The sequence below is a fragment of the Poecilia mexicana genome, unplaced genomic scaffold (assembly GCF_051168715.1).
Source record: "Poecilia mexicana isolate PSO_F unplaced genomic scaffold, ASM5116871v1 scaffold_22, whole genome shotgun sequence".
Lineage (NCBI taxonomy): Eukaryota > Metazoa > Chordata > Actinopteri > Cyprinodontiformes > Poeciliidae > Poecilia > Poecilia mexicana.
The window spans coordinates 18495096-18567184 of NW_028263391.1; the positions used below are offsets into that span (position 1 = coordinate 18495096).

General features: G+C 39.4%; 3 protein-coding genes across 5 annotated transcripts in view; 2 read left to right on the forward strand and 1 right to left on the reverse strand.

Moving 5' to 3' along the window:
- The window catches only part of slc35f4 (solute carrier family 35 member F4), a 17879-nt gene extending 17313 nt beyond the window's left edge, over positions 1–566 (forward strand). For both annotated transcript variants that reach the window (XM_088002509.1, XM_014987066.2), the window contains one exon: positions 1–566. This exon is cut by the window's left edge and continues 173 nt beyond it. In XM_088002509.1, coding sequence (XP_087858635.1) covers positions 1–69 — 69 coding nt within the window. In that variant the 3' untranslated portion in view covers positions 70–566.
- A 7341-nt stretch (positions 567–7907) lies between these two features.
- On the reverse strand, positions 7908–12279 carry ap5m1 (adaptor related protein complex 5 subunit mu 1). The gene is made up of 8 exons (XM_014987068.2): positions 12061–12279; positions 11264–11921; positions 10291–10518; positions 10076–10215; positions 9087–9172; positions 8886–8998; positions 8315–8411; positions 7908–8230 (listed from the first exon to the last, which is right to left on the reverse strand). The coding sequence occupies exons 1-8, from the start codon at positions 12126–12128 to the stop codon at positions 8148–8150; spliced, it is 1473 nt and encodes a 490-aa protein (XP_014842554.2). The 5' UTR covers positions 12129–12279; the 3' UTR covers positions 7908–8147.
- Positions 12280–13130: 851 nt separating this feature from the next.
- On the forward strand, positions 13131–25022 carry exoc5 (exocyst complex component 5). 2 transcript variants are annotated; one of them, XM_088002533.1, is made up of 19 exons: positions 13140–13193; positions 13297–13336; positions 13684–13778; positions 15683–15830; positions 15995–16189; positions 17847–17911; positions 18815–18843; positions 18940–19049; positions 19198–19242; positions 19357–19497; positions 19570–19652; positions 19731–19940; positions 20047–20194; positions 20283–20391; positions 21469–21589; positions 21668–21754; positions 21853–21958; positions 22077–22292; positions 23219–25022. In XM_088002533.1, exons 2-19 carry the CDS (start codon positions 13310–13312, stop codon positions 23405–23407), a joined length of 2124 nt encoding a protein of 707 aa, XP_087858659.1. In that variant the 5' UTR covers positions 13140–13193; positions 13297–13309; the 3' UTR covers positions 23408–25022. The 2 variants fall into 2 exon arrangements, with proteins under 2 accessions (XP_014842550.1, XP_087858659.1); XM_014987064.2 differs by having other exon boundaries at positions 13131–13336.
- The last annotated feature ends 47067 nt before the right edge of the window (positions 25023–72089 follow it).

The following is a 72089-nucleotide window of genomic DNA, read 5'->3' on the forward strand; positions in this document are numbered from 1 at the left end:
ACAGAGTCCAGTGGCCAGACTCGAAGTCGGAGTCGAGCAAACGGCACCGTCTCCATTCCCTTGGCATGACACGGCTGGATTCTCATGATAACAAGAGTTAGCAAATCCCTTGTGTTTCCTCTCTGATGTTCTGGCAGAAAGCTCAGTCTGTGTGGACTTCTCATTCAGGAGGACAGCACTGACCAAGTTAAAATGTAGTCTTTACTTTGCATAAGTACCCCTGTCACTTCACAAAGGGGGAGGAGAACACTTATGGATCATGCAAACCAGAAAACGGCTGAAACTGGTATTTACTGTGGAAGTAGTTGCAATGCTCCATCTTATGTCCTGCACGCACCCAAAGCAAGAGCTGACTGGCTTCTCCTGATATGCTCTGCAAACTGTATTCTGTGAATATAAATTTTGGCAGGGCCAGTTTGGCTCAAAATATTTCTATTTATTTAAATCTGTTCGAGCCAGAGTATCAATTTTAAGTCTAAGCAGTCTTACTGACGAGAATGGCTATTATACTGTGAGTAATGCAGAAGCTCTTTGCGTTTTATAATAAAAGATTTGAAACCTCTAGAGATTGTGTTTCCAGTTGAAGAAAGAGTTCAGGTTAAAGTTGCATGGTGGTGTTATATTTTGTTGTTTGATGACAGGTTTTTAATTGGATTCAGACCAAAAAAGTAAACAAATTAATTAATATTTTGAAGGTTCTGCTTATGCTGCTCCTAATTTATGCTTCACAGTATATATATTTTTTTCCCAATAGCCAAGTTTAAAAAAAAACTGCTGTCAAAATAGCTTCAGCTGAATTAAACACAAACTAATGTAACTAAAAGCATCAGATTCAAATATCTTAGATCACTGGGGTTACAACGTTATTTAAGCAAGCTGTACATGTATGTAAAATATAAAAGCCACCAACAGAGTAGATCAGCACAACATCTTTTATTCAAATAGTTAAGCATGGTGGTGGAAGGACGATGATTTGTGCTCATTTTGTACACAAAATTTTGTCTCCTTGCTGTCTTTATATGAACCACAAACTCCTTTGTTTATCAATGTTTTCTAGAGTAACAGGCAGTGCCAACTTTCTGTTAACAGAAGTATTAATTTTGTCTCATTTTTAGTCAGTTGGAAAATGGAAAAATCTGCTGTTTGGAATAGTAGAAATATTTAACAATCAGCTTCTAGATTTTATTCCCTAGTAAGAAGCAAAATGTTTTTTTAACATAATTATTGTCATATTTTATTAAAATAAAGGTCCCTGTAGGTGGTCAAATCCTGTAGGAAATGTTTACATGAAGAACAAAACAGTAAAAAAAAAAGACAGGTATTTCCAAGTTTGAATGTTTGTCCAAACACCTTTTGAGATGATTATAGTTTCTGTCACTTTACAATCCGTTCTGTCACACACTCACCCTCCCAGGAGGAACAGCACAGCAAAGCATCATAGACCACAGTCAGTGAGTCGAGACCTCTAATGAGCCATTTGCTGAGATGACGCTTCCAACTGTGCAGTTTAGGTGACATTTTAACATATTAAAATAAATGAGGTAGAAAAGGGTAAATAATCTATAATGTTCATATATTAACTCCATAAATGCCACTTTTTTATAAGATGTGTTTTATTTAGTGACAATAAAGTGAAGCTCCAGCTCCATTAACTAAAATTGAATTGATAAAGTAGGCAGAAAGTAGGGAACTAGTGAAATAGAGGCCGTGCGACACTTCCTAATATATTTAGATGACAAGCACCTTTTCTATTGGTGTGGCTGTCTTTGTAGGTTTTGCAAACTACATCCACATGTAGCTAAGTTAGAAGTGTCACACTACCCAGAATGCAGATGCAATGCATATTCCAAAATTAATAATATGTGAAGCTGTTTATGAAGGGCTTAGCCACCAGCTCACACCAATATACACAGATACAGTAAAGATATGATGAAGTTATTTTTTTCAGCATGAAAAGGGAAATTTGTCAGAGTTTATGGGAAGATGGGTGAAGAGAAATACAACTGTGGAAAACACTGGAAAAGAGCTGAAACTGAGGTGAAGGTTCAACTTCCTGCTGAACTACAACACAAAGCCAGAGCTACAACAGAATGGTTTAATAAAAGGATTTTTATGTGTTACTTTGTCCAGGTCAAAGCTTAGACGTTAATCTAACTGAGAGTCCATAGAAAGACTTTCTTCATCCAGTCTGAGGTTGAACTGTTTTACAAAGACAAACAAGAAGTTATAATTTCAAAAGACTGCTGACTGTGAACGGCACACTTCTTAGATTTGTTATTCCACTTCACAGTTTATCACTACTTTGTATTGGTCTGGCACATAAAGTTTCTAAAATACATTGAAGTTTGTGAGTCCAACGTGACAAAATGAGAAAAGGTTTAAGAGGTGGAAATACTTTAGCAAAGCACCATTTATATGGAGAATTTTCTGACTACATTTGACACACATTGAAAAAACACTTCAGTAAAAGTGATTGAACCAGCAAGATGATAGATTACCATCCCTAAAGCTAAGGCATTGGCATGGAAAATAATAAAGTATTGTGTTACATAAGAAGAAACAATATTGAAAGCAATAATCCTAAAATGGACCAAACACAGAGACAGCAGAACAGCTCCGCATGAAGATTTTGACACACGACCACAAATGAGTCTGTGTACTTTTATGAACACAACAGGAGCCTCAGTTCACAAAGACTTTACAAATTCCTAATGAACCTGCTCCCCTGCGGGCTTTCATATTGCGAAAGGAGGTACAGGGATATAACAAGTTCTCCGAAGCATTAACTTATGAGTTTCAGAGTAACCAACAGGGAGAGTTCCCATAGAAACCCAGCACTTTTTAATGACAGAGGCAACTCTCCAAACAGGAGAAGAGTACAGACCTACTTATTAACCAGACCAAAACTGTTTAGTGTATTATTTTGACAGCAGACAGCGACTCTTAAGGGCAAACACTGGAAGGGAAGATGTAAGAACTATAAGTTGTGTAGCTTGTGATTCATAACCTCTCTATTCACAACACTAATGGGCTTGCTGTGCAGTGCAAATCCACATGCGACTGACAGGGAGGAGAAAATACAATGCCATCTCGATAAGATACTCTAATCATGGGTATGACTGTCATAATTTATTTAATTTAAAAAAGTTATTTTCCCAGGGTAAGTCAATAATAAAACATCTTCAATAAATTTTGAATCAAGCATTTGGTGCACAAGTCTGAATTTATTTTAAATATATGGGCTCAAATATATACATACACCCATGTAATTCAGTTATATTTCTGAAATTATTCTGGCTAGACATTTAATCACATTAAATGTTTGTCCCACAGTTTGTGGGACAAACTGGGCTTTTAACTGTCCATAAGCTTTCAAGAGAGCTTATGACCACTGATGTGTCCTGTGTGATAAACCAGTTGTGTCCAATTTTCAACTATCTAACCATTATTTTAAAGTGTTTCAGGTTTAAAAAAAAAAGAAAGATAGTCATCCCTAATTATTATTTATTAGAAATCATAGAAAGCCCAAAGTATGGTATTTATGACTACAATAATGAGGTTCAATAATCCTGTTGGCTTTAAAACTGCTGAAAGGTGGAATGGATTAATCAAAAATGGTTGTGGATTGTGCTTGGGGTAACAAACGTCCCTTTAAAACAAGTTTAAAAAAGACTGAGCACAAGTTAAACATCTGTTTGTTCTGATAAATTTCTGTTTTTGTTGTTTTGACTTCATAATGTCAAACTAATTAAACAAGAAGTTCAATAAAGTCCAATGACGGCAGCCATTGGTTGGTTTTTACAGCCAAGACAGCAAAGTAATTCAGGTGAAGCATCTTGACAAAGTACAGGATAGATGAAGTGCATCATTAATAATTCAAATCATACATTTTTAAATAAAAACAAAAGTTTGCTGTAGTGCTTAAAACAAGATATGGAAACAGCTGAGCAAAGAGATAGCTGTTAGCAGAGACTATGACTTCTCCCTCTTTCCCAGAGTATCTGATTAAAGTGCTGGTCGAATTATTCTCCCTCGTGTTGTGATGTGGCGTTTAGGAAGCCAGACATTATAAAAGCACTGGTTCAGGAATACTTTGCGTTGAAGAAAAAGTATAAGAAAAGGCTTAGAGCGGACCCCCCATCGTTCAATATTTGTTGACTTTTCTGTGGCGCCCAACTCAAAATTACTAGGAGAAAACCCACCTACTTGGGAATTAATATAACATTATATTACATAATATTCTAAAGAAAAAGCAGCTTGGGAATATGAAATAGCTTGACACAAAGCTATAGCTTGTAGTATAGTATATATAGTCAACTATAGTTGACATACTACTGGCTGGTGTTTGTAAAACATCCAGTGAAGGAGCACCACTTATTTTCTTGCAGGTGATTTGTTGTGTCCTCAAGAGCGGAGATAAGGAAGGCTGTATTTATTAGCTTGTGTGTTATGATAGATGGACGGCAAAAAGATGAATGGATGATATAGGAAGTTGAATGGAATAACAAAGCCTTGAAATACAAATAACTTTCCATACTCTATTGTTTCCAGTTTTATCCAGACCTCGAGAAGTAAAGCTCCTACAGACGCCATCAAGGCCTGGAAAAAGGACCAACATCTCGGAGAGGATTTGTGTTTTCTGAGGCCTTCTAAACAAAAACTGTTACAAGTTTTGGCATTCATCACATGAGTTCAACAATTTATGGTGCTGCCTTCACAAGGGATGGTGTGATCAGTCTTCAACAAGGCTGTGCCATTACCAAGTGTCTATAAATAGCATTTATGCAAATGACATGATGGAAGTTATAAAGGCAGATTGTGTAGGTCTTTAGGAATTAGTAGGATCACTTTTGGCTTTAATTACTTTAATAACCTAGATGGAAACTTTTTAATATGATCACAACTCTTAGACTTCAGGAAACAGTCCTGAGCGCTGATTTGTAAAATAAGATTATAGTGCCCTCTATAGGGCAAAATGATGTATTAAAGTTGCAGCTGAAGCTTATTATGCTTTACAATTAGCAACAATATCCCACTTCTACAAAGAAAAATACATAATTAGTTCAGACAGCCCAATTTAAGTCCTTTTCCATTATTGGAAATCTGTTAGAGGATCCTATGGAGTCCCTGCAAATAGTTTGTATATCTTGAAACCAACCAGAAGCCTCTTAAATAGTCAAACTTTAAAATAGAAAATGTCATTCTTGAAGCGCTGTCCCCGAGGCTGGTTCTCGTTAGGCTCAGACGAAATGGACTCCCACCAAACACCTGATGCCGCTGTAGCATCAAAACTCTGATCTTCAGGCACAACAAGCTCACATCACAGCAGGACTCCCTAAGTCAGCAGATAATCTGGCTTCGGTTGAAAAGAAATCTCTCAAAGATAAACGTGTATTAAAATGTATCAAAGACATCAAAGCAATCTAACATGAGCTTTTATTGTTCTCTGCCACAAGGCGCCATTATTGGGTTGAAAAGGCCCAAACAGTGGCAAGTGCTCATCCCTCTTTCCATATTTTGTCATGTTGCATATATTTAAATGGGACTTTATGTGACAGACCAATATAAGATATTGCATAATTACTTTGAACTGCCTTGTTGCTGAAAGTGTGCTATATAATTAAAATTACTTTACATAGGTTGAAAGTGGGAAGAAAATGCCACAAAGATTAATAGTGCAACTCTGCTTAGGGCTAACGTTCATAACCTTAATATTCAGATAGATTAAGACTATTTACTAGTTTTTATGTGCAAAAATAAGAAATTGAAAGATATCAAAAAGTGTTTTTCTTCCACTTAAATGTGCAATACTTATAACATAAAAAACCATTAAAACACACCAAAGCTTGCAGTTGCAATGTGACAACGTGAAAAAGTAAGGAAAGCTTGTTGATTGATTGAAATAAAACAAAGTTTTGTCACAAAACTTTCATTTGGTCTGGCAGAGATACAGAAAAAACAACACAATTACAGTGTAGCAAATATTTTGACATAGAAAACATTTGAGCAAAATATGATGCATATTGTATGAAGTCTTAATCATTTTAACCAGCAAAGTGCAACTTTGCTTTCACAGTTTTATGTTGACCTAATGGATTTTCACTCTGCAAATGTTTCGACACCTTCTAAGAAACTCAAACAAAATAAATGGATGATTACAAGAGATGGCGCAATTAACGACTCACAGGTCCTGGTGGACCATAGGCACAGAGGACGGAGCAACACATTAAAGAGAACTACTCAGCAAGCTCTTGAATCAATAAAGCAAAGTCTGCCAGCAAGAAGCCGCCACATGTAGACTCAAGGAGCCAGACGGGCCACATATTGCGGCGCTGCGGAGATTTAAAGTGGCCCAACCCTTCACACACACACACAAAAAAAAAAAAAGACCTTCTCCTTTTCCGGTTCGCTAACCACACACACTGGACCTTAAAGCCAAATTGTCATGGAGGGGGAAGAGACACGAGGTCTCGGTGTCTGCCACTCCGTATCGCTACATAAAAAGAAGGTGAAGGATGCCGTGTGAGCAATTGGTTCCAATTGACAGAAGATTGGTCATGGTCAGCCTTCTGAGTGGAAATCCACGTGAGAATGAAGCGTTTGGACCAGTGAGGGGCATAAGAGGCCAACAGCAGACAATGAGGCCACTCAGAGGAGTCTGGCTGCCGTGGAAATGTGGAGAATTTAACCCCTTCTTCGCCTGCTTTTTCATTCCACTTAATGCACCAACATAAAACATTTTCAGAAGAAATAGAGTAAGCGGCATAGCCCTCAAAACATGACAGGGAGTAAAGTGGCTAAAAAAATTTTTAACCTGCGAAAATCAATCACAAGGTTTCTCAAATGACTGTGTTAAAACAAACAAAAGATCAAATCACATGCTTGAAATTGTGTCTTAAACAGCACCACCTCCAACCTCAAGGGCCAGCTCAACCATTACCATCCTTGTGACTTTTTCACCAATTAGGCAGGTCCTGCTCACTGAAAGAGACCGGCTGCTTTTAAGTCTCAGAGGGCCAAAGGGTCAGCGCTCAATCAGTCCGCTTGGAGAGGTTGTGTGTTTGAACGAGCCTCTAGTTGACAGGCCAAGGATGAGGGGTCAAAAGGAGGTGGGGGGTAAGGGGGTGTAGTGATTGGTATGGGTAAGGATTCCTGCCAGCTCCTAAGAGAAGCCTTTTGAAGCCCAGACACTGGCCAGGGCAGCTTGGGCTTCCACAGCGCAGCCGCCCTCTTCTCCAGACCTGCAGCAGCTGATGACAAGGCCCCAGCTGCTAATTATACGGCTGATGGAGAGTCACTCAAGTGGGACTGTCGGAGCAAGGGGTGGCCCTTGTGTGCAAATCTGATGGAAAGTCAAGGGTGGAAGAACAAGGAGGGCTCCACCTCCATCAGGGTAGCTGTACTTTTTCTATTTTTTTCTTTTTTTTTTAAGGAAACAAGCTTTCAAAATTACTATGCTGGCAGAAATTACAGTTATTGTTCCAAATATCATGTTAATTTTAATTATGCATTCTGTTTTAGGTTTGGGGATTAAAAAAAACAACAACAAATAACTTACATTTAAAAAATAGGAATTAGATGCACAAGTTTGAATTGATTGTGGATTTTCTCCAATCCACACAGGCTCAAAAGAATAGATACACCCACACATCTACTAGTAAAATAAATGTTCCTTAGCAAGTTGAATGCAAAGTAAATTCTTACTTTAGTCATCCTACAAAAGTACTGCTACTTTAATGGCCTTACTGTGGTTATAAAAGCATGGCTACCTTAGTGGCCAAACTTCTGATGGCTACAAAACGTATGTGGTTGCAGGGACTTTGACCCAACTATTAGAGGAGTTGTGTGCATATATTCAAGTGTGTGTATATATTTTTAAACTTGTGAAAATGATAAAAAAAAATCCATTTTAAATTCAAACTCAGTATTTCACTTTATTTTAGTTGTTTGTTGTATCAAAAATCTTTCCTAAAAAAAGAGCTTCATATGAAATTCATGCCTATAATGAGTATTTGTAAACTTGTTATTGGCGCTATACAGAATAAATCCAATAAATCATTATGTTTCTGATCATATGAGTCCATTTCAGCTGGACTTGGTTTTCAGTCTCAACAGTGCACTGTGCATCCGCCCATGATGGATCTACGCTAGATCACCATCTGCCCAGTGGACATGGGGGCCGAACCAGTTGAATTCCAGATGTAGTACTCTTTGGACTGAAGTTCTCGGGCTGAGGAGCACACCATGACACCACTTTCAGTTTCACATAAGGATAAAAGCAGGACATGTTTTGAGATCAGACCTCTCAGCTTACATGTGAAAATCCTTGGTTTGGCAGATGAATAAACTTGCACTAAATGCTGGTCAACACAACATCCGGACAGAGTCGTGTCCGGCACCTTTAAGTACAACTGTCAGAAGAAACAGAAGAACGACAAACAGCACCGAGTTGATGAAAGCAGATTTAAAGTTGTCCACCTACATGCAACTTTTCCCTAGGGAAGAAAACCCAAAGGGTCTGAATACTTTTGCATGGCACTGAGTATACTTCTTAGATTTTCATTGCAATTGTTGCATTTGCAATCTATAAAAGTTGAAATAAGAATGGAAATTAATGAACAGACAAGAACAATTGCATTAACATTTTTTAAGAGGAATGGAAAAATCCAAGACATTCATGGTTTTCATAAATATGTATTAGTGTTCATCAATACCTGCAAGTCAAGCTTAAATCAAACAAAAAATACAGAATGTAAAGCTACTAAAGGTAACTAAATACCTGAAATGATTAAAGAAAATGACTTTTTAGATAGACTGAAATAGTTTTGCGTCTTTCTTTTTTCAATAAATACACAAGTTCTTATTAGAAAGCCGAAACACTTTACCTTAATGTAGGCAGTAAGTCCAGTGCAGAGAGGGTCAGAAGGTCCATGTGAGGATCCAGAAAAAGCTATTTTGCCATCCAATGTAACCTCACGAGACCTTGGAAACTTTTGACCTTTAGTTTAGCAAAAAGCAGAAGAAGTTTTATTTTTATTTTTTAAAATTCTACAAAATAACACTTTTAATAAAAAAAAAACATGTACCTAGAGTCCAGACCAACAGATTCTTCTCCTTAGACACATCTAACTGGCCGGAGCTCACTTTCACATCCGCCACACCCATCTTAATTCTGGACAACATGCAAATATTTGAGAATGTTAGAACCACACCATTATTTCACACCTATTGAGCACTGATATATGATCTTTTTTTAGATGGTCAATGGCAGTCTTTTACATTTTTATTTATAAATTCTACAATTTAGTCTCACAGCTTTGAAAAAAGAAATTAAAATCAAAACATTAACAGAAAACAGCTCTAAATCTTTCTTACTAGAGTATAAAAAGCTGCACCCGGAAGTCTTTTTAATATGAGTTTTTAACATTGTATGGGATTCAGACACCCAAACAAAGAAAAGGTGTATAAATGCTTATGTTATTTTTCATGGAAAACACAACATAAAAATAATTAGGACTTTTTTTTTTCCAGAATCTTTAAGTGAAACAAAATCAGCTCTACTCTGTCTGCTCTTTGCATTTCCTCTGATCGCCTTGGGAATGTTTCTCTTCTTTTCCTCACCAGATCTAAAGAGCAGGCTCATCTTCCCACCGTCTTTAAATAAAAGATTTAAAAAAAAACATCCCTCATCCCCAAATCTTTGAATTAAATATTATAGTATTTCTTAAATCTAGCTTGACAAAATTAATGGTCTCCGTTTTTGCTGCAACTTATTTAATTTCCCAGAGAAATTTTATGCAGTATATATTACCAAACAGCCCAGGTAAAGTTGGTTTTAGAGCTCTAGACAAACTTTACTGAGGAGTGAAAGCACAACTGTATAAGTTCCTGTTCCTCACCTTAACAGATCAATTGCAAGTCTCTTTAATAAATAGAAAAACACTAACTTACCGTAATAAAAATGAAATAAATAAAACACCTTTTCACTACAATCTCTTACCAGAGGTGCTTTTTCGAATGGATCAGAAGCTATTTTCAAAGATACTGCAAGATAATTTTTCATTCTGCCGTCTACCTGTTGAAGAACGGCAGGTGTGCTTCGCAGTACTCAAAGCTGTTCTTCACAGACTCGTGGAGCTTGAGGGACACACTCACGCGAAGGTTATTCTCCTCTTCCTTCAGCTGATATGAGCCAAGGATGGGGGGAACAGGGACCTGGAAGGAAAGATCATCAGTTATCCATTTTCTCCTTGCTTCATAAAGTTATTGATCTTCATCTGAAATGTATACCTGTGAAGTGTAGCTGCAAAGTCGAAATGGCTCCAGAGGAGGAGAGAAGGGAAACTTGTACGGCCCAGAGAAAGCCGAGCCGTCTGCATCATCAACACTGCTGGCGGTCAGTATATTAGAGTCCAGAGAGGTGACGCAGGGATGGACCAGGATGTCCTGCAGTGGAGAACCGTTGGGTGGCAGTGTGAGGGTCACAGTGACGTTCGGCAGCACCCCTTCTACTTCACACTGTCGAAAGAAGTGCAGAATGACACTGAACGTTCTTTAAACCTGAACGTTTTCACATTTTGTCATGTCGAAACCACAAACTTCAGTGTATTTTAATAGGATTTAATAAGACAAACTAACACAGAGTGGTGCGCAATTGTGAAGGAGGAGGAATTGAATGGACACAGTTTTAATTTTCTGAAAAGTATGTCAAGAATGTGTTTTCCCTTTTAACCTGAAACTTGAAATTAAAACGTAACACAACCTTTTCAGAGTATATATCAGAAAAGCAGCCACAATGTCCACATTGTCTGGAGGAGGAACTGCACAGATCCCCAGCTCAGGTGGGCAAATCTCTCATCACAACAATCACTGACTGCCCACACCACATATATAGACTTTATGACAGAGGTACAAGACTGAAACTAATGATAAAAGAAAGCTAAAACTAGGCTTACAGTTAGCCACAATCCTTGTAGGGAACCTGCAAACATGTAGAGGAAAGTGATGTGGTCAGATAAAAGCACATTTCAAACCTTTAGGGTGATATGCAAAAGGTTGTGTGACAGGAAGCTAACTGCTTAAATGCTTAAACACACAGAAAGGACAGGAAAAAAATATGAAATACTCTGCAGATGCACTTAAAATTAAATCCCTGTAAAATATGTTAAAATTTGTGGATGCAATATAAGAACGTGTGTGAATGTTCACTGGGTATGGATACTTTTTCAGGACACCAACTACTTTCTTTACATAGCGCCCTTACCTTGCAGGTCACTGTCCCATAAACATCCCACGTATCCTGTCTGCTCTGGTTCCCATACTGCATGGAGCGCACTGTTTCAACCACAGCCACATTCACAGAGGCTCGACCCCGATATAGACCCGTCTTCCAGGCTGGCTGCTTCTGGGTGACCGAAGAAGTGGGTGCCATGGGTGCAGTAGGTGTTCCCGCCAGTGGTATTGTATCAAGAGGTGTGCCAAGAGGACACACCTGCAAGAGGAGAGGTGGCAGCATTGCCACACGAGAGTCCAGGCCCTCCCTGTCAAGCTTCCCCCCTGACCCTAGGACAAAGGTCTGGAGGCCAGCTAGAAATGTGAGACCCTGAGACACTGACAGCAGGTTGGCCAGAGGTGGTCGCGGCTCGGAGGGGATATCCACTAATGGGAGGCAAGCCAGGAGGAGTGGACCCTGAGAGATGGCCAGCACAGGCCACAGTGTTGCCTTTCCACTCAAACGCAGCTCCACAGCTGGTGAACGTGGACGGTAAAGGCAATCATCTCTGTCAGCTACGTAGGGCTTGTTAGGGCTGGAAAGGCCCAGCTCAGTGAGCAGGAGCTGCAGGAAGATTCTGTCCTCTGGGACGGCTACGTAGGAGGAACCTGCCATAATTTTAGCGCGGTGTTCCACAGTGGAAAACCTCCTGTTAGAGAGACACATGACATTTAGCTACATTAAATAACTAACAGGAAGGTTAGAATAAACAAACTCATATAAAACCAATGATCTTATCTTTGTAATGAGTCTATACAGAGGGAGAAAAACAGAAGGAAATTACAAACCTTGAAAACCGTACTGTTGCATTTTCTCCTTTTTCATAAAAAATAATCCATAAAGCTCGCAAACTCATCTGTTCGACTATAAGAACTTCCCTAATCTCCACAGATTAATATTTGCATCCCTTCGACCACGTTTAATTACTTCTTAACCTCAGCATACACATTTCTCTTGATGCAGCAATTGACTTCCTGTTGTTATTTCATGTGACGACCACGACCAATCAGCTGACACATGCGCATGCGCAATAGAAAGTGACTGTGCTAGGGATGGGAATGCCGACTGTTTTTTAAGATCTGAGGTTTTTGGCTCAGTTCACCACCAAACCTTTTACTGTCTGAAAGATTTAGCGTACACCTTGCTTAGTTTCAATACAATCAATTTGCCTAAATCTAATATGAAGAACATCTTCTCCTCTGTTCACCAAATACTAATATAAAAAGAAAGCAAAGAGAAAGCCTGGCTAAAGTTTTTCATAAACCATGTAGAAAGTACAGCAAACATAGTAGAAGGTCCTCTGGTCAGGTGAGATCAAAATGTTACTTTTTGGCCTCATCATCATGATATACAGGTGTTTGTCCTCAGCAGGAATAGCAGCTTCCCTATTCAGGTCAGGGTTAACTGGAAAAAGGATGAAGATAAATTTAGTGCAATCTCTGAACTGTTAGAATGTGCTAAAGATTGAGTTCAGACTTGCTGAACTCTTGTTTTGCAAATAATATTTGACAAAATGTATTTCCATGCAAAGATGGTAGACTAATGGTGGTACTACAAAGAATATATTTAGGGTTCTAAATATTATATGTCACATTTTCCCAATATTATTTGAATAAATGTTCAAAAACATACATTAATTTCCTTCCACTTCACAATTTTGCACTTCTTTGCATTGGTTATCACATAAAATCCCCCTGGTTCATAAAATGACAAAATATAAAAAAGTCAAATGAGTGTGAATATTTTTGCAAAGAACTGTCATTTATTTCCTCTCGTCAGATGGGAATCTATTGCCAATTTGGCGTCACCTCAAAGAGCCGGCATATTGAGTCGGCTCAGCCTCGGACAGCACCTACTTGTCCCCACCCTTCCCTCCCATACAGGAAGCTGCATTTCTAACAGGCTAGCTGTCAACAAAGAGGTAAAACTGAGAGAGAGAAAAAACAAACCCGAGTATACGTCGGCGTGATAGCTGACTGTTGGTTGATTTGTTGTCTTAAAACTTAATTTTCCGGGTCTGTCAGGAGAATCGTGAATATGGCGACCACCGCTCAGCTGTTCGAGGTAAAAACAACTGCAGTAAGCTATTCTAGCTAGCAGGCTAACTAATGGTCAACTGTTATAACGGCTGCTTAACGGTGCTAACTTTATTTATTTGTACAGTGTGTAAAGAAAGGTTTGCAACAACTTCGATAGCCAATACACTCTTGTTTTATTCAGCAAAATACTATGAAAAAGAGCAGCACTTTACATCTTCCTGGAGATGTCATTGTTTTTGACTTCGTGCAGGAGAATCACTGCTGGGTTTTAATGTTTTATGAGATCTTTTTGCCTCTGCCCTGTGCGAATCTTATGGTTTACTCATACTATTATCTGGTCTTCATTCATCTATGCTTTTTGCCCCCATGTAGGAGCCTTTTGACGCAGATGAGTACATTGAGAGGTTGGCATGGAGGACTCCAGGAGGAGGCTCTAAAGGAGGAGCTGAGGCATTTGACCCCAAAAGGTAGCAAATAGATGCTTGCCAGTCACGTGTTCTGAGTAATGCCCCTATATATCGTCTTATTTTAGTTGAATTTATCTTTTTATTATTATTTTATATGAAAGCATATTGTTGTTGACCAGTAGACGTTTGTAAATGTGCATTTAGTGATTCACCAACTAGATGTTTTCTGTCTAAAACAGATGTCCAGTTTTTCTTTGTGTATTAATTGAAAATTTCAAATTTGACAAATCCGTGCTTTCTATAGTCATTGTTGAGACGAAAACAAATTCTGCAAGGTTGTTTTTTTATTAACTTATTTGATTGGATTGTACATGTTTAATGCCTGAGTCAATATTCCATCACATATTAGAAGAAAAAATATTAATTTCAGCTTTTAACTACAATGCTTACTTTGAAATCAGTCCCAGCTGAATTTCTTTCTGTTCAAATGGAGAATGTTTTACATTACTGTTTGTTTTGAGATAACTTTTTCTGTGAAATATAATGAACATTTTGACCTTTACAAGGTAATTAAGGGCTTCAATGTAAGTGGAAATTGAGTTTTTAAAATCAAATTTTTATCTGATTCTTTTTCTTAAACTTGAGAAAATGCTTAGAAATATACACCGTCAATTAATGTTTGTGTAAATTGAAAAACATGGATGATGTCCATTAGATTTGCTCAGGTTTTTTCCTTATTTTTCTCACATTAAAAGAAAAAATTATGTTTTATAACAAGTCACTTTAAATAATTTAATGTGAAATTGTTTCAAAAGTTTCCTCCTGTCCTCTTTCAAATTATTTAATTTCATGATCATGGTAATAAAAATTGTTGAATCATGTTGTCCTAATTAAAATGCTCCCATTTGCAAAGTGTTGCAGTTGTTCATGTGATGCATGTGGATCAGTCAGTGAAGTTTCTAAACTGGGACATTGCTCAAGGCGCTTTGCACGACCAAAATAATTAATTTATTTTTAAGTAAATGCGAGTAAATACTTAGAAATAAATTAACAGATCCAAATAAAAACAGGTAGAATAAGATTGAAATGTTTTAATATACTGTGGTATTTCATTTTGTTAAATATTTTAGCCAATTTTGAATTTAATTTAATTTACTTTTTTTTTTAAATTAATTAATTAAAAAAAACATTTTAGGTACTTTTTTTTATCTGTTCCAACTATTAATTGTGTCTTTGTCTAAGAGTGTTAATCCTTACTACAGCACATCTCTGGTTCCTGTGCACTGATTTAGACGTTTTGATAGCTTGAAAAAAAAAATTAAGAAATAAATACGTTTACAAATCCTTTGCATGCTTTTCTCCCCACTTCTGTGATGTTTACACTTTGGGACAGAGTTGCATCTTGTAAGCAAAAATGCCACACCAGTTTAACTTTGCTCCAGATCCATTCCCACTTTATCTACTTCAACCACAAATTGTTGCCAGCACCTCCTCGGAAGCTCTTAGCGAGGAGTCAGCGGCGACGTATCTGAGGAGGCCAACATACTGTGAGTCACCAGCCGGGGAAGCGAGTGTCTGTTGGGAGAGGATGGAAGATGACTTTAAGCTGCAGCCGGTGCTGAAGGAATTAGTCAGAAGATTATACACTCATCATTTTGGGATATTTCCTACTCCTTGAAATGTGGTGCTGACTTAGAACATTTGCTCTGTAGTCCTAATGGCACTTAAAATGCAGCTGACGAAGCTACTAGTTTTCTGAGCTTTTTAAGCCAAGGGAGCCAGGAATTAGACGATCAACATTATTCTGTAACTATTTACTGTATCTGGGAGGTCAGTGGGACAGATATAACCTTGTGTCAATCAGTGATTCCTTCATCTGAGGCGTATTGTTTCATGTTTTGTCTGTGTTGCGTTTCACGAGTGGAAACTTCTGTCTGGACATATCTGCTTGTCCTCTGCGACAGGCTCTTGGATGAATTTAAGTGTCACATCGAGGAGCTGAAGCAACTGGATGAGAAGATCCAGCGGAAGGTGGAGAAGCTCGAGCATCAGTGTCATCGGGAAGCGAAGGAATTTGCCCACAAAGTGCAAGACCTGCAAAGAAGCAACCAAGTAGGTTGCTTACTTGAAAACAAACACCCTAGTTTTCAACACAAAACTTAGATAAGCTTTTGGAAATTATAAGATTTATGCTGGGTTGTTTAAAACCACCTAAATTGTGTGACACATTATATTTCCTGTTTATATCACCTTCTTTTGCTTTTATTTTCATTCAGGTGGCCTTTCAGCATTTCCAAGAGCTCGATGAGCACATCAGCTACGTGGCCACTAAGGTGTGTCACCTTGGCGACCAGCTTGAAGGGGTGAATACGCCCCGCCAAAGGGCCGTGGAGGCCCAGCGGCTCATGACGTACTTCAACGAGTTCTTAGACGGAGACCTACGCAGTGACGTCTTCCATAACCCAGACAAGGTGAGGATGACATTGGGTGTGTGTGTGTGTGTGTGTATATGGTGTGTTTGTGAGACCACTGTTGAAGGCTCCTGCAGTGAGTATGAACAGGATTATGAGGTAACCCACCCTTGCTAATTTGTCAGGTTTATCCCCTTGGTTAGATCCCTCGGCTAATTTGGATTAATGGAACTGTCTGACAATAGCTGGTTGATTGATGAGCATGGATGTCAGGATGTGGATGTCAAAACTAATTGCATTTCCTGTAGTTTGTCTTAGAGGGAGAATTTGATTGGTCTCCAGCTTTGTGTTATGAAGCCAGACGGTAGATGTAGGAGGAGTACAAGCCATGCATGTTGCAGAGGCCAGTTGGTGTGAAAGAAGTAACTCTGACGCCACAACAACACAAACATTACTAAGTATTTTTGGTCTAGTTTCTAGTGCAAATATCTTAGTAGACTTGAAAGAAGACAAAACTAACTTACAAGTAACTTTTGAGCAAGATACAGGAGCTTGGCTTAAGTCAATAACTTCTTAATATTGATAAAAAAAAAGTTATAAGTGAAATAATCTCCCAGTGGAACGAGGACTTTTTTTGCATCTATATTAATTAATTTTTGACTTTCAACAAGCTTCTGTTTCTTGTTGAAAGTTACTTGTAAGTAGGTTTTGTCTCATTTCAAGTGTACTAAGATATTTGCTCTGGAAACTGGACCAAAAATACTTGGCAAGATTTCGTGTTTTGCAGTGTAAAAGTTTGATTTTGTAGTTTTGTCATGATAGTCAACTTTGAATGCTTCAGATTTAACAGGAACTTGATTTGAAGTGTGGGGGTCAATCCTATAGACTGAAGCTTGAGATGGTGCTGGTACACCAGAAAGGCATGCAAAAATATCTGTCCAGATTCCTTTTCCTGAGCGTACCTCCATATGAGGGGGAAATGGGAAAGCTGCAAGTGAATAGCTGAAGGGGGATGGCTTTGCTAATCCTTCTGAAAGGGAGGGCTGGGCCGCCAGCGTGGAGACAAGTGCTGCTAAACCCTGACTGCAGGGAGACGGCTACATTACTTACATGGGATTTAGCTAATCTTAGCTGGGGGACAGATACTTAGAAAACCTTCGCCGAGCAGAAAGGCTGGATCCTCCTCACGGGAGCAGAGTAATGATGTTAGCTGAGGCAGGCATCTGCGGGAACAGAGGAGTTGCGGACGGTGGGCCTTTCGTAGGTCTGGGGCTTTTACAGCCGATGTGTGCGGGCGGTGGGGTGTGGGGGGGGAGGAGTGTTCTCGATAGGGCCTCCTTTTTTACACAGATATCCCTGGCCGGACAGATTATTGAAAGCGATTTAACCTCCTGTGGGATTACAGTCCATTCAGAAAAGACGTGCCAGTAAAGAGCTGGATGTGCTGCTAAGTCAGGACTGCTGCTGCTGCCAATGCCCAGGTGAGCGCAGCCTGTCTGTTATCAGCTTCCTGTTTAACACAGGAAGGTGGAGGGAGGCTGCTCTAAGATGATGATCCCTCAAGTGGAGACGCCGCCAGCGGCCTGCCCACTTTCTGTCTGCATGTCCACCTCACGTGGTTCTGTTGTGCTATCGCTCTTTCTCCACCTCACCTGACATCTCCCCTCTCTCGCTCGCCAACACTCACACCTGCGCCGTCTCTCTCTGTAACCCTCAGATTAAGGAGGCTGCTGATATCATTCAGAAGCTGCATCTCATTGCCCAGGAGCTGCCATTCGACAGGTGAGTCAGGCATCCTGGAGGCAGCTTTAGAACAGAGCGCTGTCAAGCAACAGGAACGTGGTGTATTACTCACACCGCCATGCAGAAGTATTCACCCTCTTGAACTTTTTCATGTTTGGTCACATCACAAGCATAAAAGTATCGGACTTTTATGTGATAGACCAACACAAAGTGGATGAAAAGACATTTCTTATAAGGGAGTGTTTCATCTCTCCCTGAGTCAATACTTACAGCTCCAAACTCAGTTACACATCTAGAGACTGAATCATGTTTGCTTATTCTTGTCAGATTGGATTGAGAAAATCAAGTTTTCAAGTACTGCCACGAATTCTCAGTCAGATTCAGGCCTAATGCTGAACGCTGCGTTGCAACACATTAAGACGCTTTGATCTAAACCAGGAATCTGCAACTTTTACAGTCCAAACAGCCTTTTTGTCCTCAGTCCAGCTAAACAAAATAACACTTTTTGATAAACATCTACAGTGGAAATATTTTTTAAAGAACCACTATTTTCTTTGTTTTCAAATAAAGAAAACCATGAAACCCCTGCAAAAAAGAGAATGGATATTTTTTTTTTCCTATGGAATGTTGGTGTGAAAAATGTTATGATGAAAAGCACATAATTTAGAATGGGGGGGAGAATTGATCTAAAAGCATTATTGGTGCTGTTCTATTTTGAACATTTAATGCAGTTATTCCATTAAAAAATGAAAAACTGTTATATTTGAAAACAGTGGTTGATTCTTTATCATTTCCAAAGTTAAGAGCCATTGTGGAAAATCCTAAGGGCCACTTGGGGCTCCAGACCGACAGGTTGGAGGCCCCTGACTGAAACCAGGTTTCTGCAATTATTGCTATTGCAGATATTTTCAAATATGATCATTTTTCCTTTGTGTGTGACAGGTTTGCAGATGTCAAGGCAAAAATAGCAAGTAAGTTTCTACTCCACTTCCGTCTTTTGAGAATAGCAAAAGGTGGCTGCATTGAATATTGCTTTTATGTTTGTGTTTGTTTTTATTTGTGCCTAGGTAAATACCACGACCTGGAGCGACAGTTGATCCAGGAGTTCACTGCAGCCCAGCGCAGAGGGGAAATTGGTCGCATGCGGGAGGTTGCAGCAGTTCTCCTACATTTCAAGGTGACCTAGAAAGACATATTTGTTTTGTTGGTGTTTAATTTATGTAGTGAAAAACATTGCTAATGGGTATTTTGGTACAGTGTTTAAAGGTTTCATCTATGCACTTTAAAGTTTCTGGAAGGGTAACATCTGTGTCTTTCTTTTGAAGGGTTATGCACACTGTGTGGATGTCTACATAAAGCAGTGTCAGGAAGTAAGAGTTTGATTCTCTTTTAACATGTTATCTCGTTTGTTTCCTCATTAGATAAAAACATTACAAACTCTTTACCTTTCTATTTATTTATTTTTTACTCTCTGTCCTTCTTAGGGTGCCTACATGAGGAATGATGTGTTTGAAGACACAGCAGCTCTCTGCCAGAGGGTCAACAAGCAGGTGGGAGAAGTCTTCAGCAGTCCGGAGACAGTCATGGCCAAACTCATCCAAAACATCTTCGAGAACAAGCTGCAGGTGCTTTTTCAGCGATTCATTCATTCACTTGTTCATGTTTAGGTTTGTTTTTAACTTCCTATGTCCCCACAGGCTCATGTTAGGGAAAAACTGGATGAGACTCGGCATTCAGATGTAGAGCAGTACCTAAAGAACCTCTACGACCTTTACACCAGGTAACAAGTTGCTCACTTGCTGTTTCATGAATTTCATTCATGTGCAATCGTACTTATTTTACGTCTCAATGTTTCCAGGACGACAGCGTTGGCCACAAAGCTGACAGAGTTCAACCTGGGCTCAGATAAGCACACATTCCTGTCCAAGCTCATAAAGAACATCTTTTCCTCTTACCTGGAAAGTTACATCAACATGGAAAGGGAATACCTTCGCACTCGAGGCGCTATGATTCTGCAGCGATACTACGACTCCAAGAACCACCAGAAGCGCTCACTCGGCTCGGGCAGGTCAGATTTTCACCTGCAGTTTGAAGCATTTCTATAAGCATTTTATTTTTTTATTTTTTTGCTCTGTGTTTTGCAAGAAACAAGAGACGTTGCTGTGTTTGTGCAGTATCCAAGAACTGAAGGAGCGTATCAGACAGCGCACCAATCTTTCACTGGGTCCAAGCATCGACACCCATGGGGAGACCTTCCTGTCCCCAGAGCTGGTCGTCAACCTGTTACAGGAGACGCGCCATGCCTTTGAGAGATGCCACAAGGTGAATCTTCTCTACCTCCTCCATTTAACGGATGCCTTCATGTTTTCTAATTAAATGAAGTGATTGTTTTCCTTTGAATGCTGCACAGCTTTCAGATCCGTCTGATCTGCCCAAGAATGCCTTCTCAATCTTCCTCCTGCTGGTTGAACATCTGTGTGTGGAGCACATTGATTATGCCTTGGAGATTGGCCTGGCAGGTACTCCCATCCGTCCTCATTAGAAACACGTTTGTTTACTATTACATACACTTATCATTGGAGTAAATATCACATTAATTCAGGACAAACACCTCCAAATGTTTTAAAAATCTAAAATTAGAGAGCTAATGTTTTTGATTCATTGCAGAGTTTATCTTGTCTGCATAGGATATAAATGAGGCTCAAAAATATGCATACAACACCTGTATGTTTGGATAAAAGTTCATATGGAAATTGCAGAAATTCAACAAATACTTAAGTATACAATATTTATTTCTGTTTTGAGTTTATTGCAAACCTAAATCCCAGATATTGAGTAGTCTGTCTGTCCGGAAAAAAAAAAAAAATACTTTATGATTTCCATTAAAGCTATCTTGTCGGATTCATTTCCAGCTACATTCAATAAAAATCTTGTAAAAAAAAAAAGAAAAAGAAAAATTAAATCTAAACAAGCTTGTTCCGTTACATACAGCCACAATCTGTTTAATATAGAAGTACAGAAACACAAATTTGATCAAGACTGTCTAATAAAATGTCTATTCATATGGGAAATGAAAAAAAATCCATATTAAAAGCAAAGTAAAAAAATTTTCTATAACATTTCAGTAATTTCTTTAAGTAATTATCGCACCACACTAATATTAAATGTTACTAATGGTCTATCTAAACATAAAAAAAAAGATGTCTGACTTATTTCTCAAGTGAAAGTACCTCTTCAAGAGGAATATAAATCCTAAATAAAGAAAAGTTGTGGATGGTAAAAAAAAAAAAGATGAGGTAGCTGAATAATTTTAGTCTGAGCTGGTGATTTTCACGTAATGTGATCCTGCTTACTAACTGCGATATGTTTACGCTGAGGCAGCTCCAGACAAACCAAAGAGGCTGTGTTTTATTCTTGGCAGTCATCTGAGACACCGAGCAAAAAGCTCTTTTTTTAAATTATTATACTGTTAACAGAATGGGAAATGACGGGCATCATGCTGCATCAGAAACTTTAAAAAACGCTGCATTTTGTAAAAATGTCCCTTTTTGACTGGCATCATATGTTTTACAGCTTTTCTTACGATTTCCTTCCAGCGATTCCCTCGTCTGATGCAAAAAATGCCAACCTCTACTTCCTAGATGTGGTTCAGCAAGCAAACTCTATCTTTCATTTGTTTGACAAACAGTTTAATGACCAGCTCATGCCTCTAATAAGGTCAGTTGCAACCAAAAGATCATCTTACAAATTATAGTTCTTGTCAATTCACCCAAAAATTCTGTAACCTGTCTGCAGCTCCTCTCCAAAGTTGGCTGAGTGTTTGCATAAGAAAAAGGAGGTGATTGAACAAATGGAAGTGAAACTGGACACTGGAATTGACAGGTTTGTGTGTTTTATTTTATTTTTTCCTGTTTGTCCCAAATAACTACTATTTGGCAACTAAAAATACATTTTCTGGCCCATTTTGTTTTTATACAAAGAACATTAAACTGCATGGTGGGACAGATGAAACACATCTTGACAGAGCAGAAGAAAACCGACTTCAGGCCAGAGGACGAGAACAACGTCATGATCCAGTACACTACTGTAAGAGACGCTGAACTCTCATGCAAAACGCAGCATATGCTGCTAGTTTAACACGCCTCGTTGTTCCTACAGCTACAGATCGGTAGATTCTCCTGTTTTTACTCTGTTTCTCGGACAGGCCTGCTCCAAGGTCTGCGGCTACGTCAGCAAACAGGTGGAACATGTTCGGAAGTCCATGGACGGGAAAAACGTGGACACTGTGCTGGCGGAACTGGGCGTCCGTTTTCACAGACTCATCCACGAGCATTTACAGCAGTTCAGCTACAGCTCCATGGGAGGCATGCTGGCCATCTGCGACGTGGCTGAATACAGACGATGCGCCAAGGACTTCAGAGTGAGTGAAGGGACAGAGGGCCGAAATGCTCCGGTCACAGGCCAAACTTGGTTCTGCCCTTTCAGGCCTTAACTGCTATTTGTTTATATTTATAAATTCACCAAAACAGTTGTGGTTAATGGTTACAGAGCAAAAGATGTTTAAAAATTACACATTTCTACTGATAAATAGCATGTAGATCACTTTATGGAAATTTAAATATTATTAAAAAGTTTCTTGGTATTAGTACGTTTATTTAAAATGTATTTTTATACATCATTAGACAGAATGATTTTTGATGATTATGACTTGCAACTACGGAAGCGCATTGCTATCACGCAGGGGAAAAAAAAATTTGAGCGCTATCACATTATAACGTTATGAAAAGAAAAAAAAACTCAGAAAATGGCACTGCTGCATAAAACCATTACAAATTCCTTTTAATACAGATGTATTAGCCCACTCAAGGTATTTTAATGTCTTCACAACACACCTGGTCTGGGGTCCATTTTGGGATAAATTGCTGCAGTGCAGCTTGGTGTGGGGGCGATCAGCCTGTGGCTCTGCTAAGGCATTAAAGACTGTGTGTGGTGCCTCATGGAGTCCGTGGCTTGTGAATCTCCCCCAGACTTTTAACCAGTCTTTGGCTGACAATTCTCGCAAGTGTGGTTGTGCACAATTTATTTATTTTTTTTTTAACTGCACTTTTTTTTTTTTCTTTCCACTCAACTTTCTATAAATATGTTCACATCAAGCTCTCTGAACATCCAGCTTCCTTAGCTGAGTTGAAGTTATTGCTGATATCGGACAGACGTCAGTCAGCAGTCTTAACTTTATTGTTCTTGAACGATTTTTCTGAGAAACAGAATTTTGTCTTTTTGTTAGCTGTAAGCTAATCTTCCATCGAAGATGTAGTTTTTGAACCGTTTCTGCCTGTCTGTCCTCAGGTCCCTCTCGTGCTGCAGCTCTTTGACACGCTCCACTCCCTCTGCAACCTGCTGGTCGTCGCGCCTGACAACCTGAAGCAAGTCTGTTCAGGTGAGCAGCTCACCAATCTGGATCGGAACCTCCTGCACGCCTTCGTCCAGCTCAGAGTGGACTACCGCTCAGCAAGACTGGGCCGTCATTTCAGCTAATGACTCTTTAAAGACCTACTGTACTCCGTCCAGGGAAAAATATAATAATGATGCCTCCTGAAGATACTAATTGCCAATCGGTCTGTCTCCTTCAAACAGACCACACCGATTGGGAAGCCAATGCTCCTTGAATGTGGGAATTTTACCCTTTTGTTTTTCTTTACTTCTGTAAAAGGATGAAATATAAGTATTTGTTGATCTTGAATCTATTTTGTTTTTAAATACTAATCATCGACAAATTTATGTGATAAGTGAATTACTTATGTCTGTGCTTGCATAAAAAAAACACTTTGCTTGTGCCAAATATTTAAGTTCTTTGGTTGAACATGTGCACAGGATTTGGCTCTGAAGCAGCTTTAAAGGGAGACTTCCTGTCAAGTCAGACATCTGCTCTGCAGTTTTCACTTCATATGGTGGAAACTTACTTATTTTGCTGAAATATTTGGTGATCAGAAAGCTCTGTGAAACTGGAGAAGCAGCTACTCTCTAAAAGGCAAGTCTAGAAGCAGGAGCGATTGCATTCATAAATAAAACATTGCAAAGAAACACTTATTTCAGTTCTTAGTACTCAATATACATGTAACTCAGGTATGTGTCTCTAAAACCTGCATTTCAGTTTAAACTAACATGGATATGGATATGGATTGTTTTGTACGTCTTTTTTTTTTTTTTTTTTTTTTTTTTTTAAAGCATCCAAATTTATCAAAAGTAATGTAGTTGTAACTTGACATATAACGAAGTGGAGATGGGTGATGTTGAGGTAAAAATCATAATGCTATGCAGTATTTATTGGATTAAATGAAAAATTAACCTCGTTGTGAACAGTCAAGGCCTCAGAAACGTAAATACCTGTAAAAAAAAAAAAAAAAAAAATTAAAGCGGAACAATTCCTGTCACATAGACATTAGGGTGTTGCAGCTGTACTGCTAATCCTCGAATATTAACATAATTCACTTGTGTTTTCAAATATATCATTTGAATTTATTATAAACACTACATCATAAATCTTATCAGAAATTATTTTTTACCCCTATAGCATCGCGATAATTCCCCAACCCTTTCACAAAGTTAATTCTTTTGGCTGAACAGACAAAGTGGTTGACATATTAACAGATTCCGGCCAAGTCAGTAGTGCTTTGCACTCTGAAATGACAAGCAAGGCAGACTTTGCTGATGTCGGTGCGTAGCGGCCACAGAGGAGCCACATGAGGACATTGTGACTTGTTGGACGCCATGATGGAAGCAGACAGGCCTGAGAATCCCTCTCTGGAGGGTCTGGGTGGTCCCTCACAGTTCAGACCGGTGCAACAATGGGTCACTGAGTGTGCCGCTCCGTAATTGCACAGATCAACACTTGCTCATTCAGCGGTGCGCAAAGTCCAAGACATTGTTCATCTGATCTGCAGCGTTTCTGGGTCAGAGGAGGCTGAAATGTTGATCTCCAGTGATTAGGGAAACAAACTGAACTTAAAAGGGACTTCTTCACACACACACGGCTTACTGGAGGTCCACGTTAGCTGCCCTCTGCTCCTGCTGTCTGGAACGATCTGCTGCTCCCATTGTACTGCTGTTTACCGTGATTACTGATTCAATAAAGATGCATTTTATTATTCGACTCTGGATATTTTTCATATGTTGAGCTGTGAATAGAAAGTTTGCCTTGGTCTCTCTCCTCCTCTCTCTGTGTGAATGTCACTTTCAAAGTGAGATGAAACACTCCTCCTTTCTGTAGAAGTCATCAAGTATTCATAGGAATTCTTGCCACCAGAGTAAAGTTCTTTCTTCGACTTCAGGAAGTGAGCAGAGCCGGGGGGGATTAGATCTGTACGAGCTGATGAATTGTGTGCAGTAGTCATGAACTGGGGGAGAGCGGCGGAGATAGAGACGGCTCAGAGCTCAGCTCCAGCGCCGGCTGGTTAGTGTTGTGTAGAAGGTACACACAGAGCTGCGCAAGTTCAAACAACATAATTAATTAGGCTAATATTAATATTATCAATGCCACATAAATTCAATTCTCTCTGTCCTAATCACAGCTAGATAGCTTGTAAAAATTATTTTGTTAGGCCCTGATGCAAACAGCGGGGATTTTCCAAACATTTGAGAACTATTTGTTTTTGCGGCGATTAATGTGCGTGACTCGGGAAGGGGTTGGGGTGAGCGGAGCCCGGCCAGAGACGATAACTGGCGTGCAGACGGAGGCAGCGGCGCAGCGTGGCCCCGGGGACTCCCAGCATGGGCACATGGAGGAGGTGGAGGGACGGGGGGCTTTCAAGGGGGGAGGGCGGGTGTTTGAGCAGGTGGAGGGGATTAGTAATACTGTCAACACTGGAGAGGTGGATAAGACTGTACCCTCTTAATCGTTAGTTTGAGCAACTCTTGCATACATGGAAACATAAAGACTTATGTGCAACTTAGAGTTGGACTGATTCTGGTTAAAATGGCCCAGCTTGGTTAAAGTATTTGTATTTGGTCACCTTTGAACCACAAACGTTCCTAAAGCATTTTCTTACTCTGCTCTGTCAATGTGGAACAGCAGGACCTAAATCCACTTTGATTCCTTTTGGACGATTCAAATTTATTTTAAGAAAGAGGAAGACAAAAATGGAAATCTTCTTATGAGACTTGCTCATTTAATTGAGTTAGAATTCTTAATTACATGCATCATTGCTGTTTTGTAAATCTGTTTTTTTTTTTTTTCAAAGTGGGTCGTCTTAATGAGATCTTGGATCCCAGTGAGACAAACTGTATAAATCAGATCAAACAATAAAAATATATACTATGTGATTTTCTTTAATACCCTAAAGTATCACAAAACAGTGAAGCGGAAGAAAACAATTTTCACTCTGATAATCTGAAATTAAATCATGTGCAAGCCTTTAGAAGTCACCTAAAATATAAAAATAGTTTATATAGCTAATCTGACAGCAGTTAGTTTGCTGACGCAGGGTGGCTGAATGCAAATGCATGCCACAGTTTTAAGATTTTGATTTGTATAAACTCTTTAAATAATTAAACAATTTTCCTTCCACTCCATTATTATGTACACTTTGTATTTGTCTGTCACATGAAATCCCAATAGAATAGATTGAAGTTTGTGTTTTAATGTGACAAAGTGTGAAAACATTCAAACCTGAGTTCTGAGTACTTTTGTGGGATTCTGTAGTTCCAAGAATGTGACCCATAAAAGCTAATTTATGACATAAGTTTGGACAGTAAAAAATTTCTCTAAAGGATGGTAAATATTTAGGGTAATGCAAGCTTGAAGCTATTCGGCAAACAATGTGAGTGACTTGGACATTTTGTCCACAAACCTTCAGATTCTTGTGTTTTCTTTAGACAAAAAATAATTGATCCTGCTATTTAAAGTTAGCTCAGGTATAATGACTGGAAAGAAAGAGTAAGGCACAAACTCTTCAACATCTTGAAGCTTAAGAGAAACTTATACTGTCTTTTAATTATCGCCGGTATTTGTTTACTCCGGTATTTCCTCTGCCAGATAAGTCATCAACCAGCATTTCCTGTTTTGTCCACTCCGTCTGCACATCCAGTTATTCCTCCTCACATCCCATAAATCCTTGCTTTCGGCACATTTTTGCTCCCCCATCCGGGCTGGGCCACTCTGCCTCCTGGAGCACTGACAATAAAGCATTACAGTAGTCAATCCATGTCAACAGCAGCTTTGCTTAATTCCTGCTAAACACGTTTAAACTAAATCTTCACCTAATGATGCATAATGATTTGCTCTTCACTGATGGCTCATATCTATTTATTTCCCCACTCCAGTGGAAATGATGACTCAGGTGGACTTGTTGTGGAAGGCGATAGGGATCATTTACAAGACCTCGTAAAGTCTTGGCACCTCTTTAACTTTTTATATTTTGTAGTATTGCATTCAGAAACCTCTGTGTGTTTTACTGGAATGTTTTTTTTTCTCCCCAGGGCAACACAAAGTAGTGCTTCATGGTGAAGAGGAAGGAAAGGATACATAGAAATCTCTAAAATATGACATGAATTTGTACCAAGCCCCTCATTTTTACCCGCTTCTCTTTGAATTTCTTCACATTTTTTAGTTTCATTGCTGATTCTCAACTGGATTTAGATTTAGATTTAGATCTGAATCATTTCATCGTAGCTCTGGCTGCATGTTTAGAGTCGTTGTCCAGCTGGACGGTTAATAGTTTTCTTCTTTCTGTTCTTCAAAAAAAAATGCAATTTTTTTTTTCCCCCCATCAACAGATTCACGTGAGATGTGGATCTTTGCAGCTCCTCCAGAGTCACCCCAACGTTGGTTGATTCTCTGATAAATCTCTCCTTGCTCAGCCTTAGTTCAGCCAGTCACCCATGTTTCCAGTTGCGCAGTACATTTTCAGATGACGGATTGAGCAGAACTCTGGGATATTTAAAGCTTTGATTATTGTTTTATAACCTCTTTCTGCTTTAAGCTTCTCCGTCACTTTCTGCCCTCTCTGCTGTGCTTGTTGATCTTCATGACGCTGTTTGTACTGTGATGTTCTCCAGCAAACCTCTGTAGCTTTCACTTTAGCTGATTTTACACTGAAATTTAAGTGCACACACATGGATTTGATTTAATTCAGACTAAAAGGGGTTGAATGCACTTACTACCTCACAGTTTTGTGCTACTTTTCTTTCAAATTCCATTGAAATACATTGAGGTTTGTGGCTTTAACAAGAAAAATGAGAATATTCAAGGGATGTGAATGTGTTTCCAAGAAAGAGTAGGGGTTAAAGATTCCAGCTTATTATACAGATCGAAATCAGAAAATGTGTTTTTTTGTAAAGGCCTTCTCTGATTCTTAAAACCTTACTTTAGCTCTGCTTATGTGAGAGATTTTCATAGTGTGGGCGCTCAGCCAGGCTCTCTGATGTGATGCAGATGTTGCCCTGGCCTTGCCCTTCTGCAAGGCACAGGTGCCGCCCAGCCCTCCGTCTTATGGCTGTGAGGATGCAAACTGTGCCAGCTCTCCTCCTTTCCTCACTTTTCTATTCAAAGTCTTGTCTTAGAGAGCTTAACAATCATCCCTTTTCATTCCCATAATTATTCACAACAGTAGTTTTGATGGCTAGTTCGATTGTCCTCCTTACCCCCCTGACTTTAAGCCTTATGTCTTATAAAAACACCAGTGCTGTTCTCTGCCGGTAGTGGAGTGTTTTCCAGGGTTATTTCCTGGCTCCGTGCCTGTGCCTTGCTCTCTCTTGGCTGGGTTCGTCTGGTTGACTGCTCCACAGGAACAGACTGGCACTCTAGCTGAGGGCTCCAGGGCCTGCATGCACACTCCGCTAAACATGGCTGTGTGTTCAGAGCTGCACTCTAATGATTTACATAAAAATTAACCACTTTTATTGGGAAGTAATCATATTTTTTAATGCAATGTTACTTAATTTCTTACATTTCTAAGTAATTGTTTTTTTTTTAAATTCTCCTGACACGCATTATTTTATTTTTTTTAATGGTACACATCTCCAATTGCAAATGGAACAACTTAACTTACACATGCATGAAAATGTCTCTGTATGAAGAGAAATCTATATCCAGTGAAGTGATCTCAGTGCTGGACGCTCTCATTGATGAACAGCAGCTAGATTTGTAAGGCCTGTGGCCCTCCTAACCCACTGATGTTAAACCAAGACTCCACACATGCCAGAGAAACAAATGAGGTCTCTCTCTCCTCCACTGAAGATGAAACACTGCATCACCAAAGCATGTGCATTTGTCTAATCAAGCTTTCGCCTGCGGCTACGTCAAATGTAAATGAATAGGCTGGTATGTGCCAGCCTCTATTTCTGTTCAGCCTGACTGGTGTTTGATGATGAAACGACACGACGGGCTTCAGACAGAAGGGGGCACTGGTGCTCCAGTGTTGCTCTCTTCCCCCTTGTGGAGCCCTCTCCTTCCTTAGAGCTCCGCACAATGGGAATCAGCCTGAGGGGGGAAATGTTGCTTTTTTAGGTCTGTGAGCCCATATCCCTTAATCCCCAGCCATGATTGACAATCATGATTTAGGGTATATGGTGTCCCATTCTAATCCACGAGCAGTGATTTCATTTGCATACCTTCCGAACGTGGCCTCATTTTGGAGGAAACGGCTGCCTTTGTAAGTGATACAGAAAGAGAGAAGGGTGCAAAAGATAGAGAATAAGGAGGAGAAAGAGAAAGGATGGGGTAATGTCTGTGTGTTTTTTTGTTTTCTTTTTCTTTTTTTCTTTTTCCTTTTTGCCAGAAGAAAGATGAGAGCATGCCTGAGCAAATATTCCAGTATAGATGCCTTTGCTTCTGCAGCCCTTTCTTCTGAAATACACCCAAAGAATACATGTGCAATTGGAAACTCGCATGCACCAAGTATATTTAGCAACCTAAGGATGTATAAAAACACGGAGGAACACACAGAGACGCTCCCTCACACGATGCAAAACTAAATTGCTATTTGCTCATTTTATAACCAAGTCAGGCTTAATTATAATCATGGGAGTTTGGGAGTTACCGTATAATCTCTGGAAGGTATTAAGTATTTCCCAGTGCTCATCACAGTGTAAAAAGAAACAAATACAAATACTAACAATTATTTCCCCCATCATAACACCCAGGGGACTATGAATCAAATAGTGCTGCTCAGTGTTTCTGGCGCCCGCAGAGACCGTTCATCTTCACTTTTATCTGCTGACGAAGTGGAGCAGAACTGAAACGTTGGATAAAAGGTCAAAAGAATCACATTTCTCTGTGAGGCAAAACGAGAAATCTGTAAACCAACAGTCGTGAAGTTAATTTTCAGAAACAATCAGCATGAATTATGCTGTTTAATACGATTTTTTTCTCTTTGAAAATATTCATCATACCTACAGTTTACTACATCTGTTTGTATTTTAAATACATGGCTTGTAAGTCATGAAAGGAATACATGAACACAAATGATTTATTTGAATATTGTGTTTATTTAATATTCTATCGGATATTTGAATGTTTATTTGTTATAAATACGATTATGTGACTATATTTACTTCAGTCAGGCAGTTACCACCAAGTTAAGCCGAGATAAAAGTTAAAATAAGCATATAAATATCCAATAGATAAGGCTTCAATTGATTTCCATAAAAATGTTCTTGCAAAGAAGGAGAACTTCTATAATCTTCCAATCAAGAAATGCTTCATAGTTATTTACAGACTAAAAGAAAAGCCGAAATGAGACAAATGGTCTTATTTGTGTTCATAAACTTTCCACTGAAAACCACAAAATTTAACCAAGAAATGTAGTGTAACAATTTTAAAATATTTAATTTGGATAGTTAAAAAAACATTTATGAGCCAAAATTAACACCTAAAAGATTGGAACAAAACAGTGCAAATCCAGCCATTTTCTCAAGTGAACTTATTTAACAAAAAAGTTAAAGTTGAACTAATATTTAGATAGATTATATTGTGTTTTAACACTTGTAAATTTATGATATTTATGGATAATATTTTATAGAATATTTATGAAATTGCATTTATAATAATCTCCCAATTTCTGAATTTAAATCTACAAGTTCAGATCATCCTGTACAGTAGCTAACCCACCTGATTGTTGGGCTGCACAATATTATAACTGAATTTTGCTACTGATCGTCCCACATGTCATTGACTGTTTTCTTTCATTTCAATCATCATGATAACCACACCTCTCTCCCTGACCTCTAGCATCTCAGTCACAAAGATTTGGATCAAGTGTGTGACAAAATGACAATGAAAATTGTTCCAAAAAACGTAATGTTTTCAGAATCGAACTAATGACAAAGTAATAACTTTGATTACATTTTATAAAACAAACAAAAAAAAAATTTTCTACAATAAAATAATTTCTTCTTTTCTGATAAGTGATCAATTGTTTCATGTAGATTTGAAATACCAAAGAAATACCTTTAAATTCGTTTTAAAGGTATTTGCAGCAATGGCCATTATCAGTCCACAATAACCTGCTCACCTCATTTTATTACTACCGTGTTTAGTGCATTGTACATAGACTGTCTATTTGATGGGTGGTCTCTTTATGCATCTGCTATGTGAGAAAGACCAAGAACATAAAAAAACTGATTATTCTGGTGATAAAACATGGGTTATTTCTTAAAGATTAATATAAGATTTGTACATCTTTTCTTCACATACAGAAAAAAAAGTTAAAATAAAAAAATGGTCAAAAATGTCAGATGTTCCCACCACCTCCACAGGCAGCCCCGCGCTCTCAACAGTTAGCACTATTTACGAACGTTGCTCTAATTGATTCAGTTTCTTTATCTTTTTACCTCCTTAATTTTGTTATTAAGTGAGAGGGAGAGGCGCAAAAAGCTCCTCCACTTCCCCGTTTTGAGAAATTATACTCTTGTACTTGATCCAGCTAACAGGATTTTCTTAAATTACTTTATAAAAGACCATCTTTTAACTTTCTTCTTTCTCTCTCTATCCATTCATTAGCAGGTCTGCCTGGAGGCCTGCTCACATCAATTTCTTGGGTTAAAGTTACAAACTTAGGCAGCTCAGCTCGACGCTCGCGGAGGTTTTTCATGGACGAGAGGAGGGTGGCTGTGGGAGGAATGGGGACAAATTATTAATTTCTGATGTATTAGAAAAATAAAGAGATTGAATTAAGAGTATTGGTCCTCTGTTATCCAGCATGACTTGCCTCAGGGACTTACTGTGGTGGAGGACATTATGCAAATGCTCATCGCTCACTCTGCTATCTTCCCCTCTCTCTTTCTTGCTCCCTACTTCCACCTTTTCTCTCTCTCTCTCTCTCTCTCTCTCTCTCTCCATGAGTCAATCTCTGCGTTTCCATAATCTGTCCTTCTCTGTCTCTTTAATCTCCGTCCGTCAGCAGAAGCAGAAACAGAGCGGAGAGATCGTCTTCTGTCAAAACACAGTGATTTTCTGTCTATTTTTCTTCTCATTGGCCTTCATGTTGAACTTATCCCCAAAATCTCAAAAACCAAAGTTTGTGTTCAGAAAAAAAGAGCCTGCCGATAGCCAAAGATGTAGGTTTTAAAAGGTGCATATAATTTGCATTTAAAGTGTAGCACATACTGCTCGATTAAATTTAGTTTCCGTTACTTATTTAGATATTTTGCCAACCGGTAAAATGTTTTCTCATTTAAGTAGCTTCTGCCACCTTCTTTACCAGTAATTACCTGATTATTTTTTATTTGACCTTTGTATTTACAGTTATCAAAATTGTTACTGAATCTTGAACTAGTTTTTATTTATAGAGGATGTTGTTCATTTTCTGTTTTCAGCTACATGTTCACACTTTTATTTCTCAGCTCCAACTTGAAATCAACTTTGAGTTTAGACCCTGTTGAGCTTTGGTTCAACAAGAAAATGGTTGAAATCTAGCCAGAAGGTTACATACAATCATCGTCACATAAATTTGAAATCACAAAATATATGTGCAAAAGTTTGAATGAATGGGATAGATAGACGATTCTTTTAGACAATTCTACCTATTCTGACAAGAAGAGTGGTCAAACGTCCATTCAGACATACTATGTTATATATTTGAGCTTGCACATATATTGAAGATGTGTTGATTTGAGGAACTCCAAAATAAATTCAAACTTTCGCAAGTTGTGTAAAAACACGACGACTATTTATTTTATTTTTTTTACTTAAAACAAAACTGTAAAGGTAGGTTGGAAAGTAGTGGCTGCATGATGATGCAGTTGGTAGTACTGCAAGAAGGTCATGGGTTCAAATCCCAGCCTAGTTGGCTCTCCTTGTGCATGTGTGGGATCTTTCTAGGTACTCTGACTTCCTCTCGCTTTCTAAAAACATGACAGTTAGGCTTAATCAGTCTCTCTACATTGTCGTTAGGTATAAATGAGTGTGCATGGTAATATCTGTTCAAACTGAGGTTCTCTAGAGGTTTTTTCCTTATATAAATAAATAAATTTCCGCTGTCACTACATGCATAATCAGTATGAAGGATTGATGCAAAATTAACAACACTATGCAATCGACTGTCCACTGTTGCCACGTTTGTTCAGTAGGAGAAGGGATTGGTGTAAAATTAGTGACTCGATGCAATCAGCTCTTTCATTAAAAGCACATTTTTCCAAAAATTTAAATGTAACTGTTACTAGTCTATTATGTATGTTGTTGGGATTTCATGTAAAAAAAAAGAAAAAAAAAAAAGAAAGTGGTTAACTGTAAAATGGTAGGATAAAAAAAAACATGTTTTTGAAAAGTAAAATAAACAAATATAAATATGAAAAGAGTGGTGTATGTGGTGTGTATTCAGCTTGGCTCTTGTAGCAAAAAGTCAACTGGAACATTTTTGCAAATTCTTCTTTAGCAAAACAGCTCAGGATCAATCAGACTGAATGGAAAATGTCACTTTACAATGTTTTGATTCAATCCATTCCAGCTCCGGCTGTATGTTTAAGGGTTGTTGTCAGGTTGGAAAGTGAACCTTCACCATAGTCTCAAGTCTTTTGCAGCCTCTAACAGAGTTTCCTGTATTTAACTCCATTCATTTTTCAGTCAACTCTGATCAGCTTTCCTGTCGCTGCTGAAAAACAACATTCCTGCAGCATGATACTGCCAGCACCCATGCTACAGGTTCAAGGTGATGTTTCATTTCACTCATGCAGGCCAACAAGGAGTACATTGGAAGTTGTGCTCCCTACTATGCTTCTTGAAAACCACAAATGGGACTTCTCATCATTTCCTTTTTGTACGGTATTCTTCCCATTCCCACATGATGGATTGTCCTTCCCTTGAACTTCTTCACAACTTTATCCCTTTCTGCTGTGTCTCTTGGTCTTTCTGATGTTGTTTGCTCACTACTTTTCTCTGAAAACCCTTTGAGGCCATCACAGAACTACTGGAGAGTCAATTATACACATAAGGGAGATATTTATTAATTAGGAGGTTTCTAAAAGCAAAACATTGGACTGGAATAAAAACGCACGCTATTCATCTTCTGACACCATGTGCAATTTTTATTCCACGTCCCAACTATGCTCTAGTTTGTTTTGGTTTTTCATATGACTCAATGACAATTAAATACACGTTGTGGTTAATGTGACAAAATGTGAAAAGGTTCTAAATGAATTACGAGTTTTACAAAGAACTGAATAATAACACTCTCTGAATTCAGCAAGAAAGAGACACGAAAAAAGTAACATGATTAAGAGTATTTTTACAGCACTGTACTTTTTACTTTTCCTTGAGTAACTTTGTTATGAAGTACAGTTACTCTTTATTGAGTAAAACTTCTGGTAACTTCACTGAATGAAAAACAAAAAAATTTTAACCAAAACTTCACCAGACACAGACAAACACCTGCAGTTTTATTTTTGTAATAATGTTATTTATATGAAGTATTTTCATTTTGCTCTTTAAAATACCAGCATTTCCAAATAACTTTATATTTTGTTTCATCTGATGATGTAATTTTTTAAATGCTGATACTTTGATCAGTCATTCAGTACTTTTCCTTTTTCATCAAATACGTTTTTACTCTTGCACCACTACTTTGTATGTTTAGTTGAGTAAATTTTGCTGAAACAGTGCTACTACTATTAATTTTTGAGTACTCTATCTATCCCTGGTTATGAATACCTTTCAACACAAATCTACTGAGATTACAAGACGCATGTTATAACAGACAAAGATGGTATACCTATATTATTTCGACTGTATGACAAACTCGTACCTCCTTGAGACCTCCAGAAGAAATAAGTTCTGGCCGACTACGGTCGTCTTCTAATCTAATCTGTCGATTGATTCTTGGATTCTGGTACACAAGAATAAAACATTTCTCATTAAAACACGCATGTGAAGACAGGTTAAATGTGCTCATTATCTGTGATCCATAGAAATCCAGATATCCTAAGCTGACATGTAAAACTTCAGTCAATATTGATATTTATTCAAGAAGGCTTTAAAGGGCGTATGAGACCCAAGTCCAGTTAATTAAGTCTTAATAGAGGAGGAGGAAGAAAACGAAAGGGCAAGATGATAAGAGAAGGGCGAGCAGGAGAGGGAGGAGGAGGGCAGCGAGGCGTGGTGTCAGTAACAAGGCCAGTAATCTTACAGCAGGAGGGGGAGAGCATCCCAGCAGCACCAGTCCCATTCAGCTCACTACTAGAGGCAGAACAGACAGGTTTGATGTCGGTAAATATTAGCCTTGTGTCGGCGACTCATTGCATATTCAAAGACAGATGTTTCTGAGGAGGGTGGCAGAATGAAAGGCCTGAGATGGCAACGTTGCTCTCAGAGGAGCAAGTAATTGGCCCCTCGATGGTGTCGCCGTGACAGAGAGAGGCGTTCACACACGCTCTCTCTCTCTCTTTCTCATGCACACACCTTTCCCCCTCCCTGCCTCTCTCTCAGCTCCTCTGCCTCTCTTCTCTGATCTGATAAAGGTAAACGTGTAGCAAATTTGCCATTTGATGAGGGAGGATTTCCACAAACAGAGCTGACATGATGAGCCTGTGATCTGCCTGTATGAGAGTCAGCAGGGGCCCCGGCAGTCAGAGATCTCAATCCTCCCTCCCTCCCCTCCCTCCACTCGCCCTGCGCTTCTCTTCTCCTCACATACTGTCACACACAGACTCACACTTGGCTGTGCTCGCATGGAGCTTCAGTCTCAGTAATTGCTGCCTGCCATCCATATCTTTCCCCCCTGTCTGTCTCCGAGTCCCTCGCTCTGCTGCCGTCTATCTCTCCCCCTCAGAGACGTCCGCCGCTCCTTTTTCTCTGTTTCCTCTTTTCTCCATCAAATAAAGGGCCCGGCCCTCGCCTCAGCATCACACTCGATTTCTCACTCCTTCACTTATCTCTGAGCTCCAAGACTGCAGACTGCTCAATTATCCACTCTCACCTTGCTTCTGCACTCTTCCTCATCTTCTTCATGTCCACTCAGTTAAATCCAGAAAGTCAAGCGTTCTCAGTGCTGTATAGACAAGTGAACGGGTCAAGAGCTCAGTCAAAGAGTGGGGAAATATTCAGGTGAAAACAAGTTTTTTTTTTTTTTTCTGTGAGCCTGTTATTGGAGGGTTATCTGATGGCTAGGCTGCATCAAATGAGGCGCTTTGATCATGGCCCATGCAAGCTTCTCAGCCACAAATTGATCCCCATAACCACAATTATTCTCAGTGCAGTAACTCCTTCAGAACTCACACATTCAAAGTCATCACAAGGCTCCCTTCTGTCCATAAAGCCAGAGCTTCACCATCCCACCACACCTAATTGCTCAGCTCTTTTGCAGCCCCCTTTCAGGATCGTACAGAACAAACACTCCATTGCCTATATCACTCTGTCTACGTCTTCTTTTTAGTCTTTTTCTCACCATCTGATTTAAGAAGGAGTCACTGGGTTTGAGCCTTTTCAATCAGGGGTAATGGTCCTGCCTTTGTCTAGTCTCATGACTCTAATCCTTGGACCCGAGCTACTGCTCTCCTCCGTCCGTCTAACTGTACGCCTCTCTGTCGTTCTGAGCTTTTTCTGCTGACTTTAACCCCCTGTTGGAGTGTAGATATGAAAAGCAAATGATTTCAGCAAGAAATATTTAAAAGCAATGTGATGCAACACAGGGAGAACCTACATAAAAAACAAACTTTGTGTAACTGCCATTTGCCATTTTGAAGCATTAGTTTCAAAATTTCAATATTTATTTCACATGAAGTGCTTTAGATTAGGATTACACTTGACCAACTTTCCAAAATAAAAAAAATAAAAACGAAACAGCAAAAACATGAGGACAACTTCCTGCTTATATGCAGTTTTCTCAATCAATATCTTCTGACCTTTTTTAACTGATTATTTTTGATCTTTTAAAAATATATCTTTTATTTAAGGTTTCTATCAATATTTCTCCGACACTTTGAGTTTAGAAATATTACAAACTTGTATTTTTTTTAACCTGAATAATATTTTCTGACATGATTATTTAAGTTTGATTTGCCTAATGCAAGCAGATTATTTTAATGATTTTTGTCTGATTTTGCTTGTTGAGTGATTCCATGGGCTGTGACTGACGGACTGTGAGTGGTGGTCTGAAACCTCCTCTGTCTCGTTTTGCTCTCATTTTTAGATTCCTAATGTTTATGGTGCTGCTGCCCCCTGAAATATCTTCAGAAATATATATTTACAAAAAAAAGAAGCGGTGCTGCCAGTGAGAGGTCTTCTGCGGTGGGGGGAGAGACGGGGTGAGGCTCGGAGGAGAGCTGAACTTTGTTAATGGAGTGTTTCTCTGTGCAAGTCACTGCAGCTTTGAAAGCCAAGCCCCCCGGGTGAGGACTCTGAAGCACAGGAATCAGACATGCACAATCAGTTCCACTCCTTAAATCTTCTTCAGAATCATATCTATTTGAGCAGCCTCTCCTTAATTTATTTCTCTATCAGTTAGTGGGTTGTGATCTGGCGAAGTGCTTCGGGAATAGGAGGCACCGCTGAAATGTGAAATGGAGAAGGTTCCTCTCCTTTTTTCTCTGTGTGTTTTCTGCTTCCTCTCTCTGATTTCCACACATACTCCCGTCCTTCCCCGTCTCCCCCCCCACACCCCCCACTCCGTGCCCTCGCCATCCATTTAGGCAGCGCCTCTGACTAATTTGCCCATCACGCTCGCTGTCTGGTCCTTTACGGTTGAAGATGTTTTGACGTGTCTCTCTCAGCTCGCTCTCTTCACTGGCGCTGTCTCCACTATGATTAAGAGTATTCTGATAATAAGCAAAATGCCAAGAGTCGCAGAATGGCTGAGGAGAGTGTGCTCCTGTGCATCAGTGGAAAAAAAAAAAAAAAAAAAAACGTTTAGAGCAAGCGGTGCACAACAGTTCCACTCAAGAGAAATGTAATCCAAAGTGCAGAAAAGGAGAGGCTTCTTGAAGGCAGCCTCTTTATCCTTTACATGAAAGACTCACTATTCTTATTTATTCCTCAGACTAAAACCAGTTCAGATCAGTGACTGTATTGGTCGTGTCTCATACAAATCAGTTTTTATTGGGGTGAATTTGTAAGCTTCAGCATGACCTTGGTTTGCCCCAACATTTCCAACCACATTGTGCTGTTTGGCTCCTTCCAAGTAGACTAAGGAGGCCCCACCTTCACAATCCTCCACCTACCTCCAGACCTCCATCCTTAAAACCAGTCATATGCTGAGCTGTGGTTTTGCTACGTGACCCAACAATGACCCCCCCACCCCCTCTTTTTTTTTTTACTTGTCAAATCTTTCCTGAGACACACTTTGAGTTTAAAATAGGAACCGACTTACAGATGTTTTTTTTTTTTTCACTATTTGTGCTCTCTTTATAAGTAAAACATAAAGGAACAGGTGCAGATCTTTCTCACAGTAAGAGTGTGCAATGATAAAACCTATAAACTTCTACATTAGCAGCAGATCTCAGGAGAAAGTGGGCTGTCTGTGAAACTCTTGAAGTTGACAGTGTTGTCATTGGTGTGACCCAAAACAATGATGTGTCTGCATAAAGACAGGAGGTGAACACTGCCTACACTGCTTCCCCTCACCACCCTCAACAACACTGTCTATAATAGATCACCTCCAGTTTCTAGGAACAATCAGGTCTGCAGAGAAGATAACCAGGGCTGACCTTCCCCCCCATTGAGCTCTTGAACAGGGCACAGGGTCAGAGACAGGACAGATAGCATCTCTGCAGACCCCACACATCCTGGACACAAACTGTTTAGACTTTGACGCTACAGAGCGCTATTTTTATCTAAAAAATAAATTGACTACTATTATGTTTATATTCTTTATTCTTGTTTTAATTTTCCTAAAATTTATCCCTCAAATCCTTTGGCCAGTAAATCTGATTTTAATTCTGAAAATCAACCTGATCTCAGGTTTACTTGAACTTCTTGTTCCTAATTACTAACAGAACAATTTGATCCACTGAACATGTCGTAAGTAACATCTAAAATGTCCAAAGCCTCTCGTACATTTTCACTACTTTTTATGTAACAGCAGTTTGCAAACACATTTCCCCAAGATTCCACATGAAGTGCAAAATAAAAGGAAAATTGGTTGAAGTTGCCAAGTCCTTTATTACCCCTCAGAGCCAAACAACATGCACCCCTGAGGACTCACTTCACTCAGCAAATTAAGAGCAGGCTCTGTGGCTACCGCCGTCCATCTCAGCAGCTTCTAGCTCCCTGCCGACCAATTCAACCTGCATTGCCACCGCAGAGCATTCAGCCCGGCTCTGTGCGCGGTCTTGTTATTCTTTTATTATGAGTCCTGGCCACTAACTCGGGGGGCTAATATTGTTTTGCTTCCGACGGTCATTTGGCAGTGAGTGCTCTTAATTTCTTGTGCCCCCTCACTCCATCCTACCTTTTCTTTGAGGCCTGCTAGGGCGAGGCAGATGAAGGATGTCGGCAAAATGCAAAGGTTTAATTACTTTCTGTTGAATTAATTAAGGAGGAAAAACTTCTTGTTGGAGAACAAAAGTGAGGCTGGCTGGAAGCAGTGGTGGAGAGTGAATTTGCAGTAGAGGGAAAGCGCCATTGTAGCCTGGCAGCCTCTGAGGATTTAATTTAGAGTGGATCTCCTGGAGAGCCCATCTTCTAGAGTCTCGGGCCTCAGATCGACCACTTGGAGGTTCTTATTGGTACCAAGCTTACAGCTATCCATCATTGTCACGCCACCTTCTGAAATGCAAGGTTTATTGTGGAGAAACTTCGTCAACACCTTTGGCTTTATGACTCTAGAAGTGACTCTCAGGAAGATGGCTGATCTAAAACCTTTTTGAAGAAAAAAAATAAAAGGTTCGTGTTTATCAGTTAATTTTTTTTTCTCCCTCTTCACAATTATGTACTATATTGTGTTATTGTATCACGTAAACCCCAAAATAATACAATGAAGTTTGTAATTGCAACATGACAATTTCTGGAAAAAGTTAAAGAGTTATGCATGACCAAAATAGTATTAAAAGTAAATCAATTCTTTAACATTTCTGAAGACAGTGTAAGTGGTTCTTTTTACTCAAACTGAAATGAAAACATGTTATTCTAGAAGAGCTCAGATAGAGGTATTTGCATATTTAAGGCTGTTGACATCCAAATAGTGTGTAGGTGTTGACTTCTTGTGGCTTCACAAACACAAATATGTATAAAGTCAAAGAAATCATCCAAGACAGTTCCTCTTTTTTTAGTTTGATTCCAAGACAAACATATATGCTCCAGTTTGTTTCACATATTTTAATTTAGAAAAACTTGTTTTTTTATTATTATTATTTCTGTCCCTATCTTGAACCCTTGTGTGCAGTTCACAATACAACAAAGATGCCCTTCAAGCACATGGATTGAAAATCTCTCAAAATTGCAAGAAGATGCTGAGCTTGGCAAGAGAAATAACTGCACAATATTTACAGTTTTTTCTTTGTGTGTGTCTGCGTGTGTGCGCATGTGCATGTGTGTGAGTTTGTGCTTGTGGCAAATGGGGAGGGGTTGACTGCACAAATACCACATCCAAAGAGTGCATGGCAGAAATATCACCAAATTAGATGTCTCTAATCCCTAGGGAATTTGAATTAGCCCGGAATGAATCAGTCCTCAAATGAGTAGGTGTTTTGAGGAAACAGAGGCACAGATATGAGGCACCAAAGCTGGTAAACAACAATCCACAATGACAAAAATACAAAAAGGAAAGAGTGATGCTGCCAGAGGAAGATGCCAGTGAGATCTGAGATGCCACATTCAGCATTTCAAACAAAGAAGCAGTCCCATTGTATGGAGATGATTTTTTTTTGTCTTGTGTTTCTTACCTTTTGACTTACTGCGTGAGAAATCTTAGCAAAGTCTTTGCACAGTGTTTTTGCTGATGGATGTGCCTTTGTTTGATTTGTCACTACATCTAATCTACTTGTTCAAAAATAGACAGGGAGCAGAGAATAGTTTGTCTTTTACTTGCGTTGATTTAGAGGGTCAGAATTAGTTTGAAGTTTTTGAAATTTGTGGAAGCAACTTAAATGAGACTGGTGGATAGGCTATATAAAGAAGCACTCAAGACACCTGGATCTAAGCTGCTGCTAATGCAACCTTTGGCCTGGTCAGTGTGTCAGTTAGCATATCTTACTGCAAGAGAAAGAAAACAGTAAGAAAAAGCCTTAGAAACATCCCATGGATGCACTTTTCAATCAATTTCTCTTTCTTATTGTTGAACTACGAACACTGACCTCACCTGAGGCAAATGCCTGCAGTGCTTTAACGTTTTTGTAACCGTGACTCTTTTGTGTGATAGACCTGCATAACAATATTATCATGGACCAAACTTGAGGTGTGCTGAATAAATAAAACAAAGTAAAATGGCATGCCTAGCTTATAACTTGGGATATTTCACAACACTCTTTAGGTGAGCCCAAATTTATTCTCACCCAAATACAGCAATTATTAGAATGACTCGTTTTCTGCTAATATTTTTCTATGAACAAATGTTTGTTTTTTGATCTATACCCCATTTTGCATTTATTTTGAGATATGTCTGTCTCACTTCCTATCAGACAACAAACTTCTTGGCAGAATGATAATTAAAATTTTTTAAATCTGCCATTGACTGGGTAACATCCCAGTCAATGTTTTCCGGCTCTGCATGGTTAACAGTGCTAACAGTGTGACCTGTAATCTAAAAGTGTGCCCTTTTTAGAGGCTCCATCTTTTCCCTTGATCACACTATCAAGCCTTAAGATCAATACAGCTTAGTGCCTAAGCTCAGTTTTATTGAGGCAGTGTGCTCTGTAAATGTTCTTACTGGCACATATGAATTTCTTTGCGCTCAAATTAAGCAGGATTAAGAAGTGTGGCTTGAGGAACAAAGAAGAACAAGAAGGAGAGCACCGGTGCTGTCGGACCGCAGATCAGGTGACACCAGCTGAGTGCGGTCAGTCAGACTGTCAGTATTAGGCAGTCGGCTGAACTTTGCACTCTGTCAGAGTCTGATCCACACAATAGCATGGCAAGATGATCATTAAACCCAAAGGAGTTATCTTTCTGAATTATTATTTCCCAAAACATCCTAAAGTTTCTGAAAACTTTACTTTGATATATAAACCTGCATCCAAACTATCCATTTCTGATTTTTTTTTTTTTTTTTTTTTTTTTTACCCTGTTCCTAATTTCTTTCATATGACATAAATGCTACGGATGCAATAAGTTAAATTCAGTCACAAATATTTTGATTTATTGTAAGGAATAATACTTCTCACACTATATGCATAAACAAAACGACGAGCAAGAGGGCTTTCCTTATAGCAAACTACTGTTTTCATTGTTTTATTACTGTTTTCTAATTGAAATTCTATTAAAGCATTTAAACCTCATTTCAAGAACGCCCTGAGCCGGTTGTGTGTTATGTTATACTAAAATATAACACACATAAAAATACAAATTAAAATCTTAAATAGCCATTGAGGTTTTAGCTTAATATGTCCCGTACAATCATTGACAAACTCAGCAATATACATTCATGTGTTTGAGCATAAAAATATCTTTAAAAGTTGTTGAAACTCCCTGAGAACAGCAGTGGTGTTGTCTTTTGCTCTGGATTTTGAAGCCACTTTGGATTTAGAGCCAAGTGACAAAGTTGTCAGTGATTGAAACTAATAGCAGCAAACATGTGCAGGAATAGAAAGATAAAACAAAACTCTTTGCTCAGACTGTACATAAAAGATTTACAAATTCCAAAAAAGTAAAGATTTATCCCAAATGCACCCTTCCTATCTCATGGTGACTCTGTTGGGTAAGTTGAATACTTTTGAATACTTTTGCTCATTTTTGCTTCAGATATCAACCTCAGATAATAATACACTCCTTCACATGGAGTGGCTCCACCAGTCATTAGTGGATTTTAGTCCAGTGTGGGAGTTAAATCACGTCCAGCCCAAGTGTTAAAAGGGACTCTGAGATTAGCCAATTTCTTCTTCTGTGATTTATTCTATAATGTCAGACAGTTTCACAGATATCTGATTTTTTGAAAAATATTTTTAATTTTTCTAACACAAATTGTTGGCACATTAACTGTATTTTACACAAAACTGTATCACTAGATAAAACATCATCACACTCAGCACTCACAATGAACGTAATGAACATTCAATATTGCACTTTATGCTGATTAATAAAAAAAAACTGCTAACTTTCCCAGTTTTTTAATATTAAGTATAATGCAATTTGTATCAGAACAAAGACTCAAATTCAACTTTACTCCGCCTTTAGCATTGTTGTGCACTATATCTTTTATGTCAGAACATGTATTGTAATGACACAAATATTAAACTTACAAAATTACATCTGACAAAATTTGTCTCTTTAGTTACTTTTGTCAGCTTTTGCTGACTAAATAGGTTCATTTGACAAAAGTGCTAAACTTAATTAGTATCGAATGAGAACACAATTAAACAGGAACTGTCCCTGGAATGATTAGATTAACAAATTAAACTCTTTATCAGGCCTTTTTTTAAACTTCCTTCTTCCTATCTCCCTTTTTCTCTTCCTCTCACCCATACAATGCTGACCATGTTGACCAAGACCAAATAAAAGGAGGCTCAGACAGAGAATAGATGAGGCTTTGGCCATAGTGTGCTGAAATAGCTCAGGCTCTAAAAGAAATGAGATCCAGGCACTTATTTGTCAGAATGTCTGCCCGCTTTTTTCCCTCGTCTCTGCACTGTGTGAATATGCATGAGGATTTAAGAGGTATAAATAGCGGAGGTGTCCATATTGCCACTGCGTTTTCCATCAGCTCAAAGAAAAAGCTTTAATGGGCTTATTATGAACTGCATTACATCACCGATGTCCAATTACTTTAAGAAAAAGTCTACAGTGACTTGAGGAAGTATTTATACCTTATTTATACCTTTTTTAAACCAACACTATAGTGTTGGTTTATAATTTAAGTGTGAAAAGGAAAGAAAATGACTCAGGTTTACCAACGTCTTTCACAAATGAGAAACTTTAACCTTTACTCCGACTCCCTGAAGTAAAATCCACTGCAACAAAGATCCTTTATAAGACATGGAATCAGAAAACAGAGTCAACTTGTGTGCAACTGAGAAAAAGTCATCAGAAATGTATTTTACAGTAGGGGACACTGCAGACACGTAGGACTATTAAATATTAGCCATCAAACCCATTTAGATTTTAAACAAATGTGTGTCTGTAGTTTTCAATAATAGTGCAATTCTATCTAAATTAGCAACTTGACTTTTCATGTCCTTCTCAAAAAATAAATTTTTGATTCAACAATTTAAAATTGAGACGTTTGCATGATTTTTTATTATGACTAAATGTATCAATTAAGTAAAATTTCAGTGCTGTAATTGAGAATTTTTCTGTCCAGTTTTTAATAACTATAAAGTTATGGGGGATCATCAAAATTAACCCCTTTGTTTTATATGAAAAACTCTGTGTGTTGGAAGACTAACACACCATCCCCACAGTGACACATGGTGGTGGCAGTATCATGCTGGGGGGATGCTTTTCTTCAGTAGAGGCAGAGAGCTTGGTCACAATAGATTGAAGGAACATAATACTACATAATACTGATGAAAAGATAAACTGTTAGAGGCTGCAAAAGATTTATGACTGGGACAACAGAATGTTTCAAAGTATTCCATGTGTTAGAATGGCCCAGTCAAAGTCCAGACCTACAGTAAATGCAGTTTAGAGACTGTAGCCAAGAACTTGATATTCTTAGATGCCCTTTCTCCATCCTGATTCATTTTTTACAGGATGGTTCTACAAACTTTGACTAAAAGACAAAACTACACATGTTCTAAGAGATTACAGGTAAAACATCAGTAAGTCATTACTCATAGATTAATGAAACAAAGATAGTATTTCCATGTTCTGCCTTTTGTATCCAAAAACATGCAGGACAGGTTGAACAGAATTGGGTTTTTGAGGGTTCATGTCTACGCACAAGGTTGTCCTATGATGTTTTTTTATTTTCATGTTGATTCAGATTAACAGTAAATGGATTTTACTGCCCGACTTTTGAGAATCAGATCCCCCACTGAGTTTGTCAATGTTATTCTTGCATACGCTGTTTGAATTTGTTTATCAGCGTGCTCCATGGCCCACTTTGCACCCATCGTTGGTGTTGGGGATTCACTCAGTCAGACTTCTGTTCCACTTTCTCTTCAGGGTTACGTCTGTGACCCACTTTGATTCACTTCAGCTTTGTCACCTCTGCACCTTTGATGGCGCTGAATGAAACAAAACTGAGGAAATTTATCCATTCCCTGAGGCACCAGAGAGGCTAAATCATCAGAAGACTGCAACTTCATTGTAAACGAGGCATTCAGAAGGAGGACAGAAGGTCAGGAGCAGAAAGCTGCCCTGTATGGCTGAAGAGAATGAGTACAGCCATCGGAGATTAACATATGAGATACAGTTTGAGCCGGTGTAGGAATGAAAGACAGAGCGAGATAAGTTGAGGAGGAGATGAAGCGGCGATCTTCTGATAAGCTTGATAGAAACGAGGCTCAGAGTTCTCTGAAGGAAGAGGTCGAGGGAGGCGGATAGATGCAGCGGACGGCACATCGAGCGCTTCTACCATCAGCAGGGCTTCGGGTGCTTGCCAGTGCAGATGCAGATGAACAAGCAGAGGAGAGAAACAATTGGGCAGGGGCAGCAGGCTGGGCATGAGGGGAGGCAGATAGAAGGAGAGAGGGAGCTGGGGAGAAGGGTACCATCCCCGCCGCTCTTTATCACAGCCATTGATCGTGGCGTGTGTGCATTGATCCAAGTCGACCATCTGCTAGAGTTAGATAAGCGTGCGAGGGCCTGGGCATTGTGCTGTCACTCATGGAGTGTGCACTAAGAGAGAGGGAGAATGAGAGAGATACAGGGCGAGTTCGATAGAGAAAAAGGGAGTGGTGATGTTGAGGAAGGAGGGGTGCTATGGCTGCAGGGAATTATAGGGGCAGGATTAGCCTCCTCACTTGCAGGAAACAGAATTTTAAACGGCTGTCTCCTGGCTCTTTCACACACACACACACACACACACACACACCTACACACACACACACACGCACACACACACACGCACACACACACACACACACGCACACTCTCCCTGCCCCCTCTCTGACTCGTCACTCTATGTTACAGTGAACTTCATCAGAGCATCTTATCTCTGATGTGTGTGACTGTGTGCCCCCAGAGGCCACACAAAGAATCACTTTGTAGCATTGAGTTTTGAGTCTGTGAGTCATCGACTGTCCTGCTCCTCCCACCCTGGACAAATTGGACACTACAACCATCATCGGTCCAAGACATCTTCTTCCATGTCCTGCATCAAGATCATCATGCCGACTGACGTTTTTCATCCAATTTAATCTTTTTATTTGTTTTCTCTTTGTTAAATTGAAAAAACAGATTTGTTCAAGCAGATGAAATCTTGATTAACTCTGCTTTCACTGCATGTATAAATCTCAGAATTACTTTTTTGCAGTGTCATCACTCTTTGAAAAGTTTCAGCTGTCTTGTGTTTTCTATTACCTTCTACCTCCAAAGACTTGGAGCTCAGTGCAAAACAGAAATGTTTAAAAAAAAAATACCAGCAGAAAAATAGAACAAGCTGTGCAGTAATAAGAACACTTTAATTGAATTTTTTTCAATATGCTATTTTTAGCAGATAATTTTTTAAAATCATATTTCTTTCATATTTTTATTGATTGAGAGACAGTTTTATCATTTCATATCAGAAACAAACTTCTTGGTTGATTGGAAAAATTAAGTCTTTCAGTGGCATGAATAATTCTGGTCTTAACTTAAATTATATGTATTTTATAAAAGCACACTTTTACATCCTGTACATTCTAGTTATGTTTTAGGTAGTTATAAATCACCGTGTCATCAACATATTTATGAACATTTATGAAGATGTTGCTTTTTTTATTTTTATTTATTTAAAAATCAACAATTTAATAGTATTTGTTTTAGTATTGCATTTTAATCTATGAGGTGGAGAGCAAATGATTTTTAATTTATTGGTGTCATTTTGGGTTTCAACCAAAATCATATTTTAGTTAGTATTACTCAAATGCTTCTTCATTCAGCTATTGTTTCCTACTTTGTTTTTTCACCGCTTCATCATTCACAAACACATTAAATATTAATAGAATCACGACTCAAGAAAGCTATCAAATGAATTATGATAAATATTATAAGATCGTGCATGGACTTGCACTATGAACACTTTTAACCTTTGGATATTTCCTACGTTTTCGCTCTGCTTCACCTTTTGTTGTCTTGATTGTGTAGTTCTGTTGAGTCAAGTGTTGCTGGCTTTAATCTTCATCTGTTGGCATAAAGTATCTTTTTCCAGTAGCATTGAACAGCATACAGCCATTATTTCCCTCACAGCAACATTTAGATAGAGCTTAAAGGGTGAGGTTTCAATCTTCTTTGTCAGTTTGAACAAGTCATGTTTGATCCAGAAGCTCCAGCATCCACTTCTTCAGTTTTTTTCTTCGTTGTTTTTTTTTTTGGTTTGTTTTTTGTTTTTTTTACATTTGGCTGTCTGTTATTTTACTGGCTTATCCAGGATTTGGATCGAAACAATATGGTGTGTCACAGTTGGCATTTGTGTACAACTTTAAGCTCATGTGCATTCGGCCGAGAGGCACCTGTCCCTTTTCTCCTGGCTTGTAGTCGTGAAAAAAAAGAAAGAAATATACAGGTTTTGAGGAATATTCTGGTTCCCAGGGAGACCTATAAAAGAGCAAGTGCAGCAGCAGCATCAGGGCTTGACCTGAGGGGGCGAGTGGCAGCAGGAGGAGCGTGTGTTCTCGCAGGCTGGAAGGAGCCGGCGATGCCCCCACCCTCACCCCAGAGCTCACCCCGTCTTCTGTGCAACTGTCTTTAAGTCTATTCTGCCCTGTTGTTGCAACTATTTCTTTTGCTCCTTTTTGCTCTTTAGAATTTCCACATTGGGGTCCAACACGCAGGACCGCTGCTTTGTGGGAGGGTGGGGGGTGTTTTTGATGTGAAGGCGAAAGTGGTATGGAGGGATTAGTGTGGCCGGTTGGATCATCTTACAGCCGCGGACCCCCCTCTACCCACAGACTCGTGGACAATGGGGATTAAAACTTCTCTTATTCTTCAGCCGCAAACGGTGGGATGACAAAGACAGTATTCCTCTGGGTCTTTTAACACCAGGCTGCACAGCTGAAGTTGTGGACAGGGTGGGGGTTGGAGGCCTGAGCAGGGGTCTTACACAGAAAATTAATCCTATGGAATTTTCTCCTCATTGCAAATGGAGATTTCGTAGCTTTTGGTATCTTAGGCAATCACACAACTCATCAGTGTCACTCGGTGGAGGATAACAGCATCCGATGAGGTAAATGTTCATACTTGAGGCTTCTAGGGGCCAGAAACAGCCGATAAGTATCTACATTCACAGCTTCAAAGTCTCATTTGTAGCACATGTGTTAAAATAATTGTTGTTCCCTCTTGCAGATGTTCCAGTGCAGTTTAGTTTAGATTTTACGCCTTTAAAATAAATCCATACCTGCGATTTTGTTTTTTGGTTTTTTTGTTTTTGTTTTCACAAAGTTGACCATTTAAAGTAACTTTGGTTAGTTATGTCAATCACCTTCTTACTATAACCGCCACAGTTCAACAAAAGACATCTTCCAGTTTCAATTATGGCTGCCATCATCACTTTGGGAGCTCACAATGTCACTTCCTTTCCCTTTCACTGACTATACGGGGAAAATGCAATGCTGTGTTTGGGGGTTGACGGTGAACAATATCCAACAACAAAATGACAAACTACCCCCCTCTTCCAGCCGGGTGTTGCAAAATTGTTTCCCTAATAAAATGCATCTTTTGATTGCGAGGGTGGGGATATTTAAAATATATGCATATTATCTCCGTCTTTTTCACCCGAGCTTCCCCTCCTCACATCCCCATCCTCTCTTGCTGACTCGCACTCCCTCTCTCTCTCTCTCTCTCTTTCTGTTTGCAGTAAATAAAAGATTAAAATGACTGTTCTAAAAACACCGACTGGTCACCAGAAGATAATTGTTTCAGCTTTGTTTACTGTGTGTGAATGTTTTTCCTCCCTTTTTCCTCCTTTTTTCTTTTCATTGTGTCCATAATTAAAATTCCTTTATTTTCAAAGTAGTTATAAAAGAAGCTGCTAAATTGCCTTTTCTGTGTTTATGCTGTCATTGGCCCACTGTCAGGAAGGGTAGAGAATGGGGGAGGGATGGGAGACAGTAGCATCGTCCTTGGGCTGGTAGAAGATCAACTTATAGTGTGCAGTAAAGAGCATGTACACAAACATGCACTGTAAAATAATGATTAAAAGTATTTTTCGAGTGGTGAAGACAAGCAAATTAATTTATTAAACCTTCACACAAATAATTTTGCTATGTCTTATGATGTATAATAATTGCTAAGCCTTTTAAAGTACAAAGAAATTGTGCTTTTTCTTTGGCTTGTTTTCACCTGAGTCAATCCTAAAAATTAAAATATGAGCACAAACAGATATCATATTCCATATCTGTCCATGTTTTGTGTTTTAATGACAGAGCCTTACTTTCAATGTGAATGACCAACACAAAGCAGAGCATAATTATGAAGTGAAAAGGAAATAATACAGTTTTTCACAAATATAAATCTGAAAAGTGAGAGATCCATATGCATCTAGCCCCCGTGTACTCTTACACCCCTAATTAAAACATAATCAGTTTCCTACAGACATAAGACAACATTAATAAACAAATGGCATAATGAAGAGCAACTGTAGGAAACTTTAAAGCAATGTTAGGATTCAAGAAGTAAAACTAACCCTGAACAACAGCCTGAATGCTGAATACACAATCCTTATGTAATGCATGGTGGTGGCAGCATCATGTTGTGGGGATGTTGCTCTCTGGTACAGACATACACCAAATGACTTGTAGATGTAGTTGTAGAAAAAAAAATGTTTCTTCAAAGTGTTGATTCAAGAAGGCTGAGAACAAATGCATGCCACACTTTTCAGATATTTTTAAAAGGTCTTAAAACCTTCCATTTAATAATAACACATTGTGTTGGTCTATTTCATAAAATCATAATAAAAGGACTCTGTACACCGGACTATACATTAAAGGGGTAATTCAAATGTGTTGGATACTTTCTTTACTCTGAGGATTGTTCCTATGCTTTTTTTGTGAGTGCATTTATGTCTGCTTGTATCTTTCTTGTAAGGATTTAATTCAGCAGTTATAGGGAAGCTCAAAAAGCATTGGTTACTGTGGGAAATATCGAATTACTACTACTAATTGTCAACATGTTACTCATTGCTTTTTATTTGGTTTCAAATGACAATAAGGTCATTGAATCTTGAATTTCCTGAACAGGCAGTTTTGATTCCTGTTTTAGACATTTCAGTGAAAATGTATTTTCAGTTATTTTCATTCTGTGCTGCACATCTGCTGCCATCAGATGTTCTCAGTTCTGAACTTAGTCGGTGTTTCTGCATTAAATTCTCACCTGATAACTCTGAGGACGACTAATCTAATATCTTCAAATTGGTCGTTATACACGATTGAGGTGTTGATGGATCCTGGCAGCAATAGTACATTAATGTGAATTAATATTACAAGAGCCACTCTAACACCTCGTAATGAATACGGCGTCTTCTCAAAACCACACAGCGCAAACACTGACCCGAAACTTGCTTATCTGGCATAGGCGGCAGAAATACATTTCCGGAAGCCTGCCTTTCATGCACATTGATGAAGCCATAGTGTAGCTCCTATTTGCCTCCCCAAACCAGGCTTTCTGTTCCTTCTCTGCAGGCAGTGTCGGAGCTGAAAACACATTTGATGATAGGGGAACTCATTAGAAAAAGGTGACAATGAGGTTTCGCAACACTGAATTTCCACTAGCAAGGCATTGCACATCTCCCTTTTGCTGTGAGACTGACGTGGGGAGCCTCTGAATGATGAAAAGACTCCAGGGGGAAGAGATCTGAGGAGTCTTCTTGACCCTTTATCAAAACCAGCAAGGTCAACAAACAAGAAGATATCTTCACTCTTCCTGTATCTCACCCTCATGTCTGAAACCAGAAAAGTTCAGGCAAACATACACTTTACAGAAGCACAAACATGTATGGAAACACAATCACTGTCCCCTCAGTCCTGCCCATGCCTCTATCCCTCTCCTGCTTAGCCAAGCGCCTATAATTGAATCTCAGGTTGGGATTAATTCTAGGAGCTGCACTTGACTCGGTCAAAAACAACTATTACAGGGAGCCAATGTATTTTTTTTACACAGCACTTCACATTGATTAGGCAATGTGCAGCGATGAGAGAATCACTGGATGTTAGATGACTGTCATTTGCATCAAATGAGGGATTTGGAGCATCCAGTGGAGAGGCGCAGTCCGAGACAAGCAGCCTTTGCTTAGTGTATGCTCAGACATGGTCTCATCTAACCAGATCACCTTCTTCCAGATGTTTGCTTTGTCTCTTATTTGAGATCTCTGTGAGATGTCCTAAGCTTGGAACCTAACTCTGCTTTAAACGTCTCCATAATGTCATCTATGGCCTATCTGCCGTGCTCCTTGGTTTATATGATTCATATAGCTCACTCATGTTCTCTAACAAACTTCTGATGCCTTCAATGAACCCCTTTGGAGTCAGTACTTTGGTTGCTGAGAATTTTATTTTGGAGTATCAGAGAAAAAAAGGTAGTGAATACAAAAATTATTTTGATTTTTGAGTGTCAAAACATAAAAATAATCATGTTTTCTTTTCCTTTCACTTCAGAATTATGCACTTTTTGTCTTGGCCTATCAAATAAAGTTCCAATAAATTAAATCTGGTGGTTGCAATGTGAGAAAATTTCTAAAAGTTTTTTTTTTTTGTTGCTTTTTTTATGCGTTTCAGAAACAAAATTGCGGATATTTGAGTGGAAATTACGAAAAGAAAACACCAGCAGAGCAAGAAGAGATCGCACTGTTATCATTCCAAGGATGAGCTCATTGAAATATATTGTGATCTCAGGAGAGCTAGCAGTCTGAAGAAAGCTGCAGCCTGTTTCAGTTTATGGTTAAAAGAAGAAGACGGGTGAGATGATGGAGGCATGGCGGAGCTGGCTGGTGGGTGAGAGACGGGTTGGGGAGGGGGGACTGAAAAAGGCCTTCTCTTTTCGTTCTCAAAGAGAGCAAGAGAATGTTTTTCTTGCCTCCTCCCGTCTTGCTGTCAAACTAGATCAGCAGTGAGGAGCAGTGACGCTGCTCGCCTCCCAGACTCCCACTTTGCACAATGAAGTCTGCGAGGACCCACCATGCATTTCACATTCAATTTAGCCCTCCCCGGGACATGGCTGTCAGGGTCAGCGTTGACGGTATGAGACAGGGCTGGGGGTGGAGGCCAATGTCTTGGACTATGGCAGGTTTCGGGAGGAGGAGGGAGGAAATAACAATGCTGATGGGTTCGGGCTCGTAGTCCAGAGGAGAGATGCTGGTATTGGTCTGGTTGGAGCGAGGTCGGCAGGGATAGAAGATCCAAAGAGAATGGACAGGAGATTTGGGGTGAAAACAGGGCTGGTGGAGGGTGGCCTCTTCTCAATGCTAAAAAAAAAAAAAAAAAGACTCCTAAAGAAAGATCCGGCTGGAGCTTTTATTAAACAGAGCTTATGCTGCTTTCCATGGGGTCCTCAATAGGACTTGGGGGACTGTTACTCTGCCGAAGCCCATTAGCCAGTATTAGGATCGTCCACACACCCACACAAGAAGATTTGAGACAAACCCTAAACAGCCCACAATAACCGCAAGCTACAAGCCTTGAGCCTTAAGACCTCGGCTTGGCCCAAAAAGGCCTTGAATAGACATGCCGCAAATCATGTTGTTGAACAAATCAGGTATTAAGGAGAAAGGAGTTTGTCCGAATTTACTTTCCTTAAAGACTTTAGTTAAGCTAGTTACTTCGGAGATTTAGTTAGGCGTCGGTTGCTTGTGTGTGTGACTGTGCAAGTGTTAGGGGCAATCATTCTTCAGACATCTTACACTATGACACCCTTACAGCTCCCCCCTTGCAACAGAAGCACTTCCATCTTTACCCCCTCATGCTCTCACAAGTACAAACAGAGCCGTGCTAAAGCCTAAATTCACCCAATCCACACAATGGGCTGCTTCTGGCAATTAAATGCCATTCGGTGATTCGGGGTGCAAGCTAATGGCATTACTGTTGCAATTCTTCTCCTGAATGGCAAAAAGGATTTCACTCTTCACCAATAAAGTGCTACTCACTGTCTTACCAGCATTACATAGCTTACCTTGGGCTTATGATTCATGGGCTTCCGATTACCATTTGAATATTTCCTTTTTTCTGAGGCACTGGCAGATCTGGTGGACGGTGACGCGGGGCCTTTAGCTGCTAATGGACGAAGAAGCCAGGCTGTCGTCACCTATCGCAGGCCTGTCGGTCAAATGGGATGGTGCTGTCCCGCAGCCTGTCACCGGAAAACCACCCAGGTTGATATACATTTTGCTCAAACTGCTGCTTAGATTTGTCACACCTCATCGAAATGTAACACATTAACAAAACATGTTAATATTCATTAGCAGACTTTTGAAAGTCTTGCAAAAATCATTCAGGTGTGTTGGAAAGCTTACAAAAAGTAGTGTGAATACCACTTAACTACTTAGGGTGAAGCAAAAGTATTCACACCCCTCATATTTTTTCACAAAACCTTTATATATATATATATATATATATATATATATATATATATATATATATACACACATACACAGCGGGTTAGAAAAGACCGACACACACACATGAATGTAAGAACTGATGTAGGAATGCTTTCTATTTTTACTAAAAGTAAAAAGATTAATAGCAGGAGAGGAAAAATACTGTTGATTGCATAATCTCAACCAATGCCATTTAGATCAAACGTATACCATTTTGTTGGCCCAGGCAAAGTTCAGACTTAACTCCAAAGGTGAATCTGTGGCAATACTCAAAAACTGATTATCACAGACAATCCCCAATGTCTTTAGCAAAGAAAAAAAGGCAGATTTAAGTCACAAAATATGGTAGATTAGGTATAAAGGAAGTGGATTGTGGATTTACTAATCGAGTGACTTATGAAGACAGGTGGTTTAACTGAGTTTTATTTAGCGCTATCACTTTTTAGGGTGCTGGAAACAAATGCATGCAATAGTTTTTATACTTTTGAAATCAAGAACCACTTATAATTTTCCTACTGTTTCATACTTATGCTCTATTTTTTTGTTGCTGATCTATTTCATTAAATCCCAATAAAACGCAATAAAGTTATTCATTGGGATGTAACAAAATATGAAGAATTTGAAATATATTTTCAAGGAACTAGATTTACAAAAGTCATAAAATGTCATTGTGTGGTGAATATTTTAAGAATACATTTTTAATCTCACCTACCAATTAGCAATTAAAAGGGCCAGATTTACTTTTAAACCATGTCCAACAATGGAAACAAGAAGCTGAATTAGACAGAGGAGGAAGTATTTTTATTTCTTTTGGTTATTTGCCTTTTCTAGGTATCCCTTCTCTCCTATTCCGTCCTTCTCTTGTTTGTCCAAAAATCCGGTTTGGCAGACGCCTTTTCAATAGACAAGACTCTTTGAGAGGAATATGAAAAGGCAGATTTAAAGGTGACTGCTGGTCAGAGGGGAAACAGAGAGCGAGAGCCCGGTTATCACAGCTATGCGCAACATTTAAAAAGCTCCCTTCCCTTTTCACCCTTCGCCAAAATGAACAAGAGATGAAATAACTGCGGTTAAACAAAGTCACAGCAAGAAAGGTTTGGTCCTAACAAAAAAGAATGAAGGGATGAAAGGGGTTGAAAAGCTCCAGGGAAATATCAGATGTCTTTCTCTACAGCTCTATTCATACCTTTATTCTTGTGTGAGGCATGTTTTCAAAATATGAAGGGAGGATCTAATTTTATCGCAGAGCAACCCCTGAAACCTCATGTGCATGTGATTTGAAACATAATCTGTACAATTTCAATACAGAACAAAAACGTGTCCATTTTGTTGTGGTGGCCAATTAAATAATGATTCCCACTGAAGCAGCAGGGATGATGGTAGACCAAAGACAATATGAGGGGAAGGCTCAGAGATCGGTGGAGGGTTTGTTCATAGATTTGGCTGCCACAAGCAGGAGAGGGGCTCCCTTAACTTGACAGACCAAACAGATCAGGCAGAGAACAGAGCAGCCCTTGTCAATAGGAGGGATTATAGGAGCAGCAGTTTGGCCTCCAACCATTTTAGCCGCCAGAAGACACAAGGGGGCTCCAGTTTGAGTCAGTTCCACTTTTATTGTGAAGTGTCCCTGACTCTTTCAGGTCCAGGAACAGGCAGATGCAATGACGTACATTTGGCGGTTACTGAAAATGCCCCAGTGATATTTTAAACTCGTCACCTGTCAGATAGCGCTTGATATAATTGAAATGTGGAGATAATTTAGGCAACTGGACGATCTATGAACCTAGATCTCGTCATTACGATGTTCATCCATGAAGGATATCTTCTTGCTAGCATTGTCGTGCTCTTTTTGGGCTCGACTGGTACGACAGTTTGCAGAGCCTTGCAAAAGTACTCAAACCTCTTGGACTTGTCCACGTCATTTCATTTTCAAACAGAAACCTGAGGGATTTTAGCAGGAGTTTATGTGATATACAGGGAAGAGCATGACTTTAAGGTGGTTTTTAGCTCATTTACATTGATTTATCTAAATAAAATTGAGTGAGAGTAATTGGTTTTAGAAGTCACCTAATTAGAAAGTATGTCTGAAGGAGCTCTGGATATCCACAGCTTGGGTGAGAGAACTTGAACAACTATTTGTCTATTCACTCAATGCTGAATAGGTCATAATGGAAGAGTGGAGATTGTCGTTAGCCATGAAGGGAATACAACATATGTTGAACTTTTTGACCTCCATGGAAGGGAAAATAACTCTTTACATCATCCCTTCAGTGAAACATGGTGGAGGCAGTATCATTCTGTGGGGATGTTTTTCTTCAACATGGAAGCTGGAGAGATCCAAATGATTCAAAACCTTTCAGCAGCATAACAATTCTAGATATACAGCGAGAGAAGTATGAATTAAGATCAAAACATGTCTGTGTTTTAGAATCGCTGGAGCACAGCCCACATCTAAATCCAACTGAGAGTCTGTGGCTGCATGGCTTGATGCTCTCAGATAGTCTTCACCTAATCTGAGCTTAAACTGTTTCACAAAGAACAATGAGAAAAATATTTTGTCTCTTTCTATAAATTTATCCCAAAGGTCTTGCAGCTGTAATTGCAGATTCTACAAGGTTTTAATTTGTGAGAGTTAAATACAAATACACACCACACTTTTCAAATGGATATTTGCAGAAAATGTTAGAAACTGTGGCTTCCCCATCACAATTATCTGCTACTTTGTGTTGATCTGTCATGTACAATTCCTGTGAAATACTTTGAAGTTTCTTGTAGCACAACTGCATGTACAATAAAGGAGGTATGAATACTTTTGAAAGGCACTTTAAAATGTTTCAGCCACACTATGATCTGAATTAGCTACACCTAAAGCCCTTCTCTTCCCCAGACAGATCTAATTAAGCCCAGAGGCGTTTTCCTGCCAGAGCCCCACGGCAGGCTAAAAGGAGAACCAAAATCTCTTGTTTAAGGATTATTAACCTGGGACACATCACAAGAAATCATCTTCCCAAAGAACTCAGAACCCCTGGTTACTGTCCTCTCTTGTTTCATAAACGCACCGTACTGTTTCCCCTCTAATTATGAAGAGCCACTTCACCCAAGTCAACGAGAATCCCCTTAATAAGTCCAGGGCAAAGAAGCTAACCATATAACAAATTGCTTTGTACATGGCAGCAATCGTTCAAGCTAAACGGCTTGTTATTAGTAAATGGGGAAGCAGCTTTTCAGCATTAGCTCAAGCCCTGTCTCTTTTCTTCCACACACACATTGAAAGGCGCACGTTTTCTTAATTGGATAGTTCCCTTAACCCTGCGAGGATCTTTTGATCCTTATTGTAAACTTTCATTGTTGTCCGTCAGTCTTACGGCGGCTACCCCGATTGCTCGTCCTCATCTTAGCATCCTAAACTCCTTAGTGTTAGTATCAGCTCAAGCTCTTAGCACTGGATAAGCTGCTGCTAATGTCATAATGGTGATGATTTGGCTGAGCCCTCCGGCGCTATGTCAGTGCAGCGGAGGGAAGTGAGAGCCACAATTAACAGAAATTAGTCAAATGTTCTTAGCTGACATTGTGAATCTGTAGGCTGGAGTTTGACCCAGCTAGTCAGCTGTGTTTTTCTCCGGTTTCTGTTGTTTTGGTTGTTGCGTCTCATCTAGAAAATGGGAAGCTTTTTTTTTTCTCTCTTACAGATTTCTGATATTTTCACATTTGGATTGATTTATAAGTACCAGATCACCAGTATAATGTTGAAATAAGACACAAATAATCAGTTTTAACGCAAAAGTAATTTGTTTGTTGTATGAAGTAGAAAAAGCTATACAATGTAAACACTTTGTAAAAAGTAATCACCTTTTTTTTACCTAATTATTGATTGTGCCACCTTCTAAGTGTTTGCAATAACAAAGCTGTGGAGGAAGTTTTACTCAGTTTCTTTGCAGGATTGTTTTAATTCAACCATATTACCACAGCATATGGTTTGGATTATATACCAGACCAGAAAAAATAATCCTGTTTTTTGTTGGTTAGCCATTTAGAAATGGACCAATTGATGATTGTGCTGCTGATTATCATGCTGATGTTTCAGCTTCAGATGAAGAAATCATGACTAGATTCTCATTCAAGAGTTCCTCATAGAGATCAAAATCCACAGTTCAAGTCATCCAGGTTTTGAAGATGCAGATCCAGATCATCATAATGTTCTTTTGTGAAATGCTTTGTCAGCATTAAGCTAAAGCTAACAGGACACACCTTCTCTAAAAAGTTCTCAGAATATTTTCCCATAAGACTTTGGCACGAAGATGTTTTCTTGGAAAATGTGAAAAGGTATTTCATATTTTTATGCATTGCTTTAGATGTTCTTGTTTATTTTGCAACCTCCAGGTACTGAAATACTTTTTGGTAAGCCAACACTTTTGGATATCTTTTGGTGACTTTGTTGTTCTGAAATGACTGCAGATAGGGCCATAAGATCTTGATTATAGACCTACTTCATGTTGCTAGACAGGTTCTGTTTTAGTGATGTTATAAATCCAAATGCCTGGCAGTAATCTTTTTTCTATTATAGTTAGCAGAAGGGCTGTGAGGTGGTGTTTACATTTCACAATGGATCAGCTTGGTTTGAACTGTTTTTTAATCTAATAAATTAAACATTTACTTGAAAACTGCTTTTTGTATTTAATCTAATTAATTTTGTATAAATTTTTAAAACTATATGATGATTTCAAACATCTTTGTGCAACAAAAAAGCAAAAACAGATAATAACAAAACTGCATTGTATATTATGAACTAAGCAAGTCGAGGCTTGGACTAGATAGTGGTGCAGTAATCAAAGAAAAATGTCACTGCGGATGTTTCTACCTACGGTTTTGAAATATTAGAAATGAATCTATGCTCTTCCACTTTGAAGTTCTTCTACAGACTTGTGGGTCAGACCTCCTGAGGAGAGAGAGGGAAATTCACAAGGGTGCAACAGAAGCTAAACCAGAATGCTCTCCATGTTCAGTAATCAGAGGGGGCCTGAGGAAGATAAAGTGTGTGAGGCTGAAAGTGAAACTCCTGCAGGAACAGCCAGAGAGGAGCAAAAGAGAGCAGAGACTGTGGGGATCTCCTGCAAGGAGGCCAGCCCTGGGTGGTTCTCACTCAAAGCCTATTTGCGGATGAAAGTGCAACAGCCCTGGGGTCCACTCGCACAGAGAGACGAGGGCAGTGATTAAGGGGGCGCAAGGGCAGGACGGCCCTTTAATTTGGAGCCGCAGAAAGAAGGGGAGCCGGCACTGGTGTATCTGTAGCCAGACAATGGCGATTACCTTCCTCTTTATCTGGCGAAGAGAGGGCTTTGAGAGAGCAATCTGAGGAGCGGAGGAAATGGCACGACACAGGATTAGTGGCACAACAGGACGGTAAATTAAATGTTGGAGATGAAAGAATGGGGCTCTGACATGCATCAATAGAGAGCATTTGCTGCATTCTAATAACAGCAGCCGAGGAGAAATACCTGTAGAGATTAACCTCTGTGAGGAAGCAAGAGAGGGAGGAAAGTTTCACAATCACATCAATGACTTGGAGTGTCTTTTATCATGTGACAACACTTATTAGGGGAGCAAAGATAAGCTAAAATGCAACTTTTCTGTAAGTTCTGCTGAAGTGAAATTGTTAAAGCTAGCAATTAAAGCAAAATCACAGACACAGCTGCCAAGTGGAGCTACCTGGAACGGAGTCCTGCAAAAATAATCCAGGGGTTTAAAGTTGTTGTAACATTGCATGAGTGCTGTAGCGGTCCTTCGTGTTAATTTGGCTCTGTGCAGCCTCCTAATGTTCTGCTGAAAGGACAGCAGCTTTAAATCTGGTTGGGTAAAATAGTTTGGGTCTAAAAGTTTAATGTCACAAAAATACAAGTTGCAAAATGGTTTTCTTAGTAAAGCTAAACTCCAACTCTGACTCTAACTTAGTTGACTGCAGGAATCCAAAGATTAGTCGGTAACTGGCACAGGGGGTTGTGTAAGTCATATGACAATAATTGGGTTAGAGATGGACATCATTGACCTTTTAAATATACAAATCCATAGTGAAAAGTAAAAAAAGTAATGATTGCCACAGAAAACCCAGTTTTTCTTATCAAGGAACAGATTTGTCATTTAAATTTTGCTATTAAACAAAACTTAAAGAACTCAGGCATTGTTTTTGACAAGAAAATGTCTCTTTAACCAAAAGGGATAACATCTCCAAAACTTTCAAAAGTCACTCGTGCAACATAATGTTTGTTACTCCAGCTGATCTTGTTGTGATGTCATCATCCCAAATACACAAGAATCAGAATGGGCATTGCCAAAAACATTTTACTTCAATCCTGAAATGGGAATCTGTGCTTCATTGCCCAGATAGGTTTTCATTGTTAGTCATTAGCGAAAAAATGTACCACAATATAAGCAATTTGAGAGAAAATTTAAATTGTATAACTACTGTAAAGTTAACATAATAACATTAAAATGGACAAATAACAAAGAGTTAATTGCCATGTGACATCTCTAGCGTAATAGACTTTCAAGACCATCTATAATTGAAATCTGAGCAATGAAATGTTTCTTATTGTGACAACCACTTTTAACAAATTTAAACTTCCACATGACTCCAAACAACTCAGTAAACATTCTGCTAAAATATGTTCATTTATGTATTCAAACTAAGATTTTTAAAGAACTGATGTAATTATTAGACTTTGTTCAAAGTTATTTCAAAAGTTTCAACCTTTACAAGCAGAAATCAATAAAACCATCCACATTTTAGACTTCATTAGCAGAAATCAACAAGCACAAACGTTCTCATTAGCGACAAGCAGTGAGTGACAGGTATTAGAGATGAAAAGTTGGGAAATTAAAAACCGAGATGAATAACAGCGATGGAGTTAGAAGTGAGGAATATGACGCGCAAGCGACAGCTGACAGTGGGGAGGCGAGAGCGAGGAGGTCCTGAACACACGCAGCAATGATTCAATCAAAGAGTAGCTTTATCTAGGTTATTACTACACCGAAGCACGATGATGAAGAGGAGGTTTGCCTTAATCTTAGCCACAATGGGAGGGAACAAAGGCGTGCTTACAAGCACTATCAGCCACAAATATCAAATCAGCTCTGGCTGCACCTAATCCTGCCAGACAGCATTGTTGATTCAGTGAACCTGCGGTCACAATCTTATGAAGCTGCTGCACACACAAACTCTAACATACACATGTACACACATATTAAGATGTTTCACTTTCACAATGACGCTCTATGCAAGCCAAAGTACAGCATTAAGAACATTTCTTGTTTTTACAAGCGGGCTGATGAATGCTGATCAGGCATAACATTATAACCACCTGTCAAATACCATATGGGTTTCTCTTTTGCTGCCAAAACAGCTTTAATCTGTCACAGAATACACTCTAGCAGACAATTTGGAACACATGTGTCAAACTCAAGGCCTGAGGGTCAAACCTGGCTCACAATCATAGCTTTTTATATGGCCCTCCAAACTCCAGAGGGCAAATTACATGAATCAGTCCCTCCAGTATTTTTGCTTTTCTGCAATCATGGAGATTCTCACAAAATCAACACATTTTTTGGCATAACTGTTAGTTTAAGCAAGTTTTCCACAACAATGGACAAAACTCTGGGTTTAAGTGATTATATATTTTGCTCCCTCCATATATTCTCCATCAGATTCAACTCAGAACTCTCCAAAATTAAAACTTTACCTTTACTGAGAAGAAACATGAAAGGTTTTCTATAATCCTAAATCTTCAAGGGATATGAACAGGACTTGGCCGTATGACATTCAATCTAATGATGGCTTGTTTGCTCAGAACGTTATCGATTCACTAAATATCTTGCACTAAACACTCACTATTATGTTCTTTAACAGCATTTTATTGTTTAACCTCTTCACTGATATGCCTGTCAGGACTAACAATAGTTATCAGCTTCTGGCTGCATTAAAGTGCATTTATTTATTATATAAATGCATATTAATGTCAGTGGAAAATGTTCACTGGGTGCCCTTTGTGTGAACATGTGATTGTGTCACTGCACCTCCTTCCATCTATACCCCTTGTTTAACATTAAGAGTTAATTAGTGTTTTTTTACTTCACCTGTCATTGGTCATAATGTTGTGCCTGATTGATGTATTACCCTGACGAGATCCTCGAGAGGCTTCATGACCCATCTACCCTCTGCAAGCCTTCGTCCTTGGGGTCCCAGCAGCAGCACTGGGAACGTCCTTGCTCAGGATGACACTTGACTGAGGGAAGAGGACAGTGGCAACTTCATTATCCGCCAATAACAGGCTAATTATTGTGTTTGTTAGCAACAAATCAGAGCACAACAGACTGCATGTCCCTGTCCTGTTTTGAGCATCTTAATTACTTACCCCCCCTCATCACCACCCTTTTCTCTGTTGCCACTGCTGCTGTTGTTATTTTGCATATAAAAGGCACCAGCTAATTGTCTACCCTATAAATATTCGGCATGCAATTAGCGTCCTGGCCTGCCTCTGCGTTGTGTTATCACCTCGCTGTTTGGTGCGCGGTGACGACCGCACACTCAATTCCTCCGTATCTAATGGGAGTTTGATAGCAGCATGGAACCTTTGTTTTTAAGAACAAACAGCAGCAAGCGCCTTCCTGTTGTCTCACTTTTTAGATTTTGCTTTGAGGAAAGAACAATTCAAAAGCATCAGCAAGAGAGCAGGAGAATGTTAATGCCACACAGATTATACCTGTGGAAGGTGAGTGTTGGAGGGTTATCAAAGAATGGTCTGAAATGATCAGATTCTTAACAACTTTGAAATAAAACTTTAGTGAAAAGGGGAAAAAAAGAAGCAGAAATAGTTTAACACTCTTCTCTGCCTCGCAGGGGATAGTTGTCTGAGTTCAGCAGCAGGGGTAGGAAAGGTAAGAGAGGCTGCATGGTTGATTGGGGTTATATTACAGCTGCTAAAGGGCAAATGCGACCTTCTTTTATCTCCCTTCAGGTTCACTGTCCTTGTAGATATGAGCCCTGTCATCCTGTTCTCACTTCCCTGCAGAGAGTTTCCCACATCTTAAGATTCCCACCAGACAGGGCCGTGGCACCCTGCGAAAAAGAGCCAAAACATTGAGCTCAGCATCAGGCTGAGGAGAGTGGAACTACAGCTAAGGAAGCACTGGCACCTTACAGAGACAGGAAGCTGAGCAAGTGGCAAAAGGCAAGAATCCAAATCAAAATGGACTGGAGAAATGTCAACATTGTGTGAGTGAAGTGTACCAGAAGAGAATTGGTAGAAAACACGAAAGATAGAAATTTGTATACAGTTCCTTGCAAAGATATTCATTTTGTCACAATAAAATCACAAACGTCAGCAAAAAAAAGTTCATTCGTCAAGTGGATGGAAAATGTTGTGTGGTTTTCAATATTTTTTGAAGTGTGCGTGCATTCAGCCCCACAGTCATTAATGCTTTGACTGACATCTCCACCAGATTTATAGAGGCTAAAATATTGGCCCTTCTTTACATCAAGCTAAGTTAGATTAGACCAAGAGGATCCATTCAATCTGATATTGAATTATTGGTGTGGATAGTGACTTTTGAGTCTTGCCACAAAATTCTTAATTGGATTCTGTGATGATTGTATTTAATGGTATCAAATTACAAAGTGTTGCATGTGTGAATAATAATTTGTGAAGGCATTGTGTGCCTTCTAGAAAATGTTATTGGAAACAGGGTTAAAGTCAGATGAAGTGAACCAGGTGGAGATTTAAAAGGGTCAACGGGGGTAGGTGGAGAAAAACTAAGACTGACCCCAGTGTGAAGAAGCTGACTGGAGCCTGAATGCTTGTTAGAGGCAAAATCCTGAGTGTTCCTAATTGGTCCAGCCTGGACCAGGCAGTCTTAGAGAAAAAGAGGGCAGTCAGTCTCAAGATCTGCCTTTGGAAAGGGCTGGGTGGAGGGGGAGCAGGAGTTACTGGTGAATGGGGGGCTTTCCAAGTCACATGAAAGTTTGTGGGGATGAATGTACCATAATTAGATTAATAAGAAGCTTAATTTATCGCAGCAGAGGATATCAGTGGCTCCACGTTAGAGGCAGGCCAGGAGATTAGCCCCAATCGGCGTTTCCAAAACACGATTAGCCCCCCGACACAAAGACCGGGCTCTTTCGCAGGTTCCTACCACAAGGGCCGGGATTAGAGAAACATGTTGAATAATCAGCAGTGCCCCGTGTGCTCCGTTAAAGTCGGCACCTCATCCAGGGGTGTGGTGCAACCGTCCACAGCCCACTCACAGCACTTATCGGATAGAGTATTTTGAAACCCGTAAAAGTCTAGAACAACTACACCAACTCCAAGATGGTCCGACCTGCCGGTGTGGTTTAATTTTCATCTAGTTGCATTTGTTCATGTCAAGTCAAGTCCAGTGAACACTGGTTTACTGGGCTTGACCACTAAGTCATCCAGGTCTGACGAGAGTCCCCAGGAATAGGCAGCTTGATGGCTAAATGACTGTCCCACCCTGAATACCAGTAAAGACTTCAGCATATGCTTGCTCCAGTTCAAGCCACCAGACTTATGCGTCATGAATACAGGGCTCTTACTAAGCCTCAGATCCCTTGATCCTCTACATCCTCCACATCCGGCCTCTTGTTTGAGAAAAAAGAAATCCCGATGGGCCCAGAGCCAACATTTTTCCAGAGTATCCCATCTAAAGAAGAGAGGCTGCCACTGTTAGTAAGCTCCTAAAACAACATCTGCTGAGATGTCACATCTGATTTTTTTTTAATGGAGCAGAAACCAACAGTTTCAGATCACCTAAAGCTAAACATTAAGTGAGCATAGCCGCCTCAAAGCTGCATTGAACAGTTACAACTAATGAATTAAAGAAAACATTTATAATTCCCTCATCTGTCAATGTCACTTTGTGGGGATGACAAGTCCTATTTACCCTTGAGCTGCCAGCAAACTTTTGTACTCCCTGCTGTTGTGCCACCACTGTAGCCCAATTATCCTGCATGACTATGCACCACCATGCATTGGTGATAATGTGTGCAGAGTCAACATGTCCTACAGACACAGCTCACTGGAAGAGGTTAGACCAGCAAACCAGAGCAAACTCTGCCATGTAGACCACTACAGCAGAACGTAAACCAGGATGGATTCGTGTTTGCAGGTGTGTGCTTGTAGGCTGATTACACACTTTGTACAATGTGGAACCACTTCTATGTATTTTTGGATAATTCGGACCAAACCCTATAGCTTAAAAGGGAAGAAAAGGTAAATATGTCTGGAAAAATATGTAATTTTGACATTAAGATGAAAAACAGCAGCGGTTCATCAGGTTGTTTTTTTGGGTCACAAACAATATGTTTATTTTTGACACAAGACTTGAGCAAAGATGGAGTTTTTTTGTAGCTAATGATGCTTTGAGAATCAGTGTCATGCCGCAGGGTTTCAGTCAGGGCTCTCAATAGACGTCAACGATACCTGACCAATACACATGTTGTGGAAGACAATGTAAAAACTATGGCTCTGCTGCAGGAACCACCTGTCCTAGATCTGCTAATCATTTTTCTGTAAAGGAGTTGATTATGGAAACTCCAAATGGAGCATGATGGAGAGACATTACTATCAAAGGAGTCCCACTGACTCTGTAACATGCTAAGCTGGTTTGGCTTCAAGGGAAATGAATGGTGCTGCTCCCCTCTCAAGTGCTCTTTGATCTCCTACACCAGGAGGAAGATTTTTTCTCTCAATATCATCCAGACAGGAGAAATGCACTCTGGCTTCACTATGCATAAGGAATGGTATACATCTTACCTATAAGATGTTAAATTAATATAAACACAAGCACTGTCAGTCAAATTAAGTCATATTTTAAGTCATTATTCAAGAACAGGTTCTAGTCATGTCACCTTTTATCTTTCCTTTGAACTTAACCTATTCAGGTACAACATGGAGATGTGGGCCACGGCACATTTCATACCAGGAAAATGTTTTCTACCTTATTTGATGATAAGGTAGGAAACTATGAGGAGATTTTGTGAAATCTCCTCATAGTCTACAGTAAGGAAATATGGTTTCATGACTAATTGTTAATATCTACTGGCAGGAGGCTGGTTTGGTTTGATCAGTGATTCTAATTTGTGATAATCTATACTCTGACAATAAAACACAATTAAAATAAATTGTAACTGATATGTTTAATTATATACCTGCACATGAATAATTTATTTAAATGCTTCAAACTGCAAAGCCAACTAATACACCATGGCTTAAGCATGTAGGCACAAAGTGATTTGACTACAGTAACAACATGGAAGCAAGAATGGACAAAATAGCAACATGGGCATGTATCTATCATCCTTTATATTAAACCTTAGTTTTCCCAAGTTTGTTACCCCAAATTTATCAAGACTTCTTTTGAAACTTTTGAGACTGAAATAATTATTTTTACTGCTTCATTTTTATGGTACCAGTTTGCATTGAGCCAAGGAGGCTTTTAAGAAGTCATCTGATGAAATGCAAGATTAATGAAAGTACACATATTCTCTAGAAATTCTTTTGTTTTATGTCTGAGCTCCGCCGCAAAATGACATCATTTCATCTCAGGGAAAAATCTTAGCGAGTGTAGAACAGGTGATGTCACTCTGAAGGGAGCAGGTGCTCGATAGCATTCCTCTTTCAAGAAAACATCAAAGCTTTGCCTCACAAGGTAAGGACATTGCTGCTTTCAACCATTCTTAGAGAAATCAAGAGCTTCAACGAGAGTGGGTCAATTCATACAAAGTAAGAAAAAAGTCTAGAAACTTCCAGGTTCATCTTTTAAAGAGGATTAAATAAGGAGATTAAATTGCCATCAGTGCAGATCTCATGCAGGAACAGCAGCAGGAGGGTTAAGACATTAACAATTTCTAGGACAGATTATGATTTTGCTAGAATTTCCACAATTATAAAAGAAAAGGTAAACTCTGCAATGAGTTTTGCATCATGCAAATAGTGAAGCATCCCAAGATCATTCATGTTTAGGGTTGCCTCTTGTCAGTGGCCCCAAACTTACTAAAAATGCTGCCATGAATAAAAAAAAAAAAATGGAGCTAAGACGACTTTGCCCAACAATCCAGGAGTTTGGCGATCAACAACACTTGTTCTAGCAAGATGGAGATCCTGGGAAAAGATATTTAGCATGCAGTGCCTCAAGGATCAAACACTAAACTTTCAGGGAAATAAACAGGAAATGTAATCCCAGTGAGATAACGTTGGCACTTTGGATAAACATTGTCTTTCTTAATAAAAACCTTTAAAACTTGTGAAATGTTGTTTTTTATCATTTAGCATACCAAGAAGCAGTAAAACTCGCAAGAAGAAAATTTATGTTAGTTCTAATACTCTGTGCTCTCTGCTTGTTAGATAGCATCTGTTTCACTCTTGTTTGGTGAAGCTGTTGTTGAACGAGGGAAAAACAAGCAAACACTGGGCTTGATCAGGACATGTGCACGTCCTGCTCCGCTCTGCTAGCTTCCGCGTTCAGCTAACCTTCGCCATGCTCCAAATTAAAAACCCCGGCCATCAGGCAGACAGCTGGCTGCCTCCCCTTGGGGATGCCAATTAAGTTTGTAAAACATTTAGACAACAAAACTGTACAAGAGAGAAAAAAAAAACCCCACAGAGGCATCCGTCCCCACAACTCCCAGCAGTCCTTACTATAACCTCCTCTGCTCCCCCATCTGCAGCAGCCTCCAGATACACCACCTCCGAGCAGAAATCAGGCCCAAGAGATCTACAAATATGTTCAGAGAAATACATGAATACCAAATCAAAGCCATTGATTTTGTCATGCTAATGTGTTGTTATAGCAAATTAGGCGATGATGTTTTATTAATACGTTGGCATAAAATTCATCAGATACTAGCTGGCAGCTCAGCCTTTTCCTAAGGAGTCTGGCAGCAGCACTAGACCACTGCGTTGCTGAAACAAGCTGGAACATTTCAAATCTACCAAACTAAAACTGAAGAGTGTCGCTTCAAACTTTAACACAGCGTCTGATCAGGGGTCCAACATGGCAAACCAAGGTTCTGGCCTTAGGGGTTGAAGCTGGGTGGGGATTAGAATAATACCTAAGTAGCTTTCTGAAAATTGAACCCTTGAGTGAGAAAGGGATACGGTGGCCTTAGGCACAGAGTGTGACCCACGCTCTCATGTTGGATGCTTACACGGAGACTTGTTGTGTGCTCATCCAGACGGCCCCCTCCATCGTTGTGTCGGTTTGACATCTATGACGTGACAGATTGAGCGACAGCGTGAGTAACTAATTGAGACAGGATGTAAGAAAGATCCTTGAAGCTTTGAGTAAGTCAAAGAGTGAGTATGTTGTCTCCCAGCACTCCCAGCCCACTCAAACACAAAACCTTAACCTGCCCAGGGCATCTCTATTAATGTTAACTAGCTTAGCAATTATTAATTTGGTCTAAGAAAGTTGCTTCCTGTGGTTCTTATTGAAGACAACGCTGTTAAACCAGTTTCTAAGTAGAAAATTTGAAAATAAGATGGAAATGTTGTCTTGGGAATCTGAACTCATTTAATTTCCAGCTGAGGATGTTCAAACTTGCTTTACCTTAGCTTCTTTTTAAGTAATACTTTATAATACTGAGTCAAAAATTATCCATTCCCTTGACTGATTTGGGTTTAAAATAATTTTTTACTCTTATCATTATGTGCTTTGTTACTGGAAGTAAAATTAACATTTTGGAGTTGTCCAGCAAGAGTTCTCACTTGAATATGTTAGGGAATCTGTGGAGCTAAAGATTAGGGTGATGGCAAAGACACCCTCCAATCTCAAAGACTTGGAGCTTATTTTACTTAATAAATCATCATAATTCCTGTGGAAACATGCAAAAAATATGGTCCGTAAAAAATAGTCTATAAAACAAACACTGAATATTGAGAAGGGTGTAAATAATTTTCAACATTGTTGTTATTTATTTTGTCCTTTACATTGTTTTTTTATCTTCCAGGAGATATCTGTCCCATTTCACTATACTCAATGTCTTTGTTGATAAGAATGTAAATTAATTCAATCTAAATCTGCCTGAGGTGTGAATAATTGTGAACTCAACTATAAGAGTGACATTCAATTAAGTCATCAATTATTAATTATGTGTGGTGGAGCATGTAGGCAGCACGTATGATTGACAGCGCTAAGACCCTCCTCCTGGCTCTGATTGGTTGTTTTTGATGGGGAGCTGTGTATTCATGCAGGTGTCAGTAGGATCACAGAGAGGAGCCAGAGGAGCTCGCCTTCTTGTTTGTCTCATATTGTACTGTAACATACACAGTGACAGTTTTAACATATATTTATAGAAATGACATACTGCAGCTTTAGCATGGATCGAGCCTTCATTATGTGAGATATCACTGGAGACACACAGGTTTCACCTTCTAGGTGTTAACTGTGCGAAGGAGCCAGGAATTAATCTGGGAATGACTTTCAACAGACTGTGTGCTGATTCCCTGTCCACACTTTGAATGAGCTAAGAAAAGCTGGGATTGTCGACACGAATTGTGAAATGTGCAGTTAATTATGTTCAGTTTTATGTTTTCTTTTCTAATCGGAACACATTGTTGAGATGGCCAGGGCGCCTTATCGCTCTTAACCTTGTATCAGTGCCGTAACCCCCTTCTCATTTCTTGCCCTCCAACTATTTAAATATGATTTTAACATAATAACAGGACTTTTAGCATCTTAGCGACTGCACCTTCTCCCAGAATCAGCTCAACTAATGGGATCTAATCTATACAATAATGGACATTAATATATATGCAAATCAGCTGCTGCTATATCTCTTCCGGGGGAGACAGTGCAAGTTTGCATACTCTTGTGTAGTTTCTGTCACGCGTGTCACTCAGTTTGTTAATTACTGTTAACACTGCTAAAATGCAAATATGCAGTTTTACAAAACACTGTAGCACTTGATTTCTTCAGTAATAATGTTCTGAGGAGAACAAGCCCCCTGCTCCCTTGAAGGTCCATCAGGCTGGGGGTTGTGTGGGGGGATTTAAAGCGTTGGGGGTTGAGGTTGTAGGTCGGCTGTTCAAAGCCACTCTGTGCATTGTTGGGCAGTAGAGGATTAGGTCTCTCCAGGCTGCAGAATTTGCTTTCTAATTAAAAAGGATAAGATGTAGAAAAATAGTGAGGGGCATTACTACTGTAGAAAAGAAAAGGGGGGAGGAAAAGTGCAATTCTGAAAAGAGGGGGTAGAAGGTTGTAGTGTCACCAGCAGTGCTTGATCACAAGACTTAGGAGAGTTACCAAGCTCCTTCTCTGAATCTCTTCAAGCATTTTTGTTCTGTGAAGTTGAGCCATGTAATTACTCCAACTCCTCTGAATCTAAAAACTTTTTAATGGCAGCTTTTCTCTTTGTGCCATTATAACCAAAGAAGTTTATTACTTGGTTGCTTTCTAATGTATGTTTTTGAATGGTTTAATAAAACAATATTTTACATTAAAATATGTTGAGCTTTTCTTTTCAGTTTTTTACTGTAAAATGTAAGGTTAAGTGGATCCTTACTGTACTTTGAGATTTAATAAAGGAATCATAATAAAGTGCAGTGATATAAAAAAAACAATAACAATAAATGAATGAAACTGTGAATTAAGAAAAAAATTAGGCAAACAAGATGTAAAATATTTTAAAAATCTCAGAAAAAGCTATGAAGAGACCAGAATGTGAAACAAACATGAACACAAAGAGGCAAATAACTAAAATAAAGTTTTAAAAAATGCTTACTGGTGGCTACTTTCTGATTGAATGGTTTTATGAGGATATCTAAATAATAACTATTGGATATGTGGTGTTTTGACTTAAGTGGTTAGTTTAGTGAAGCAGGAATTGGATGCATTTCCACATTATTCAAACATCTAATTTGAGCCACTTAAAGGTATAATGCTGAACCCGGGTGGTGCGCTCTGAGACCCAGCATGTGTTTTTTTTTTTAACTCCTTCACTCCATCGTCTACCCCTCCTTTTTTCTGTGCTGCTGTTTTGTTACCTTGTCCTCCAGCTGGGATCCAGCTCTCCACAGGCTCCTTCCACACTGCTCTTCAGCCTCTGCTTCCCTGAACCCTGGGAGGTTAACGACATGCCAACGAGATGCCAGTGGAGGACAAGCCCTTCACTGTCCTCCCCATTAACAGCAAACACAAGCTCTACAGATTCATGCTTGATCAATCTCCTTCAAATAGGCCAGCTGAAACTGAGCTTATTTCTTGTTAGTGTCTGATTTGATACCACCACCATTACTTTTTTTTCTTTTTTTTAACCAGGCTCCATGCAGTTCTCACCTTTTACTCCCAGGCAATCCGATCCTATTTGGAGTGTGTGACGAGAGCCATTCTCCATCACCTCACTGATCAAGAGCTCCCCCGTAAAGCAGACCCAAGGATGATCAGGTGAAGATTTGGGAAGAGGAGGGAGTGGGGCTTGTAGTGAAAGAATCTCCAGTGAGCCAAGGCGAAGATTAAACGGCAGCTAGCCACCAGGTCCTCCACCCCCCGCCTCAACTGCCCCTTTCTTCCCTCTGTGGTAACCTGAGGGGGAGCACCAGCGAGGGAAGAGCAGGGGAAGGCCAGCAGCACAGTGGTGGCTGAGCCATCTTGTCATCATAGCAGGACAAGCATTTTCAACCGTGTCCTCCGTACCCTCCCATCTTATTCTAGACACTGTGCTGCCCTCCACTGAAACCCATCAAAACCTCTCTGCTTGGCCCCCATCCCCACCCCTTGTTGGAAGAGTGCTCTCTGCTGGTGTCTTTTCTCTTTTAAAGGGCAGAGATGAGTCCCGGGCTCTGCGGTCCTTTCAGGCGTCCAAATTAATTTGCGTCTGGTCAGCAGCGTAAGCAGCACGGGGCTATTTGATGAGGGTGTAGGGCAATGACATGCACTGGCAGTCATGCCTTGATCTCTTGCTTTCTTTCCTT

What these genes read in the sequence shown, in the direction of transcription:
- exoc5 (XM_014987064.2), top strand. Translation starts at nt 13,310, where the DNA reads ATGGCGACCACCGCTCAGCTGTTCGAG. An exon ending in ACCTGCAAAGAAGCAACCAA is followed by an intron (nt 15,831 to 15,994) that starts GTAGGTTGCTTA and finishes ATTTTCATTCAG; the next exon opens with GTGGCCTTTCAGCATTTCCA. An exon ending in ACATAAAGCAGTGTCAGGAA is followed by an intron (nt 19,243 to 19,356) that starts GTAAGAGTTTGA and finishes TGTCCTTCTTAG; the next exon opens with GGTGCCTACATGAGGAATGA.
- ap5m1 (XM_014987068.2), bottom strand. Translation starts at nt 12,128, where the DNA reads ATGAGTTTGCGAGCTTTATGGATTATTTTTTATGAAAAAGGAGAAAAT. An exon ending in CACCTGCCGTTCTTCAACAG is followed by an intron (nt 9,173 to 10,075) that starts GTAGACGGCAGA and finishes CATGTTGTCCAG; the next exon opens with AATTAAGATGGGTGTGGCGG. An exon ending in GACTTACTGCCTACATTAAG is followed by an intron (nt 8,412 to 8,885) that starts GTAAAGTGTTTC and finishes TTCTTCTGACAG; the next exon opens with TTGTACTTAAAGGTGCCGGA.